At 34.0% G+C, this 69,710-nt stretch overlaps 12 protein-coding genes across 15 annotated transcripts in view; 9 read left to right on the plus strand and 3 right to left on the minus strand.

The window, feature by feature from the left end:
- Positions 1-6,047, plus strand: part of LOC120279564 (phosphatidylinositol glycan anchor biosynthesis class U protein-like) — a 6,346-nt gene extending 299 nt beyond the window's left edge. Inside the window, exons 2-16 of one of the 3 annotated variants that reach the window (XM_039286487.1) lie at positions 220-281; positions 369-537; positions 650-697; positions 1,141-1,201; positions 1,341-1,373; positions 2,274-2,398; positions 2,902-3,036; positions 3,280-3,356; positions 3,445-3,707; positions 4,029-4,085; positions 4,169-4,337; positions 5,186-5,243; positions 5,325-5,410; positions 5,492-5,548; positions 5,851-6,047. In XM_039286487.1, the coding sequence (XP_039142421.1) occupies positions 399-537; positions 650-697; positions 1,141-1,201; positions 1,341-1,373; positions 2,274-2,398; positions 2,902-3,036; positions 3,280-3,356; positions 3,445-3,707; positions 4,029-4,085; positions 4,169-4,337; positions 5,186-5,243; positions 5,325-5,410; positions 5,492-5,548; positions 5,851-5,925 (1,383 nt within the window). In that variant the 5' untranslated portion in view covers positions 220-281; positions 369-398 and the 3' untranslated portion in view covers positions 5,926-6,047. Of the gene's footprint in view, positions 1-219; positions 282-368; positions 538-649; positions 698-1,140; positions 1,202-1,340; positions 1,374-2,273; positions 2,399-2,901; positions 3,037-3,279; positions 3,357-3,444; positions 3,708-4,028; positions 4,086-4,168; positions 4,338-5,185; positions 5,244-5,324; positions 5,411-5,491; positions 5,549-5,850 lie in introns of those variants that run through there. The other 2 variants (XM_039286489.1, XM_039286490.1) reach the window with 2 other exon arrangements.
- Positions 6,048-8,362: 2,315 nt separating this feature from the next.
- Positions 8,363-9,692, minus strand: LOC120278943 (E3 ubiquitin-protein ligase ATL4-like). Its single transcript, XM_039285683.1, is given in 2 exon segments — positions 8,363-9,233; positions 9,235-9,692. Coding segments are annotated over 2 exon segments (1,104 nt in total). The 5' UTR covers positions 9,691-9,692; the 3' UTR covers positions 8,363-8,585.
- Positions 9,693-11,630: 1,938 nt separating this feature from the next.
- Positions 11,631-16,825, minus strand: LOC120278942 (probable dolichyl pyrophosphate Glc1Man9GlcNAc2 alpha-1,3-glucosyltransferase). The gene is given in 5 exon segments (XM_039285682.1): positions 11,631-12,655; positions 12,658-12,821; positions 13,751-13,988; positions 14,082-14,288; positions 15,980-16,825. Coding segments are annotated over 5 exon segments (1,515 nt in total). The 5' UTR covers positions 16,679-16,825; the 3' UTR covers positions 11,631-12,448.
- Positions 16,826-16,901: 76 nt separating this feature from the next.
- On the plus strand, positions 16,902-19,393 carry LOC120278944 (ATP synthase subunit delta', mitochondrial). The gene is made up of 2 exons (XM_039285684.1): positions 16,902-17,258; positions 18,743-19,393. The coding sequence occupies exons 1-2, from the start codon at positions 16,968-16,970 to the stop codon at positions 19,085-19,087; spliced, it is 636 nt and encodes a 211-aa protein (XP_039141618.1). The 5' UTR covers positions 16,902-16,967; the 3' UTR covers positions 19,088-19,393.
- Positions 19,394-20,056: 663 nt separating this feature from the next.
- Positions 20,057-23,888, plus strand: LOC120278426. 2 transcript variants are annotated; one of them, XM_039285218.1, is made up of 7 exons: positions 20,057-20,168; positions 20,259-20,338; positions 21,300-21,519; positions 22,479-22,540; positions 22,741-22,831; positions 22,912-22,996; positions 23,083-23,888. In XM_039285218.1, the coding sequence occupies exons 3-7, from the start codon at positions 21,341-21,343 to the stop codon at positions 23,731-23,733; spliced, it is 1,068 nt and encodes a 355-aa protein (XP_039141152.1). In that variant the 5' UTR covers positions 20,057-20,168; positions 20,259-20,338; positions 21,300-21,340; the 3' UTR covers positions 23,734-23,888. The 2 variants fall into 2 exon arrangements, with proteins under 2 accessions (XP_039141152.1, XP_039141153.1); XM_039285219.1 differs by lacking the exons at positions 20,057-20,168; positions 20,259-20,338; positions 22,479-22,540 and having other exon boundaries at positions 21,356-21,519.
- A 9,211-nt stretch (positions 23,889-33,099) lies between these two features.
- LOC120278744 (BOI-related E3 ubiquitin-protein ligase 1-like) lies at positions 33,100-35,170 on the plus strand. The gene is made up of 4 exons (XM_039285475.1): positions 33,100-33,319; positions 33,424-33,531; positions 33,629-33,943; positions 34,039-35,170. The coding sequence occupies exons 3-4, from the start codon at positions 33,749-33,751 to the stop codon at positions 34,618-34,620; spliced, it is 777 nt and encodes a 258-aa protein (XP_039141409.1). The 5' UTR covers positions 33,100-33,319; positions 33,424-33,531; positions 33,629-33,748; the 3' UTR covers positions 34,621-35,170.
- Positions 35,171-39,407: 4,237 nt separating this feature from the next.
- LOC120279661 (probable pterin-4-alpha-carbinolamine dehydratase, chloroplastic) lies at positions 39,408-42,411 on the minus strand. Its single transcript, XM_039286588.1, has 3 exons — positions 42,025-42,411; positions 41,278-41,470; positions 39,408-39,754 (listed from the first exon to the last, which is right to left on the minus strand). The coding sequence occupies exons 1-3, from the start codon at positions 42,373-42,375 to the stop codon at positions 39,663-39,665; spliced, it is 636 nt and encodes a 211-aa protein (XP_039142522.1). The 5' UTR covers positions 42,376-42,411; the 3' UTR covers positions 39,408-39,662.
- A 4,266-nt stretch (positions 42,412-46,677) lies between these two features.
- Positions 46,678-47,491, plus strand: LOC120279496 (FCS-Like Zinc finger 2-like). The gene has a single exon (XM_039286427.1). The coding sequence runs from the start codon at positions 46,761-46,763 to the stop codon at positions 47,289-47,291; it is 531 nt and encodes a 176-aa protein (XP_039142361.1). The 5' UTR covers positions 46,678-46,760; the 3' UTR covers positions 47,292-47,491.
- Positions 47,492-49,978: 2,487 nt separating this feature from the next.
- LOC120278639 (poly(U)-specific endoribonuclease-B-like) lies at positions 49,979-52,807 on the plus strand. The gene is given in 6 exon segments (XM_039285373.1): positions 49,979-50,071; positions 50,159-50,263; positions 51,214-51,798; positions 51,909-51,926; positions 51,928-51,981; positions 52,458-52,807. Coding segments are annotated over 6 exon segments (1,092 nt in total). The 3' UTR covers positions 52,695-52,807.
- Positions 52,808-55,700: 2,893 nt separating this feature from the next.
- Positions 55,701-60,036, plus strand: LOC120278934 (SNF2 domain-containing protein CLASSY 3-like). Its single transcript, XM_039285679.1, has 3 exons — positions 55,701-56,904; positions 57,732-57,890; positions 57,984-60,036. Exons 1-3 carry the CDS (start codon positions 56,542-56,544, stop codon positions 59,862-59,864), a joined length of 2,403 nt encoding a protein of 800 aa, XP_039141613.1. The 5' UTR covers positions 55,701-56,541; the 3' UTR covers positions 59,865-60,036.
- On the plus strand, positions 55,814-56,541 carry LOC120278640 (AP-3 complex subunit beta-1-like). The gene is made up of 3 exons (XM_039285374.1): positions 55,814-55,981; positions 56,099-56,474; positions 56,519-56,541. The coding sequence occupies exons 1-3, from the start codon at positions 55,814-55,816 to the stop codon at positions 56,539-56,541; spliced, it is 567 nt and encodes a 188-aa protein (XP_039141308.1).
- A 3,936-nt stretch (positions 60,037-63,972) lies between the features above and the next one.
- LOC120279134 (eukaryotic translation initiation factor 4G-like) overlaps positions 63,973-69,710 on the plus strand; it is a 9,017-nt gene continuing 3,279 nt past the window's right edge. The window contains 9 exon segments of the mRNA XM_039286001.1: positions 63,973-64,236; positions 64,387-64,588; positions 64,720-64,856; positions 64,994-65,128; positions 65,327-65,394; positions 65,486-65,542; positions 65,827-67,227; positions 67,342-67,783; positions 67,785-69,710. The exon segment at positions 67,785-69,710 is cut by the window's right edge and continues 877 nt beyond it. Of these exon segments, the coding sequence (XP_039141935.1) occupies positions 64,413-64,588; positions 64,720-64,856; positions 64,994-65,128; positions 65,327-65,394; positions 65,486-65,542; positions 65,827-67,227; positions 67,342-67,783; positions 67,785-69,710 (4,342 nt within the window). The 5' untranslated portion in view covers positions 63,973-64,236; positions 64,387-64,412.

Below are 69,710 nucleotides of genomic sequence, written 5' to 3' on the forward strand. Positions count from 1 at the left end.
AGGATTGGTTCTGGTGATTCACATTTTATTTATTTATTTTTTTTTTATGAAAAAGTTTGGATTTTGGGTTTAGGGATCACACTGTATTGCTAGAATTAGGTGTGGTGATTGAAATTTTGATAGAAATAGCGAAAATTATGTGCTTTTTTTTCTTTGTTCTTATGAAAGGAGACTAAAATTTTTGTTATTATTTTGGAAATCTATTGAACATGTGAGCAGACTCTGGACACGACGCCGACAGTGATCGGAGAAGGGAAACAAGGAGGGAGTCAATTTCGGTGGTGATTAGCTTACTAGGAGAGTGTGTGCTGTCATTGTATAACATTACTCTTGCTGAATAGTTTGCTTTCTCATTTTTGATCAAGAAGCCATTGAAATCGTGGGTGGTCGCCAGCGCAATGGCATTGACTCGGCGGCGCTACTGGGCCATGGCAGTCGGCTCGGTGATCCTTAGGCTCCTCTTCATTTGTTTCTCCGAGGATCTCAACCTTGGATTTCGCCCTGAGGTCGCCACTCCTGTTACTAGCCTTCGACGCTGTAATTGCTTGATTTCTAATTTCTTCCTAATTTCTTGAATTCCATATTTGTTATTTGATTAGTGATTTCTGAATTATTTTGCATGAATTATTTGCTGTGATTACTTGTGCAGTGGCGGAGGGTTACTGGCTCAAAAACTCGTCCATGTCCCCGTACTCTGGTTCGTTTCTCTTGCCTGGCTATGTATGATGATGATAATTTTAAGGCTTGGAGGAATTAAAATTTTAACTCCAAAATATGATAAATGAAAGATTGAAGTGAAGTGAATGGTAAATCCCAAGTTTCCACTCCAATTTATAGATGCTAGATTTCAATCATCATTAGAAGACGAGGCATTATGCTGTATATTCTCTTTCTTAGATGAATTTAACAATCTATGTGACCATTAAAACTTTTCTTTTTAATATGCTACCTTACTTCTAGAAGAAATGGTCCAAAAAATCGTTCTAGTATAAAAAAAAATTGTTTTATCTATTCATGCCACTTAATTGCATTGTTAACTGTTGCTACTTGCTAAAAGTTACTCCTTTTTCGCACAAAGTAGCCCAGAAAGAATTTTGATATATTTATAGCAATTATTTAATTGTGAGTTTATTGTTTCAGGATCTATGTACCATGGTTCTCCTTTGCTATTACCAGTTCTTGGGCCATTAACTGTTAACAGGTATGGAATTTGTATAATTGGCAGCAGTTTTATATGATAGAATCTATCATTTTACTCCTAATATGCACAGCAGAGTTCATTTTGATTTTTGACAACTCAAAAAGGCATTTCTTCATTTGGTTGTCTTGATTGGAAACAGAGTCAAAGGGCTGCCTGCACACCTTTTTTGCAGGTAAAAGTGTTGATCTTTACATTGTGGTTGTTGCCTGGTTTTGTTAATACAAAGTGATGCTTGCTGTTTGGCCATGAGGACCATTAGACTCTCATGTTGTCCACTTGTAGACTAACTTGCATGCTTCGCAATTGATTTCAGTCTTTTGTCTATGCTATTAAGTATTAAATCACAATCTATATGTGTTTCTGCTAGATGTGTTTTTTTGTTATTTGTTGTGATGTAAATAACATGAGCCATTTAAGACAAACTCTGTTGTTGTCGTTTAAGTTAAGGATATACCTAGTTTTCCATATTAAGGTTATAACCCTTTGTAGAGCATGTTTTATTTGTTGTTTCAACAATTGATGCTTTTAATAATGATTCAAGTAAACTCTTTGCCAATAAAACTACATAATAACTTCTGAATTACTGTACTGGGGTTCAAGCTATAGCATTCAAAGTGTTCTCAAACATCATGCCTTGGCAAATGATGGCCAGGGTATGAGACCTTCACCATTATGTTTTGCCGACGCAACTGGTATTTGTTACTGGAGAAGGAATTAGATGCCTGGATGGCATCCACGTATGCGATGCATATTATATCATGCCTAAACAACAAAAAGTTTTGCCCAATTTATTATATCTATGATTATCAGACTTAGAGCACTCTTGATTTATAAGTTAAATATCTTAGATCTACTAATTTAGTGGTTGAAGAGATGCTATGTGGTACTTGTCACCTGTTCTTTAGTTCATGGTGTTGCTGTATATGTTAGGCTTTTGATGAAATTTCTCCAAGTATATATTTTGGAAATTATTTAAGTTGGACCTTGTCCATTGTTTAATTTACTTTCGTATGTAGTAGTTTGTGAATATTTCTACTGATATGTTGTTAATATGGATATCTTTTGTATACAGTTTGATTTTTGTCATTGTAGATTTTGTAACTGCAATGCTTATCCGTGCAACTGGTCAGAAACTCATGTCAACGTACCATCGAAGTCTGCAACTGCTGAATCTTTCTTGTGTACAAGAAACAGCGGGTAGGTTTTAGAGTCTTCAGCTTGAGTATCTTTATAAAAGGGGTCTTTATGCTAGAAAATTTTTTGGTTCTCTTTGAACTTCATATTTGTTGTGGATGCCCATCATTGTCAAATTGTTTTTACGCTGATTAATTACTTGTTTTCAGCTACTTATTATTTCTCTCCCCTGGTCTTGTGTTTTATAAGTCATGATTGATGCCAGAGATGAAAAGTCAGAGATCACAGCTAAGAAATTTGGATCAGTTGATGCTAGAATGATGATTTGTAATATAGTAAAATAAACGAAGACAGATGAGTTTGAACGGTGCCTTTTTTCCAAGTTCAGGAGTGGATTGCTTGTCATATTTGCTTTTTTGATCCTTACAGCTGACCTTAAGAATGTATTGATATTTTTCTTCTATGAGTCTGGTTTTTAAGTTTCTTCTTAATATTTGATAATGAAGTCATATTCTCTACAGTTATTTTATTTTATTTTTACTTTTTTTATTTTTTTTATCTTCCAGGACACACACATGTTGGAGATTTAGCCTCTCTCATTTTTCTCTGGAATCCCTTTACAATAATCACTTGTGCTGGGTCATCCACTTCTCCAATTGACAATTTGATGATTGTGTTGTCTATATATGGTGCCTGTTCAGGTTAGGAAAGTTATGCTTGACACTTTCAATGTTCTTTTACTGGCCTTGATACGTTAGTCTAGTTTGTGTTTCATATTTTGTGTTAAGAAAACTAGTCAAATGAATTATGCACATTATTTCCTAATTGGGTTTCCTACACAATATTAATGTTCCATGCATAATGAGTATTGTGAAGTCATGTTATTCTTGGAGGTTGATGCCATTACTTGTTTTTTGGGGCCTCATGCTTATAATGCTTTGCAGGTCTATCCTCCTTGGCTTCTTTTGGGTGGGTTGTTTCCACACATCTATCTCTGTACCCAGCAATCCTTGTTATACCTGTACTTCCTTATCCTTATTACTTTTCTTTCACTTGTCTCATTGTTCTCTAGAAAACTCCAAACAACTATAACAACTATATTATTTCAGGTCATCCTTCTCCTAGGATATGGTCCAGATGCTCCTCCTTCGAAGTTGTTTTTCCTTAAAAAATCTAATGAAAGTGGTGGCAGTTGTCCAAAGGATAAGACATGCAGTGAACAAAAAAGTAAAGAGGAAAGCCATATTCGCAATTTCTGTTGGAGGCCTGTTTTGTTCTTCATACTGTGGTCTTTGATCTGGTCATCTTACATACTGTTCTTGAGCTTCATTTCCCTCAAGGAATTTGGTGGCTTATCAGAAATGGTTAAAAAGTAAGACTTTCATTCACTGCAAGTTTATTGGTTTCTTCATGGCTGGCCATTGCAATTCGCATAGTGAATCATTATTAAAACAAGAATGCTTCCCTGTGTTTCTCATCTTTTTTGTAAGAGTTCCCCTTGCATGCTTTTTCTCCCAAAACTAGGGCTGCTTTTGCGTTATATAATGGCTACTATTACTTTAAAGATAGTAACAGTGATTTGATGCTGTTCATCCTTAGGATCTCTTCATACGATTCAAATCTTTGCATGCATACCATTATGTAATTATAAGGTGGTCCCTTATCATCATCCTCACTTTTCATTTTTTGGCAGGACCCATGGATTTATTCTCAATGTGGAAGATCTCTCACCAAACATTGGTGTGTTTTGGTGAGCTTTACATATAATCATTTTCTGTATATAACTTTACGTGTTTATGCTACTTTCTTCTCATGTTTGGCGAACAAATGCAGGTACTTCTTTGCAGAAGTCTTTGAATTTTTCAGATCCTTCTTTCTTATTGTGTTCCACATAAACATCCTATTTATGCTGGTACCACTGGTCATTCGCCTGAGACACCGGCCATGTTTTCTTGCCTTTGTGTATATAGCCATTATGTCAATGCTAAAATCATATCCTTCGGTGAGTGTTTTTTTATTCTTTATTTCTAGCACTTGGTTATCTTTCTTTATTGAGGTCTAGATGAGACATCATTTTTCTTGATACTTTATCATAATGATTTTACATCAATGTCAGCCTCAAAATCTTTCTGCACATGTCTGTGTTTGCAGTTTGGCGTGTGATATTGATAAGTAGTGTTGTATTGGCATGATCTCATAATAATTTTCATATTTGATATATCAATTTGAGCTTGAAATTATGAATTCCGATTTGGAGGTTTGTTTGGATATGTTGCTGCCTAGGACTTGAGTAGGTGATCACAAGAGAAATGAGGAAAATCATGTAAGATAATTCTAGTTCTGGTTTTACAACAATTTTCAGTCTTGGCAACAGGGTCTTCTATATGTATTGATCCTGTCTAGGAAACACTCCTTTTGTACTTTTTCATGGGAACTATTAAAACCCATGGACTTGTGCACATATACAAACAGAAATGAACTCTTACTCTTTTCTGTCTAGTTGGATTTACTTGGTATTCTTTAGAAATTTTGCGAGTCCATGGCATGCAAAGGAAAAGGCAAAGTTTCAAAAACTAAATATAGGCTATTTCAGGAAGAGTAAGATATATATGGAAACCTGCACCACTTTATTATTTGGGATGCTTGTGTCAAGTTCTTTGAAGTTTTCACAGATCAATAGGTTATAGTTTTTCTTTTGACTTGAGACTCAAGAAAATCAAGGCTTTTATTTTATTTTATTTCTTTTTATCTTCTGAAGTGAACTGCACATTTTTGTATTTCTAGATTATTATGTTTTAATAGCAACTCCGGACCTTAATATCTCACTGTGGTTGGGTTTGAACTTTGAAGGTTGGAGATTCAGCTCTTTACTTAGGTCTTCTTGGCCTTTTTGCCAATGAACTAGCAGGTGAAACTTTAGCCCAACCATGTACTATTTAGTGTTTAAGTTTTTTTTGGATATAATGGTATTTGTTTTTTTAACATGCAGAAATGCGCTTTTCTTTCTTCCTATTGTGTGGTTATGTTGGAATATCCCTCCTAAGCCCTGTTATGCACAACCTTTGGATTTGGAGGGTAGGTCTCGTCTCTCTCTCTCTCTCTCTCTCTCTCTCTCTCTGTGTGTGTCTGACTGATCTTATTAATTGAACTTTTCAGGGGACAGGCAATGCCAATTTCTATTTTGCCACCGGCATAGCCTATGCTTCCTTACAGGTACTTGCTGTTGGCCCATTTCTTCATTATGTTTACTGTAGTTATATCTTAACTTTTGATCTTTTTTTTTTTTTGAACTGGATTACATGCTTTTTAGAAATAACTGCAAGCCCTGATATGTTGTTGGGGGAAACATGTTTTCAAAGATCTCCATGCTTATGCTTTTGTTGCTGGATAACTTGTTATCATCATTCCGCACATGGTTTCTGCTACAAGATCTAACTACTTCTTGGCCCTTGTCATGATATAAATGCGTCTGCCTTCTGCATGACCTTCACCATGATTAATGTGTCTGTTTGCAGACTGTCTTGATCGTAGAATGTGTAAGCACCATATTGAAGCATGATAGGATGTTGAGGAACAAGTTGACAACCTGATGTATTTCCATTTCCGAAGATGCTACCTATGAACCATAATCAACTCTTGCATTTTTAGAAGTTGGTATTCTCCGGCAACTCTGTTGTGTCACATGAATATCAAACCATTCACTGCTGATGCACGCTGTAACACTAATCTCGATCTCGATCTTTGTGTACATTCGAGGCAAGGTCTTAATTCCTTGATTAACATTTTTAAGTCATCTGTTGTTGCATGATTAAATTAACAGGACGCAAACAGTGCATCCAAATGAGTCAAGATTAAGATATTCAGCAGGTTACCAACTGGTCATTGAATGTATTTGTTTCATTGTATAAACTTCGGTAATCATCGAGATTCACTAGTGACTAGTTCTGTTTTGCCATTTGTGTTAAATTAATTAGTGTAAGGAATTTTGTCTCAGTATCCGATAATAGAGTGTTATTTTTCTGAAAATTTTCTTTTCAGAAAAATCTTTATTTTCATTTTACTGCTATTTAGGTCTTGAAATTCTTAATGTGGAAACAATTATGTGTTAACATTTTGTTTAGTAGTAAATCCAAACCCCTCAAAAGGGCTAATCATGGTTATTAGAATGTGGTTTCAAAAAGGACCACTAGGGCCAACGACCTTCGGCCCATTTGATGACACGGGTCGTCGATGAGCTTCACCGAACTGGTGAGCTCGATTCTCTGAGGTAGATATTTCTGAGTCATGAATAGTGGTTACAGACGCGTGCTCAGATCTATCACGAAAAGTCATGTCCCTATCTCCACTGTTCCACTCGAGCGCCATAAAGACGTCTCCTGATTTTTTAGTGGCTCGTCCCGCTCTTTCCCCCACAAAAAAAGAAAAAGGACCACCAGGACATCGCCAATATGTCTTGCAGCTGAACCACCACTAACCACTTATTCCAATCCAGGTCATGGTGAAATCTGGGGCCCTTGGAATTTAGCTAATCAATTGACGCTAATCTGGGCCCTTTTTGCTTAAATGTCTTACGTACATGACTACAAGTCCAATATATATATATATATATATATATATTGTTGTATACGTTGACGGACGACTTGTTACTACTTTGTAGCAGTGGTAGACTTGGAGTAAACTACTTACAAAGTCAATATTAGTTAATGTCAAATAAACAAACAGCATTGTCTTGAATTCCACTTGTTGGGAAAAACCAGAGCAATTGAGTCATTGACAAAAACATCCCAATGCCTTGCAAAATGCTTTGACAGAGACTAACTAGACTACTGTTTCCAAGTCTATCCCAAATCCCAATTCAAGAACCAATAATTATTTTAACATAAGATTTTGGTGATACCAAATTCCATAGTCGGTCAATTGCAAACTAAACAAAACATAATTGAATCTGTAGGACACTTTTTGGCATGTCAAGCACTAATCCACAACCGTTCATAATTATATATGAATTACATTATTTTTTCTCTGGTCATATTATGTCTATTTTAACTAATTCATATGTTAATTATTCTTTCTATGGTATTGTTATGTCTATTTTAACCGGTTCATATGTTGATTCATAAGTTGATTAAAAAATCATTTAAATTAATTGATAATATTAAATTTATATAAATTTATATCAATTTATCAACAAAATATTGAGTCTTGTTTTAGAGAAAATTTGAGATCAAACTTAGTAGTACTTACTCAAATCAAAGTGATTACTCATGTACTTATTTCATACATTCCTGATTTTTTTTTAAATAAAAAACATTTATCACTGATTTATCTAAAATTAAAAAAAATTATATTAACTTTTCAAATAAACCATTATTTCAAACCAAACAAAAGATCCTCAAACCTATGAATCCATTTTTGAATGTCAAGCTCAAATCCAAACTAGTTCATAATTATATATATATATATATATATGACCCAATAAAGGTTATAAAGTTGATCACCCTATTCTCGTGAAAGTGCACACCTGATAACCTTGGTTGGTGGTGGTACATTCATCTAATTCGGTGCAGGTGTCCATCCTAAGCCATACCATCCATTAATACCTTCCGTTCATCATGCTTCTCCTTCTGATTACATACATATATTATATTTTCTTCAATTTTTTTTTTTTTATATGTTATAAACCCATATTTTTTTTATTTATTATTTTTAAATATCAAAAAATATTTATTATTTTTTTAAAATTATTCTAACACTCTATTTAATTTTTTTTCTTAAAATTTAATATGATGAAAAAAAAATATAAAAATATAAATTAGAAATAATTTTAAAAAAATAACTAATTTTTTATTAAATTATGTGAAATATGAGATTTGATTTTTCACAACACGGATAAATAGACATGAAGAGAGTATATTTATGATATCATTAGTGGCATTCAATCTTTTCACCTCTCAAACATTCAATGCTACCCAACTTCACTTAAACCCTCAGTACAAACATATATGAAATCTAAAAAGATTAAAAATGAAAACTATAAAAACCATTATAATATCTTGGGTCCACTTTAAGACGCAGTAAAAATCTCTCGGGAAACCGCGAAACCGATCTCATTTACTCATTCACTTAATCATGCTTTAATATTCCCGCACCTTCCGGGATGCAAAATGAGCCGTCCGATCATACTTGATGGCATGTCGGGTAAAATTCATCGAGTTTCTTGTCCTTTTTTACAGTAATTTGGGGGGTGTATTTACGATGTTGCCCCTACAAGCCATTTGTAGAACGATGAGTAGTAGTAACTGCCATCGTCCCCAGCGTCCAAGTCCCAGCTCTCTCGCCGTGCTCCGGCGCCGGCGCCGGAGCCGTCGAAGCGGCGGCTGGAGAACCGGAGCGATGAGAACGATGACGACGCTGATGAGGTTAGCCTGTCGACGTAGTCTCGGAGCCAGCCTCTTCCAGTTCCCCCAGCCTCCCCAGCCACCTCCTCCCCTGGCGCCGCCGGACCTTCGCTGGCGCCGGACGACTCCTTGGTCCGACGAACTCGAGCCACCACTGCCTCCACTTCCTCGTCGACGAGGTACTCGAAGGAGGAGCCGATGGAGTAGGATCTCGCGTGAGGAGGAGCGGAAGGGTCGGAGGAGTCGAGAGAGGATCCTCCTCGCCGGCGACTCACGCTGCCGATCTCGATCCGGAAGCTCGGGGGTCGTTGGGGATCGGAAGGAGGGGGAGGTGGGACGACGACGACGGCGGCTCGGCAAAGAGGGCAAGATGGGGTGGATGGAAGCCAGGCATCGATGCAGGCGGCGTGGAAGGCGTGGTGACACGCCGGAAGGAGGCGGAGCTCGTCGTCGGGGCGGAATGGAGAGAGGCATACGGCGCAGTCCGGCGATGATTTGGGGAATGGAGGCCATGGATGATGCGAGGGTGAAGAGAGGGAGAGATTGGATTAGGGTTTTGGGATCTCGATTCGTTGATGGGGTTGGGTCTGGTGCGGAGGAGGAGGTGGAAGAGGAGGAGGAGGAGGTGGAGGTGGTGCGAAGTGGGATGAGAGGAGGGGATGGAGAGGCGGTGGAAGCGCCGGCGGTAGCCGGACGGGAGAGAAGACGGAGGAGAAGGTGGATAGAGGCGGAGGCGGCGATGACGAAGGCGAGGATCGCGGCGATGATGAGCAAGCTTGGGCTGTAGGCGAAGGAGGAGGATGATGAAGAGGATGGCGGTGGTGGAGCGCTGGCTACGAGCTCGTCGGACGGGATCGTCGGCGGCGGGGGAGAAGGAATGGAGTCACGGGCAGTGCGCATTTTGGGTTCTTTGCTTCGTCGTCGTCGTCGTCGTCGTCTCTTTCGAGAGCATGCCATGGTTTTGGAGGTCTTTTTATATATTTTTCTCATCTTTTTTTTCTATTTTTTTTTATTTAAAAAAATTATTTATTTATTTATTTATTTATTATGATATATATATATATATGTATATTAAAAAAATGAAATTATATTTATTTTGGGTATTTATTTGGTCTGGGATTGGAGTTATTTTCTGCAACTAATTCGGTGAAATTTCATTAATGCACATTTATTGAATTTATTTAATAATTTATTTATTATGAATGTTTTGAAATTATCGAAAAATAATTTATTAGGTGTCAAAGTAGGCATGATGCCTTTACACAAATGGGATGACGTGGCACTGCTTTTTGCGTGGCCAATGACACTCTAGGAATGAAGCAGAGATATAAAAGTAAAAAGCAAGTAAAACTCAAATTGGATTTAATTAAAACTGAAAATAACATAAAATTTTAATTATTGCGACAAATTTATAACGTGATTGATCTCACTTGAAAAGTAAAAACTATTTGTATATATATATATATATATAGAATGGATTGCTTGAAGAAATGATTCTTTGAAAAATTCATAAATTGTTTTTGTTAGTGGGATCCACATTATCACTTATGAAGGAGTAGAGAGAAAAACAAAGAAGAAACTTAATGAATGGATAGAATGAGGCTTCTCTAAGGTAGAAGAAATAAAGAGTATTAAGACTTTGGCTTTAATTATCTTGTTTCCCTTTTGCTTTTGTTTCTAAAGTTTCTTCTACGCCTCTTTCCTTTATTTATTTATTTATTTTTCTTTTAACCAAACAAATCCTTCATCATTCATTGAAATCAAGTAACATATTCATCAACTTATTAACATGATAAATAACATTTAGAGGAAGATCAAGTAATGAGATCTACATCTTTGTTTACTCAATGAAGCTGTACTCCTATATGCATTTTTATAAATAAAAAATTTATTCCTAGAATAGACAAGTATATTATTTATTATTATCAAGAGTGAGAGGTTGTTGAAACTGAGAGATGAGAGTGATACTCTAATACTATATTAGTACATTAATCTATGATTAGAAATAATTTTAAACTTGGTGTCAGAGTTGACAAACACATGATGGAATTAGAGAAACCATTATGCTAAGTTAGTGATCATTAACAAAAGCTTAATATCTTGAGGTGTGGATTAAACATGCTATCCACATCCTTTGACTAATATTTTGTGGATAAACCAAACCTTGGATTTATCACACTGCTATTCATTGACAACTTTAGCTAAACAACCACAAGAAAATAGATAAGTTATTTTGTCAACTTATAAGTTACTTATAAGTTATTCTAATAATAACTAATATCCGCATCTCACCCCCTAAACAAATCTTTTTTTAAAAAAACTAAAATAACATATAATAAAAATTTTAAATTATCTCACCACTTCATCTATGCATTTTACCAACCGCAGCATCATGCAATGGAGTAAACTTAGCCACAAAACCCATGCAAAACCAAATGATTAGACAGAGTGGTCAGCCTTTAGGAAAGTAAGGAAAAGGAATTGGGATCTGGTTGCTGTTCTAATCCATGAAGGGGGGGTAATAGGAAGGACAATATTGGGGCCATAACTTTCATGTGCATTGCTGGCATTGCCTTGTTTTTTCTTGTTTGGAAAAGCCATACTCCATAATTGATCCCTCCTCACACCATTCCCATTCCAATGTAATTTCCTAGAAAAATCATGCTCTATTAACACTAATTAAAGTTTGAAACTAAGAAGAACTAGAGTGAAGTCAAAGAGATAGCAGATTCCTAAAACAAAGAGCTCATTCATGGCAGACAGATTGCATACTCATCTGAAAGAGGTGTCTAGTTTTAGTCCGTTTAGGGGACAGTCAATCAGAATCAACTGCCCTTCTTTCTGGGTTGATGAGTCCATTTCACAATAAAAGGACTTATCCAGGATCCAAGGCAAATTCTTTTCCCCATCTTGTTATAGTACATGCTCTACATGCTCTACATGCTCTTCTTCTATATATATATATCTCAACTGATTGGTGTAGAAATAGAGATGAAGGTGTTTTAAAATTTAAAAGCATATACAACTTCTCATTGACAGGCAAAGAGAATAAAATAACAGAAGAAAAAGCATTGGGAATGGAGAGTATGCGCATGCAATGCTTCATGCTTGCTTGAGTTTTCACCCCTTGAGTTTGGTTTTAATATTACCGAAACATCTTCATAACAATCATTAGCCTACAATGTTGTATAAACCTAGCCCTGGATCGAGCCCGAGCACGAGCATGAGCCCGAGTCCGAGCCCGGTTTATTTTGATCTAAACCTGAATCAAACTAAAACCGAACCCGGACTACGATGACCGGGCCCAAGGATAAGTGTAGAGCAGTAGTTTAACAAAAGTGGATGTCAGAGAAGAGTGCATACCTATTTGGTTTGAATTGTTAACAAATGATCATATTCTCTTTTGGTGCTCTCTGCATCTGTGTCCCCAGCACGCCTGCATGAACCTCAAAACAGGTTCATCATTGCAAACACAGTCCTTTCCCTGCTTTCATTTCAGGTTTCACAGTCCATAGTAAACAATGACTCAAAATATGCACAGCTTTGGTTCAATATCATGGGACGTGACCGAATTGCCAGTTTCTCCTTGAAAAATCTGCATATCAAGACACTCAAAATCAATTGTTTTAATATGACAGTACTTGGGAGAAAATTATTGGATATTGATCATGGTAGTCTACAATGAAGAAATGTCTTGGCAAAAATAAAAATAATTTCAAGTGTATCTCAGGATCTGTCTAAGTTGCCATGCCCAAGAATACATCATTCCAACAGCGCAATGTATTGAGACCAGCATCAGAGGTAGGAAGGGAAGTCTGTTTCCGAGAATGTATGGATGTAAAAACTGACCCCAGATTTCGATCAGTACCAAACTCGAGAGATAACAAATTCCGACATATCCTATTAGTTCACTTCCCTTGCAATGGTCCTTTGGGTCATTGCCTTTTTCGTTCCTTTGGTATTTGTTCTTTGACTGAAATAGGTTGAGAAACCCATCCACATGAACATTGCATGTATGACTAATAGCAGAACTTTTATCGGATACTCCTGCGGCTCAAACAGAAGGGGGAACATTGAATAGCATGATACTGCATTTTCAGAGGAAAGTTCAGACAAGTATTAGTTTTTCGAAAAACAAAAAGTTACAAATACTGAGGTTAAGTTTATGCATAAAGACATTGCCTTTGAGAGATTGACTAGTCAGATTAATTCAAATTTGTAGATGAAACAGTGTGCTAGCAAAAAATTTCATAGACAGTCCATAATAACATGTATAACAGTGAGACATTTTACATCTATTAATAAGACATAAGATGATGAGGCGTTGATCTAGAGAAGGCACAGATGAGGCTGGTGGGGAGCCCTGGTCAATATAGTTGCTGTTTTGGCCATGACTAATCTAGGATTCCAAGAGGCCAACTTCAGAAATTAGGCAGTGAGTTGTACTTCACAAATAGGGATGCACCGCTTCTTACAGCTTCCTCTATCTACTTATCCTACCATTAGGATGAATAATAAGACTAAATGTCGAAAAAAAAGGTCATTGTCTCGTGGAAAGTGGCAAATGAAAAGGGAGAAGGGGTCAAGTTTTAAAACTTTAGTCTCTTCAAAAGCACACAAATGAAATCGGTATACAGTATGGGGCACAGCTTTTCACATAATCAGGGGGACTTGATCTTGAAGGCTTACTATGATCAAAATGTCATCAAGTTGGTTAGATACTCGGGAAACTGGAACAATCATTTTACTTTTGTTAACATACGGAGCAGAAGTTTGTTAAAGAGAATAACATAGAACCTAAGTTTAAGACTTTTACAAGGCTACATAGGTAAAGTGGAAACCACTTTTAGAAGGGTCCAATTGGTAAAGAAATAAAGAATTTAACCTTCAAAGAGGAGATCACTGATTAGATGAAACAATTATACAAGAACCATATAGCAAGTGCCATAAGAGAAGGCTACAAAAGCATCTAAATCAGAAAAAAACAATGAAAAAAAAATGAGCTCATGAAACATACCTATTGACAGCAAAAAGTAATGCCTTGCATCATCCAAGCTGTTTGTTGCGATTATACCAAGGGGTATGACAAAATGAAGTGATGCTTTCTCATGGACATGCCACCCGAACATAAAACCACAAGCGCATGCATATGAAACCCATCTAACAATGTGCTTTGGCTGGGGATTGAAGAATGCTTTAACAAGGCATGGTGACATAGCAAGCAAAACCAGCAAGAAAGTTACAACTGGCGTGACCTGTTATTTTAACACTTCAAAGGACTCATATTAATGCAGACAATCAAACATTTAACTCATTGATGCCACTAAATGAACCAGCAAGAAGAATACCTGTGGAAGCACCGCAAAGGGTGATGACTCACCAACAAGGCCACCAGTAAATGACGCCTTAGGAGTTGGAATAGAGAAACCAAACTTGGCCAGAATAAAAGCAAGCCCCTTGTCCAGGATTATGTAAAAAACCCAAAAGTTTGGAGCCCAATATGCATGAGTCAAACCCCTTCCAAAGGGAAATAAACGACGGAAAACCTGTTGAATCTGCAGAAGTATCAAGGCAGTCTATTTAGAGGCCATCTGTACTTCTCAAATATATATGTGTTACTTGTAACTTTATTAATTCATAACCAAGAATGTTGGACACCTTACAGGTATATGATCATCAACCATCAGAAAATCAACAGGGAGAAGCATATAATGTGAATAAAAAGGGAAAAGCAGAAAATTTCACAATGCATTAGCTTCCATTATGAAGTCTTTGAATAAGTTATTCTCAAAACCATATACAATATTTCCATGCCTGATCTTGATAACTGCATACAAGACACAGCATAACTATGAAGGCATGTGTAAACAAATTCGTAACATTCATTTATGTATTGACTAAAATCTATAACAAGAAATGCCATCAACTTTCCTTCCTGTTATATTACATGATAGTTTCTATACCAATTCTACAATATAAATTAGAATATTTTTATGCAAATTATAAAAAAGAACATTGAAGGAACTTAATGCCTGAACTAAAAGAAGTTAGCTTATAGATTCACCAACTTGCTAGTTTAATAATTAAATCAAGTGCCATAGTATGTTCCTACTTTTTTTAAAAAAATGCCTAGGCTAAGAGTAGTGAATTGTGAATTCGCTAAGGTAAGAAGTCACTAAAGACATTATCACTTGTGAGCTATATTTCCTGATTTGGACTAATGCTTCACAATTCACCCCTTGCATCATTGTATGGAAACCTTTCACTGCTTACATTTGTCCACAAGACAGTCACCCCCATGGTGTTCCGTGAGGAATAAACTTACAAATCCTTACACATACAAAGAGAGATGTTATTTCCTCATATGGGACCCATGACAGCCAAATTGCAGATGAACAACACAGTAAGTCTCCTACCTATTACTAATCAAACCCTTCTTACACTTAAAAATTCAGCAAACATATTCTGCTCTGTTTTTCACACAAAAAAATAGGTACAAAGCTAGCATTCCCTACTTGCCAGAATACATCCACACATGCCAGCTGTAGAAAATGGTGTCTTTTCATTAAAGTTCTACTCTACTATAAGCATGGATCTTTGAACATTAACTTTTTCTAATAATATGCATACAGACAGAAAACCAACAATAGAAAATGTCTGCTCTTTCATTGGAGTTCTATACTTCTACATTACCATAAGCATGCTAACTATTCCCTACAAGCAACATTCAGAATTAATCCACAAAGCACATGGCTTCAACTAGGTCAAATTCCAAATTAAAGAACTTGTAGCAACACTATGTTGTCTTTTCATCGAAGTTCTACTCTAGAGCAACAGCTAACTCCTCTCAACATTCAAATCCAAAAGATCCTAGATAAACTCAAAAGCAAAGCACTCTTCCTCAACATGAAGAGTAAAATCAGGAAAGAATGCACATTTAACGGCTAACTGTAACAATCAATATCCAGAATGAATCCAAATTTCCAAAAGCAAAGCATTTTGCAGCAACATGAAGTGAGAGATCACGAAACAATGCACATTACCTAATCATAATACAAGCAGAAGCTGCAGAACCCGAAGGTGACTGCAGCCACAAACAAACATATGAGATGTTTTCTTTTCATTGAAGTTCTACTCTGGTACGACGGCTAAATACTCTCACAATCAACATCCATAATCAATCCAAAAGCAAAACCACTTGGCATCAACATGAAGAACGAAACCTGGAAAAAAAAATGCACATTACCTGACCATAGTACACAAAGGGCCCGAAGGCGGCCGCAAATACAGCAGCAACCGCAACGCCCATGGTCAGCAACCTCCTAGTCCCTGTCCAGAGCCCTCCTCGGCAGTAATGCCTGAGTAAATACACGAAGTACACTGGCGCAGCAACGAGGAACAAATGCTTGGAGCAAAGCACAGCCGCAAAGACAATCCCGCCAAGCAAATCCCTCCCCTGAGCGAGCAAGGCAAGGGAAAGCAGGAAGATACCGAGAAGGTACCCGTTGTACTGGAAATGGACGTGGTCGACGATGAGGAGCGCGGGGGACCAGATGAGAAGGAGAAGGGTGATGCGGCGGCGGAGGGGAGGAAACGGAGCGGAGAGAAGATTGGCGGCGAGTAGAAGGATAAGATCTGAGAAGGAGACGGAGAGGCGGAGGAAAAGGACGGCGGAGGGGGAGGAGAGATTGTGGGAGTGGAGATTGGTGATGGATGGATCGAAGAAGGAGGCGGGAAGGGAGAGGAGGTACTCGAAGAAGGCGAAGAGAGGGGGGTAGTCGAGGGTCCAAGGGCTGGAGAGATCGGAGTACCATTGATGGAGTGGGAGCGACGAGGTGAGGGCAAGCCAATGGCGGTGGACCTCGAAGTCAGTGCTGTGGTAGCAGGGAATGAGGAGGAGCTTCAAGCAAGCCACCACGGCGAAGAACCATGGGAGGTCAGACATGGCGATGGCGCCGGCGAGCCGGAGATGGTGGCGGCGGCGGTGGAGATCGATGAGTTCGCGGGAACGAGAGGAATTCGAGGAACAAAGAAGCGAATGTGTTTTTTATGTTTAGACTCTTTAAATATTTGAAATTTATGTTTAATTTCTTTCGAGGGGTAAAAAGTAAGAGAATTTTTTATATAAGTTTGCATTTCAATCTTTTCAGGGGGCTAAAAGTAAAAAACTCTTCAAACAAACCCCAAATCACTCGTCTCTTCATCTCTCTCGCTTCTCTCATTCGATCGCCGCCATGTTCCGCCACGCATCTCGCTTGCTGATCCGAGCCGCTGCCGGAGAAGGTGGCGCCCATGGCCGGACGGCTGCCGTGGCATCCTCCAGGGCCTTCTCGAGTGAGGTCCCGGCAGCGCCGGTGCAGGACCCGGCGTTTATTGAGGCTTGGAAGAAGGTGGCTCCCAACATTGAACCTCCTAAGACTCCGCTCGAATTCTTGAAGCCTCGTCCTCCGACGCCTTCAACGATCCCCTCTAAGCTCACCGTCAACTTCGTTCTTCCCTACCAGTCCGAGATCTCCAGCAAGGAGGTTTGCCAACTCCCTTTCTCCCAACAACTAGGGTTTTTTTTTCCGTTTGATGTTCATAACGATATGGAAAATTGTTTTCTCTAGATCACAAATCTTATTTAGTTTTGTTGTTGAAAAATTAGGGTTCGTTTGATCTGGGGATTGGTTTTGATAAAAAAAAATAGTAATGGTTATTGATTTCATCAGTAAATAACCATCTGATTTCATAGTTCGTTCGGTGCTATTAGGGGGTTTAGGACTGATTGAATTATAGTCATTCAGGCGTTTTGCTTAGCAGATAATCCACATTTGAAGGGATAAATAAATCACTTTGAACTATTTTCATTTCTAGGATGAATTGCATGTTGAAATGGATAACTAATTCCTGAAATGTTGGATAGTTTGTGAAATTATTCATTGACTAATTCATTTAGCTTTTTGTTTTCCAATTCTAAATACGCTTCAAATGCGTCAAGAACATTTCTTTCGTTGTTGCTTTTTCTTATGTAAGCTTGTTGACATGCATAGTGTAATTTTTGGTTTGGAAGTCAATGCTTTTGTGGAATCTGAGGTTAGAGTCTGAGCATGTCATCTAAGTCTTGTGTTTTGATGGAACTAAACCTTGATGTTTCTTTAACAATCAGTAATTTGGTCATTGTTTTGGAAATGAAGTCCGTGGATGTTTTGTTCTGTTAAGTCTTGGGAGTTGGAGAGAGTTTCAGAGAAAACATTAGGTTAAAACCATTTTTTTCATTAATACCTTAGTGTGTGTTGTTATATGTTCCTGTTGTTTAGTGTGTGAAAATCAATTATTGTGGGTAGAAGTGAGGTTACAATGCCCTCATATGGCCTCTGCCTTGACCCTTGAGATGTGCACAATGGGATTAAACTTTATCTTCATCTTTTATAATTTGGCATTTACATAATTCAATGTCTGATATGAAGGAATGTTCAAAGTGGTAAGTCCTAGTTTGGATTTAAGGGAGAATAACAACAGGCAGAAAGTTAGAAGGGTCAAGGCTTACTAAAGTGGTAGAATGAGGTCATCCTCCTTGAGCTCTAAGTACTCTTTTTTTACTGTGACATTTGTGATGGATATAAGAGTTTGGATCAATTCTCATATTCATAGGATTTCATTGCATCGAGGACATTCAAAATGAGGATATATATATAATTATATATATAGTAGAATGAGATAATTTTCCTTGAGCTCCAAGCCCTCTATTTTGCTGTAATACTTGTGATAGATATAAGAGTTTGGATCAATTCTCAGATCCATAGGGGTTCATTGCATCTGAAACGTACAAAATGAGGAACTCTACACGTGGCAGTTGCAGGAAAACTTATACGTAGGTAATGCATGCAAAAGTTTAAAATGAGATCATCCTCCTTAATTGCTCTTGGAACTACCTTAAATGAAAGTTTCCATGTGATTCAGCTAGATGTGATGCAAATTTTATCTATCTATGAAACATTGCAAACCGATGTTTTGTTTTTATTTTCAGGTTGATATGGTCATCATACCAGCTACAACTGGGCAAATGGGTGTTCTTCCAGGACATGTTGCCACAATAGCAGAGCTCAAGCCCGGGCTTCTCTCCGTCCACGAGGGGACTGAAGTGACCAAGTACTTTGTGAGCAGTGGCTTTGCTTTCATCCATGCAAACTCTTTTACAGATATTGTGGCCATTGAGGCCGTCCCCATTGACCGCATTGATCCCGACCTGGTCCAGAAGGGGCTCACAGAGTTCACCCAGAAGCTCAGCTCAGCCACAACCGATTTGGAGAAAGCCGAGGCTCAGATCGGTGTTGATGTTCACAGTGCAATGAATGCCGCCTTGTCTGGATGATTTTGTTCGAGTAACTTCTCACATTAAACCATGCGAGCTCATGGATTTGAGGTGAAATAAATTTGTGTATTGCACTTCATAGATTATGTGACTTTGATGCTCTCTTATTTTGTTGGTGAATCAATGGAACTTTCTTGTGTTGGTTGGCCAAAGGTGGACTTATTCTGCATTTTGTAGCTGATGCAGTGCCCATGAAAACTTTATTCTTGTTTTTTTAGTTTTTCATTTCCAATATGATGGGAATGGATTTGTGAACATTGCATTTGTGCATCCCTTAATAATGGAAAAACAATTTCAGTTTATTCAGATTCAAGATGAAGAATGAATGTGCTGGAATTGATTGAAAAATACTGGAAGAAACAAAGAAGATTAGATGGAAATTTACCCTCCTTTTTTATCTTCATTTTCCGTTTTTCCTTTTATTTTTTTGTTGATGTAATTCATTGCAGTTATGTTGTAACTTGTGTTTTAAATTGAGAAATTTATCCCTTTTTTTTTATTATTTCAATGGAAACAATCCATAAAAAATTAGAAAGGGTTTTTAGCTTGCATACCCCCCATAAAATTTAAAATTCGTATGTCCTTATACACCACCCCAAATCATTCCTATTTATTTATAAATTTGTTTGATTTAAATAACTAATAAAAACTTAAAAATTTTTATAAAAGGATTACACCGCTCACTTTTCTCTCAGGGTGTATAAGTATATATATGATTTATTTCAGCGAATACCTTATTATTTTATAAGAGTATATAAACAATTTTTTAATGAAATTAATGGGCAAATTAAAAACATAATTATTATAGAGTGAAGTGAATTTCCAATGGAGGCCCGCATCGCCAAATAATAGCCTTGGGCCGGGCCTACTAACAAAATCACGTGCAAGACACGTGCGGTAAGATTTATAGAAGGATTACTATATTAAAAAAAAAAATCAAGGGCTGACGTCATTGTACAAGAACCACTTCTTTCGACGGTTTAAGCCCTAAAATTGAGAAATTTTTACGTTTTCGTTTCAATTTGCCGCCCAATTTTCAGAACCCCGCTTCGCTGTTCGCTCTCTCCTTCCCAATGCCCAGGTGATCTTCATCTCTCTTCCTCTCTTTCTCCTCGAATTACTGGTTTTTCGCATCTAGCGTTGATATCTGGTGATCTTTCTTGTTTGGCAGCTGCTTCTCCATCTCTTCACCTTCGCAATGACCCTCAATTTGCTCTCTCTGATGGAGAAATCGTGATTTCACGGTCCTAGGCACGGATTCTTCAACCCTAGCTGTTTCTTCTCATAATTCTCCTTTTCCTTTTCCTTTAATTTTTGATCTTGGGCTATTATTGTGAAATCTTTGATCAAAACCCTTTTTTTTTTACTGGGATGCTTGACGAGTTGAACGATGATTTTAAGATTGAATGATGTTAGGGTTTTCAAGAAAAGAAATAAATACCATGAAAGTCCTTAATTTCTTGTATTTTTCATTCTTTTGATTGTACATGTCACCTTTGATTCGCTTGTTTATTTTGTGTTTAGTATTGCGCTTCACTGTAGTTAGGTATGGCTTAACCTGCTAGAGTTCTATTTGTTGTTGGAGAGTGTTGTTAACTTGGTGCCTTCTTTTTTTGTTCTTTCTCTTCTTATACTTCATATGTTCCTCTTTAGTTGATCAAGTGATATGTTTGTTCATAGTATGTTGGAGCAACATGATTATGTATCTATAGAAGCGGGTCATGGCCGCTTTTTTTACGGTTAGTTTCGTGGAGTTATGTCCTTTCTGTTTTTCAGTATTGGTAAGTTTCAATACCATCAGAGTCACCTTGGATCTATGTATGTTTAAGCAACTTAGTAGCATGAGTAGTGTGTGTCCATAGGATTGATTACTTTGTTATGGAGCTTTGTATATTACATGTGATTTTGTAGATCACACCTTTTATTTGAGGCTGGAATATGCTGGAAATGGACCATCCTCTGCTGGAAGAATTTATAATATTGCTTAGCATTAGCGTCCTGCACATAATTGTAAATAGTTGCTTTACCCCAACCATTCGAGGTTAGTTTTGAGAAGTCTTTAGCTTTAATCCCATTTAACTTCAATATCAACCAGTATCGCTAGCTTCATGAACTCCTCCAAATATATTTTAGAGAATATGACTGTGTTGAACTTGAGTTTCTAGCTAGTGAAGTTATTAACAGTAGAGAAATAATGATGTTTTGATTGCAGGCTGATTGCACGAGTTGTTATCTTGGAAAAAGATCAGTGATATGGCTACTTCATCTCCTGTCCCGAGTAATAAGAGTGCTGACTCTGTGGTTGCTACTAGTACAACCTCCAATGGCAACACAACTCCTCAAAGGTCACTTATGTTTGAAATGCCAAAGCAAAACCTCCGTGGAATGAACAAGCCTAAGTGTATCAAATGTGGCAATGTCGCTCGTTCAAGGTATGTATACCCGCTTCACTATAAGTGAACTTTTATCCAAACACTATTATGACCGCAGCTATAAGCTATGTGGCTATACACTTAGGGTGTGTTGAGTGTTACATATTGTGAAACATTTTAAAGTAGAGCTTTTAAAAAAGTAGATCTTTCAATAAATACAGCTTCTAAATAGATAACTTTGTCGTTTGCTTAGGCCGAGTGAAATGGCTTTTATATCATGTTATTTGTTGTTTGGGTATTTAATTCAAAAAACATTTTGGGTGTAAATTATTAAATAGCACACATATGTGTTCCCCCTTTTTTAACGCCAAACACAACATTAGTTAATGCAACTTGGTTAAATGGTATTTTGTCGTTATTGGAAAGCATAGATTGATATCAGAAGCTATTTGTCTTTTATCCGCATCTTCTTTCGAAAGATTTCATAACTGTCTTGCTTTCTTGTCGTTATCTAAGAAAGATCATTACTGAAAACTGAAACAATCAACTAATGCTTTGCACTATTAGTGAAGATGAAGATCCTACATATTAGTTATGGCATATCGTTGGGCCATGTAAATAAGTAAATTTAATAAATTAACTTTGTTTCTAATCAACCATTAAACAATTTTCCATGATTGTCTCATGGAAACACATTGAACATGGGGCATTTTGGATAAGTGGGGCTCTAGATTGAGAGTCGGTTTATGAGATCTTAGAGGAAAAAGATGTGAAATATGGTTCTTAGAAGGGAGGAAAGGAGAGATACACTTGGCCTATGGGCATATATTGCAACGATGCATAACTTTTGGGTATTCAACATTGCTTTTCATAGTCCATGCCATATTTCTAGGTTTTGCATTATAGTATACTATTGAATTCATGCTGAGTTTTCATGTTTTAGAAACAATGTTAGAATTGATGATTTGTTTTACTTGTTTTTTAGTCAGATTTTTTATTTTTTACGTTTTATTTTGTAGGTGTCCTTTTCAATCCTGCAAGAATTGCTGTGCAAAAGCACAAAATCCATGCCATATTCATGGTATGCAGACCTATAAACACACAAAACTAGCTGCACTTGGCTATACTTGCTTTCATTTCTAACATGAAATCCTGGACTTCATATATTATGCTGATGAGAATTAAAATCCTTTTGCCAATCTGGAGATGGTAGTATGCATTGTATTCTAATTTGCTGATCCAGTAAAAAATTATTTCCCTTCTTTTTTTCTACCGTTTCAGTCTTGAAAACCAATGGTACTTTACCGGACAAGGCACCCAACTCTACCTCGCCTGCATCGGAAGCTCCATCTGCTGATTTGCCTTCTACAGGGTGGGTATTGTAATTCTGATTGCACAAGGAGCATATACAAACATGAAACTTACTTCATTCATTTATTCTCTAATAAGCAGGGCTTCTTGGAGGCTTAATTCCCTTAGGCAGCTTTCGACCACCTTTGTCAATACCCTTCGAGTTCGGAAACCTCTTTCACGAAAGGTGTAGTTGTTACCCCTACCTTCTCTGAGATTCCAGAACCTTGTATGCCAAAGATTTACTCATCACTGAAGTGTTTGCAATTTCAGGATGCTATAAATATAAACAAGTGGAGATTTTCAAGGTTGAAGCAATACAATGATGGAGAAATCGAGGCTGAAAATGAAGCTTTTGAAAGATACATGGAGAATGTGAGGTTGTTGGAGGAAACATTCCATACGGGAGAACTGGTGAAATCAGAAGAACTAATCACGTCAGAAACTGATTCTTCTGCTGAGAAAGTTCAGAAGTTGATTTCTGAGATAAAAGTGAAACTAAAATCAAATGCTGAACGAGCAGAAAGCATCCGGAAGAGAGTTCGGAATCTTGTGGATCAGAAATTGGGGAACTTGCAGTCTGCAGGGCTTGTGGACGATGAGAACTTTTCAGGCACTGATGATCTTGATGGCGACAATGTCGCAAAACGAGCAAAGATAGAAAAATGGCGAGTTGAAAGGACTGTGGCAGTGGATGCATTAATCGATAAATTGAACAAAGCCCGAAGTGAGGATGACTTGAAATCATGTTTGGAAACAAAGCAGCTGTTGTTTAATCAAACAAAAAACATGGATGATCTTCTTTCTCATTTATGTTCTCATTCACTGTGCAACAAGACATACACCGCTGTCGATGTAAACCAAGACTCTCTAGCTAATGTCAATGCCGAATTCTCCGCACTCGATCAAGTTGCAGAACTATGACTCAAGCTGTCTAACAATTGGGATCTTCGACTTTAGATTAGTTGACAAATAGATGGCCAAAAGTTTTTGATGTATGTTATTTTTTTTCCCTTTTTCTTTGTATTAGATTTCCATTTGTGAATAGACAAAAATGAAATCATTCTTATCGTTTGGAATTATAAATTATTTGAATGTTAGGTACTCATGCATCCAGCTTGGTTATTCAATGATTGGTAAACTTTGTCCCAAGTTTTCCCTTCTTTGAAATTCATTCAAAGTTGGATGACAAGAAACTCAATTGAATACCATTTTAACTTCAAAGTCAATTATAGATCTCTTGCTTTAATTGCTTTTATAGAGTGGTGGTTTGATACACATGAAAGGCTTCTATAGATGTATATATATATATATATATATATATATATAAATGTAAAATGAAAGGGAATGGAGTGGAAATGGTTGAAAGAAGAAGGTGGTGCACTCAATGAGGAATCCCTTGAGAGTAATGGAGGAAATTATTATGCAAACAAAAGAGAAGTCCATCAATCCCAACTTTGTGAATACTCAAAGTTGTTGTTGTTGTTGTTGCTGCTGTTGCCTTTAAACAACCATTTGAGCTCATTTGCTTTCTTTGCTTTGCTTTATTCTTCCACCTCTCTCTCTCTCTCTCTCTCTCTCTCTCTCTCTCTCTCTCTTCTTCTTCTTCTTTTCCTTCTTTCTTTTCTATAGTGGATCTCCATGCCCTCCTCCTTTCAATCATAATCAATTCCAATCCATCCACATTAAACTCCTGATAATAATAATAATAATAATAATAATTAGTATTAATGTAGCTATAAAAAATATATCTGTATTCATGTAATGATTCAATCCATTGATGATTTAGTGTGTGTATATATATATATATATATATTTTGCTTCAATAATAATTGACCTTTGTCAAAGAAAATTGCATGTGGCTTTTTCTCAATTTCTTTTTCTTCATCTTTTTATTTCAAAATGAGAAATTGTTTGTTTTATAATTAAGAGTATAAATTTATCAATTTCAGTAATAATTCAATAATTGGTTTGTATATATCCGTTTAAATGATATTCACAGTAAATATAAAATATTTCATATTTGAAAATTTTGCGCATAATCCAAATTTATATATTTTAAGATACATAATCAAAATTTAAAGTAAAATAAAATATTAACATATATATTAACTGTCGTCACACAGACGCAACGATGAGACAATTTTACTCTTATCCGGAGATTGAGTGTTCAGTTCTTCATTTCCTCTCAATGCGTGGTTGAATAAAATAAGAATAAAACACTGTGATTTACCAAAATCCATAAAATACGTGAGCTAATAATAATAATAATAATAATAACATCGTGGTATGTTTCTTTGTTGTCTTTACATTTAATGCTTGATCCAATGTATGCAAAGAATCTCACAATCTCATGAGGAGTCCATTTCCACCACTCTCTTCTTTACATCCTTTATTTAATTACCTTATTTTTATTCTTATTATTGCTATTATTTGAAATTATAAAAAAATTAATCTAAACCATTTAGAGATTATAGATAGGTTCATGAATTGGAATGAAAATATCACCTGCTTGTCGGCAAATAAAAATGAGAAAAAAAAGTATTGATAATAAATAATAATGAATAAATGAAATTAATAAATAAGAGGCCAATTTGGAAAGCAACTCAATAAGAAGCGCATCACAAAACAAAACCATGACGTTTTCAAATCCCAATAATGGATTCCCTCTTATTTTTATGCATCATTTCACTTATTAATAAAAATGCAACCCTTATCACAATTGGAAATTATTTAATCATTCTTCCTTTTTTTTCATTTTCATTTATCATGTTATTTCAAAAAATTTTAATTATTTTCTATGTTTGTATATTTATCTAACACTAAGGTTTTATATAATTGGAAAACATATAATGGTCTTTCTTTATTAGTCTTAATTTATTTCAATAATTATAACCATAATTATATGTATACCTTTTAAAACTAGTTTTTTTCCCTATTCAAGAATATTATTTTATTGAAGTACAAAAGTATTAAGTATTTTTCAAATTTAAATATGAAGTGTATATATATTAAAAAAATATATAAACCTTTCAAGAATTGTATTTTTATATGAAAATTTGAAAAGTCAAGCATAACTCACAAATAATAACAAAAAGGTACACATAAGAGATGACATCAAATGATATATATATCGGTAGCCAACCATATATGACTAATGTTTTTAGTGATTGATTTTATTAGACATAGTGAATATCTCCATTGATTAAGTGAGCTAATGCCATCTTAATCCACAATTAATTTGAGTACAAGTGTAGATCACCATATAGACTTTATAATTTTTTTTGATAATCCCTTCATTTTCACACAAAGTTGTTGAACCAATAAGATCCAAGTTCTAAATTTCAACTTCTGTTGTGCATAAATAATCTAGAAAATAAAAAGACGGTTTTTATTTTACTCAATTACAAGATGAAATATTTTTCCCCTACTTATAATTATTTTTAATAAAAATAATAAAATCTAGGGTTGAGAGGCTCATGCACATGTAAAGTGTTTGGTTAATATAAATATGATGATAATTATCATCTTTGTACAGATTAAATGCATAAGAAATATAATATCTTGATTTATACAAGTTAAAATATAAAAACTATTGATTTCTAATCACTTTATATTAAACCTCTCAGTGTTAATTATATTCTAAAGTTGAATTGAGATACAATATCTTGATTTTCATCATCAAGTTAAAATAAAACAATTAAAATTACAATAAGTTTTTACGTATTCTTTCAGCGAAATTATATAATAGAACTAAGATTGAGAAATATATACATGAGATAATTTGATTAAAAATTAATAATACATAATAATGATGAATATTTGATTGGTTAGAAATCTCTAATAAAAAATATATTATAGTGTCATTTTTATTTTAACATATAAATATAAAATATAAAATATGAATACCTCATGTTGATTTATAAAGAAATTATTAAGGAAATATAAATAATCTAAATAAATAAACAAATAAATAAGTAAATAAAAAGGATAGGATGATATTTTTGTGCTAACTACCATCAAACCTAATTTGAGAAGAATGAAAGGTGAGATGAGAGATGCACCACCTAGCCTAGGGACTCATAACAAGATGCCATGGCAAAGCACAAGTTATTCACCACAGATATAAAGAAATATATTTTTTAAAAAAATTAAAAAAATTTATTAATTTTTCTAAAGGTGTGCTTTGAATTTGAATGTCCTCTTTGAAAGGGAATGAAGAGATAAGAATAGAATAGAGAATGAAAAAAAATGGAGGAAGAGTGGGTGCCTCATGGAAAGCCTCTCCACACATGTTAGCTTCACCAATTCAAAGGAGGGCAACAAAGGAATATTTTATTTATATATATATATATATATCTATAATTATATATAATACAAACTACTTCAAATGATGTGGATATTGGAACCTCACAAAAGCATCCATCCATTGAGTAAAACAAACATAACAACACATCAAGATCATTATGTGCACTTTGGTTCATCAATTATATCTTTATGTTCCATTTGGTATATGAAAACAAATTGCTAATCTATTACTAAAATCAAGATTGTTATATTCAAACTCCTGCAATAATCAAGATTGTTGTATTCAAACTTATACAATAAGGAGTTAGTATTTCATTCCATTCTCTAATAAAAAATCTAGAGTTTAAATCATATTTGTGAATCAATATATATTCTAAAATAAATGTGAAGTCTTTTTAAGTATCATTTATATACATATACTTTACATAATGGTTATTTTTTTAATATAAAAGTAGCTCTTTGGTATTTTTAATATTTGGAGAATAACTCTTTGAGAAAAATTTTGGAGTAAAAGAATATTTTCTTTTGACTAATATGGATTATGGTTGAGCAATAATTTTTTTTTATTTATAATAAAAATGTTTAACTTCAACTTTATAAGCGTATTAAGTGAAATTTTCTTATATATTTTTTTCTCCTCCTTCAGTATTTAACAATTTTCAATCCCTCTAGTTAAAACTAAATTAGGATTAAACATTAATTAGAGATCAACTATGCATTGTGAAAATAGATGGAGATTGGTATTTACAATAACAATAAAATTATTTATATAAATTAAAGCCAAACATAAAAAAAAAACCCAAAATAATTAAGAAATTTCAATTAATTAAATATTGTACATCTTTCTTAACTCCCACACACAAAGGCAAAGATTAGGTGTAGGTTAAGGAGTTCATGATAGAGGACTTTTTTTCTTTTAAATGCTTTGGTGCATGTACAACTAAAACAATAGAAAGAGAAAGATTGAAAATTTGCTAATAATGTATTACACAATAAGGTGGTTCAAAATGACACCTTGGTTATGGAGACCACTTTGAAAAATTAAAATGATTTATTTCCCATCATCTAGGGGACGTCCTGATTTCTAATCTATGGATGTTACATGAGTAATCATCGGATGAAAAACTGACTGGCTTTATCATTATGAAACATGTAGAAACCGCTTCTACAGGTGTTGCACAGTGATCATGAGCAGAAAAAGTAGTACATTGTTTATATAATCAATCAACCACTCGGATGATGATCCAACGGCTTAGATTTAAAACGTCCCTAGATTTCAAATCTAGGGACTTACTTAGATGATGTTTTCCCATATATATATATATATATATATATATATTATAAAATATGGATAAACCACATCAGGGACGCACATAAATATAAAGTTCATCCCTAAACAGATATGTATTTCAATGGAACACAAACAACTTATGCAGAGAATTCAGTATTTCAGTGTCTATAGATCAAAAAATCGTTAGTTTATGTATATAAATATATATATGTATATGAGGATCATTCCTCTATGGTGTCCATAGATAAAAAATCTATAGATATCTATTATCAATCGTTAGATCTCAATCCAACGCATGACATTGATAAATATTATTTACTACAATAACAAATACAGTAATTACTGTTTGGAACAGTATAATAAATAATAGTACTGTTCATCAATGTTGTATCCAATGCCTGATAATTGGACGTCTATAAATATATATATATATATGTTGGTGTGTGTCATTATGCTTTAATTAATTAAAAGGTTTATAAGTTAGGTCTTAGGTGGTGAGGTGAGATTAGCATTAGTAGTGTGTGAGTTGTGGCTGTGGTTGTGGGAAAGCTTTCTTGTTGTCCCTCTTTGCTTTCATCAATCTCCATGCCATTTTCAAAACCAAAGAAAAGAGTTAGTCTTTTGTTGGTACTTGAAGATTTCTTTCAATCTTTTGGTGGTGTGGTTGAGATTATTATTAATACACACTTTTTTGCTCTTGGTCACATTCCACTCTTTTAGCCTCATTTTTCATTTCCTTTTCAATGTTCCTCTCAATTATTACAATTATATAAATTCTTATTAGTTTCATGTAATAACCGGTCTAATATAATACAAATACATAAAATAACATCATGATATATCATGATATTTAACTATTGTGTAGTAGAGATAAAAATCTCTAAAAATAATAATAATTTATTATGCAAAATTTGATTAAATATAATACATATACATAAAATTAGATTATGTAAAATTTAACTATAATATAAAAAAATTCCTTAATTTCAATAATTTTGAAATAAAAAAAAGCAAAAAATGTACAAGAACCATCGCACCAGATTAAAAATAATCATAATATTGATATATCATTTTTTTTCATCATTCACTTAATCTAGATCTGTATTTTCTTCGATCAATCACATAATAAATATACATATTCAATAAAAAAAATTTCAAAATTATTATGAAGCTTAATAAATGAAAGCATTGGAAGAACATGAACCATGGGCTCCCCCTTTTATTTTTGATGCTATATCTTGTGAATGGGTTCATGTTATTTTATGGGACCAAAGACCATATCTCTTTACACCCAATTAAATCTTCTCATCCACATTCAATGCTCTCCATACATTGTCTTTAATTGATTGATCAATTCTTTCACAAGTTTTCAAAGGTAGACATTGAGATATTTCTCTTTTTATTATTTCCTTGCATGGTTTGTCATGTCATACTTACATTATTCATTTCCTTTATTTTTATTTTGCCATTGATATCATCAACTTTATTTTTATATAATTTTTCCTTTTGAATTATTTTTTTTTTACAATTATGCTATATTTTATTTTTGTATTTGTCTAAGTTTGTTTTGAGTGTGACTTGTTAACAACTCTGTAATTATGGCCCTTACCACTTACCAGTACTTTTATTTTCATAAAACTAGTATAATATTTAAATTCAATGAAACTATTTTTCTTCTTTTTTGCAATTTTTTTTTTTTTTGCAATTTTTTTTGTGTTTTTCTATGTTTGTTCAATTTTGACTTGTTAACAACTCAGTATCATTGCCTTACTTGTATTTTTATTTTCATAAAACTTGTTTAATGTTTAAATTCAATTAAAATTAATATTTTCAACATCTTCATAAATTTAAAAATATGTACACTAATAGTCATTTTTAAAATTTTAATCGTCTCATGATGTCACTTACATAGAATTTAAAATGACTATTTTACCTTTCGACGATTCATATTAAATGTTCAAGTGACAAAAAAAATCTAATCAAATATTTCAATTATATGAAATAATAAAATTCAGAGTTCATTTAGAACAAATATCAAGCTTTATTTTTATTTTTTCTTAAAAATGATTTTCTCATTAATTTATTGATTTGGATGACAAAATGAAGAAGAACCATATGTGAGCATAAAATGTACTACAAAAGAGGCAACTTATTGAAAGAATCACATGCCATTGGCTTCATTCTTAAATGTTATTATTATTATTACTATTATTTTATTTTTGAAAAAAAAATGTTTATTTATTGGTCATTTAATTTAATTGGAATAAGGTCTCACTGTCCTTCATTGGAATTTATGTTGGTCCCTTGTATCTTTTTTATCATCTTGAGTCAATGTTGGCATGTGCTTTGTTTTAATATTTTTATTATTTATATATATCAATTTATTTGAATCAAATTATAAATATTTGATTGATGAAGTATTAAACCCCAATTTTGGTCACAAACCATTAATGACTATAATTTAGAAATAAAAATAATTAGTTAGCAATATGGCTTTTTTTAAAAAAAAAATGGAAATCCAGCTAAGTATATTGGTGTTTAAAATTTTTATTTCTAATTAAAAAATATTTAGATTAAGAGAAAATGATGAAAATGCCCTTTTATACAAAATTTGGGTTTTGAAAAAAAAAATGCATATTTAGTATCAATCCCTTAAAAAAAGGATAATTACATATATCATCAATTTTTGTATATTTTTTTCTCCTATTAGTAGGTAGATTTTTATTTTAATTAATAAACAAATATAAAATATATGGATTGGTTTATATATATAGTTCATAATTTTTAGGTGTGAAATTACCAACATAACCCACTTAGCTACTCCATCTCTCTATAAAATTTATTTTCTAAAAAGTTAAGGAAATATAAATAATTGCCACCTTTTTTTGGTTGGGGTACATACAAAAAATAATAAAAAAAAGCCTTTTATTGATAAAAACTAAAAGTAACGCATGATGAACTCGATTTAAATGGAATCAGAGTGAAAGTAAATAATAAATAATAAATAATAATGATTTTTTTATGGAAGTTAAAAGTAAAAGAAAACTAGGGAAAAAAACATGTTATATGTTACACAATAAATAATAATAGTAATAGTAAACGTTTTTTTTTTAAGTCCAAGGTATTACACAGATTTTTTTTTTTAAAAAAAAAACGAAGATAGTTTAAAAAAACAAAAGTAAAACTAAAAATTGTAAAAAAAAATCGATAGGACAAATTTTTTAATGACCAATTGACCATATTATAAGTTAATTATTACTAATGAAAATTTGATTATTAAACAATAAAATTCAAAAAGCATTCCACATATAATGCCACTCATCTCCATATTCAAAACCAACCACTTTCACAAAACAATAATAAATTTCTTATATTTTTTGAAATGCCATAAATACATGTATATGTAGCAACTTTAGTAAACACTTATATTTATTTTTTACTTTAAATAGGTTTTAGGTTCATTCTTAAATTACTTTTCAAAACAAACACTCTACACACGAGATCCAATATCAATAAGTCAAAAAATCATTGATAAAAATAATAATAGAAATACTCTAAAAGTTCCTATGAATTTCACTTATCCACATATCATCCCGTCAAATTTAAATATTCCCACAAAATCTCTTTTTTTTTTACAACTTACTTTTTAGTCATTCTGTTATAAAAATAGCTAACATTAATCGAAATATCTCTCGGTTTTTTTAATAAGAAACATATAATATTAAACGAAAAGGTCAAATATTATAATAAAAAATAAATATTAAACAAAAAAAATACTATATATTAAATGAAAACTTATATGGTTACATGTAAACACACAATGTTAAATGAAAAATATTTTTATTAAGACATAATTACTTATTATAAGATAGAATAAACCGACAAAAAGTTACATTAATAAAAACAAAAAAGTAAACTAAAAAATAAGAAATTATCTTGGGAAATTCAAATGTCAAAAAAATCTAACTTTTAAAGTTTTGAAATTTTCAGTGAACTATAATTCATTTTCCACAATAATAATCTATAAATTATATTAAAAAAAAGTATTTTTAAGTTTTCCAAGACTTAAAAAAAAAGTAAAAAATAAAATAAAACAAAATTTGTAAAAAAAAAGTAAAATAATAAAATTAAGGTGTAAATATCAAAATAGTCTTCTATTTTTCTTTTTCCTCCTTTTTAGTCCCTCTAATATAAAATCCACTTTTTTGGTCCTTGTATTTACACATTTTCATCTTTTAGTTGTAAACTCCGCCCTGTAAAAAAAAGTAAAATAATAAAATTAAGGTATAAATATCAAAATGGTCCCTCTATTTTTCTTTTGCCCCTTTTTTAGTCCCTCTAATATAAAATCCACCATTTTGGTCCTTGTATTTGCACATTTTCATCTTTTAGTTGTAAACTCCGTCCTTTTTAGTCCTCATATTCTGCATTTTCATCGTCCTCTAATTCATCAGTTTAAAAAAATCGAAAAAGCGGATCCAGTCGATTAGAAATCGAAAAGGACGAAAAATGTGAAAATATGATGACTAAAAGAAGTGAATTTTATATTAGCGAGACTAAAGAGGCAGAAAACGCAGGATAAAGATAATTTTGATATTTTGACTTAAAATAAAATTAACCAAGTGAGTATTAAAATAAAAAATTAAAAGAAAAAGGGGCGGAGGAGGGAACAGGAATAGGAATAGGATGGCGTGAGAAGTGTGAGCAATAGAGAATAAGAAGGCCCCGTCTTTGGACTCTTTCCCTCGTTTCCATTCCATCTCTCTCTCTCTCTCTCTCTCACATCCTTCGAGATCGAGATACCACTCCCCTTCTCTCCTTTCTCTCTCTCTCTCTTCAGAGCTCTATATCTCTATCTTCAATGGCGGTGCAGGCGCAGTATCCATCAAGCATCATCTTCCTCAGTAGTAGGTCAGTCTCTCTAAATCTCTTTCTTTTTTGGAAACTATTTTTCCATGGTTTTCTTGGTGCATGGGATGATTGGATCTTGATTAGGTTTTTTATGGTGTTTGTAGAGCAGCAGAGCCGGAGATGAAGGCTGGGGATTATACCCAAGCACCACCCAACTGCTGCTGCTGCTGGGTATCTGGATCATCCGAGCACTGGGTTCTTCTCCACCGGAGGTTTGATGATCTTGATCTCCTCCTTCTCCGTCGTCTTTATCCGGTTTCTATCCCTGATTCTTGATGGATTGTTGGATTGATGGATGATGGGTTTTAGGAAGTGGGAGTTCGAGGAAACGAGGCAGAGAAACGGCGTCATCGGTGGTGGTGCCGGTGACGCAGTCGAACCAGCAGCAACAGCAAGGGGATTGGAGTGTTTTCTTTGCAAGCGCCGGCGATGATGACCCCTCCTCTTGTTTCCACTGGTCTCCGATTAGCGTTTGAGGATCAGAGCCAGAGTCAGAGTCAGAGTCCATCCAATCCCTATCCTTCTTCGTCTTCTTCTTCTCTAATCTCATCTCTTCTCGCCGATGATCTCACCGCCTTGATTAACCAACAAGGAGATGAGATCGATCGCTTGATCCGAGCTCAGGTCCTTGTTTTTTCCACCATTTTGCTCTGATTTTTCTTTCATTTTTTTTTTTTTTCCGAATCCGTGATCATTCGAGGATTTATCCATGGATTCAGGCCGATCAATTGAGAAGATCGTTAGCGGAGCGACGACACCGGCACTACCGATCATTGCTCGGCGCGGCGGAGGAATCAGCATCTCGTCGTCTCCGGGAAAAAGAAGCCGAGCTAGACCGCGCTGCTCGTCGCGCCGCCGAACTCGAAGACCGAGTCACTCGTCTCCGCGCCGAGTCCATGGCATGGCAAGCCAAAGCCCTCGCCGACCAAGCCACCGCCGCTAACCTCCATTCTCAACTCCATCAAGCCGCTACCGCTGCCGCAGCCGCCGCGGATGCGAACGAGCTCCCCATCGACGACGCCGAGTCAGCTCACATCGACCCACGGCGAGTTGAGCCATCAAAAGCTTGCCGGTCGTGCTGGTCCCGGCCGATCTCGGTGGTAGTGATGCCGTGCCGGCATCTCTCCCTCTGCGCCGACTGCGACGCCGGCGCCTTGCCTTGTCCCTCTCTGCGGCTCCGCCCGCTCCGGCAGCGTCCATGTCCTCCTCTCTTGATCTCCATCTCATTTTCAAAATTTAAAAAAAAAATTTATATATATATATTTATTAAAAATTTCAAAAAAAGGTTAAATTTTGGATAATTGAAAAAATTATATATAAAAAAATCACCAGTAGTAACTCACTGGTCACTGGTTACCTTTTTTATTATTATTATTATTTTGGAAAATTCAATTAATATATTTATTCTTTTATTTGGGAAATATATTTAATTAAGACGTGACCAACAAACGGTAACCCACTTGGGTTGTCTGAATCTTTTGTATCTATTGTTGTATAAATTGGGTTTTTTTCCTTATTTATTTATTTATTTATTTGGTGTTGTTTCCCCGCGGTGAAGTTATGGTAATGAGCATTGGACACCGTCGATGCGGTCTGTTGTACCGCGAGATCAGTGAGAGTGCCTCGAGGTGCGGGTTTGGGAACGTATCTGAACCGTTCGATTATGTTTGGTAGTGGTGATCGAGGTTATGGTATCTTGACTGGCAATGCACTGTACCGCTTTAGTGGTGGTCCCGCGTGGGCTTGGTTCTCGTATAACCTGCTACATGGGCCTGGCCCATTAAAAGATAGGAGGAATCTACGGCCCATTGTGTTTAAACTCTCAAGAGCATTTTGGTAAATTCGTAATTATTGAAATTTATCAAATAAGTGAATTATATAAAAATATATATATAGATTAACAAAAGTCACACCACATACACCATGTGCAATGTACGAAATTATTGGATTTAACCAGGAATAGTAAAAATAAAATTAAAAATATATATATATATATATATGGTGGTTATCTTATCTACCATAAATGTTCACCTAAAGGTTAATATTTAATATTGAGAATCCCTTGGAAAAATGAATGGGAGGATTTTATGGCATTGGTTCAGTGTACTATGATGGACTGTTTCTCATGTTTTTAATTTCACAAGATATGCCCATTGAATACTGTGCACGTTAAAGACTAAATAGCATAATTTCAAAATCCTATATATTTTTATTCGATTAATGTCAAATAAAATCAATATTACTTTTGAAAATTGAGAATCGCCGGAGGTTCACGTGAGAGGCATGTGTTAGGAACATTTTCCCTCTCTTATATAATTACAAGGATTTATTTTCATGAGGTCTGCAAGCTACATAATTAGTGTATTTTTATATATGTTCGGTTTTTTGATAAAATTGATAAGTGATAAAACAAAAGATAAATGAATACGGAAGTATACCAGTTATGGTGGCTTGACTAATCTTTCTAGGGATAATTTTTCTAAGCAGTGGACTAGCCCATGGTTTCTATCTATCTGTCCCCTCTTGATTAACAGTGTTTACTATTTTCATAAAAAAAAATATATATTTTTTTAAATTATGAAAATTTTATTTATTCTTTGTTATATATGTCTATGTTTTTTTTATTATTATTAAATGAAAACTCTTCTCAAAGGTATTATTTATTATTAGGTAGCAACCACTCCATCCAAAAACTTTTAAGAGTCAATAGAAGCCATAATAGTTTAAGTATTTGATCCTTTTCTTTCTTTTTTTTTTTTCAAATAAAACTAATGATTTATCAATTCAGGCCCACACACATTATTTCTTTTCATCAACTTCTGTCCGTGATTCAATTCCCAAATACATTTTATAATAATTTACATATCTTCAAAAATTGAATGGTTGCTTACAAAATAATATAAAGTTTGTTTTGAGTAATATTAATTTTGTTTTTAAATTATATTCATGTATTTTTGAAATTTTTATGCTACAAAAAAAAATCTGTTTTAGAAATCAAATAATACATGTTGCCAAATTAGTTTAAGTGATAATTATTTATAATTATTCATGAAATAATTAGAATAATTTCTTTAATGAATCCAAGACTAACCCCACAATTCATTGTCTATTATCAAACATTGATTATAAAAGTCTAAAAAAAAAAGTTAGAGAACTATTTTTTGTCAATTGCTCTTAATTGTTTCAAGATTTGAAGGACATGTTTGATATGCAAACCGGTAAGAAATGGCAACTCTAGAGCATTCTCATTCACACATGTGAGCAAGTCTTTAAAGACTAATTGAAATTTGAAAGTGTAGCCTAATCTCTCTTTGACTAATCTTAATCTTCTATTTTTTTCCCAATTAAGAGAAAACATCTTTCTTGTTTATTCGAGATATATATATTGCATTATTTTCTCAATAATATTTTCTAAATCATTTTTAAGTAATTATTTTTTTTAAGTTTTTAATCAACTAATTTCCAACGTTCTCTAATTTAGGATGTGATACTGAGAACTTTATAAAAAAAATGTATAATTGTCTTAATGTTAATTGAGTAATTATTTTTTAAAAATAAAAATTAATTATAGGAATGGATGAGAAGAATAAATATGTGTATATATATTCCTTGAGAATATTTTGAAAATGAAAAAATAGTTTCCGTGTGTATTTCAATACTTCAAATTTTTTTCAAAATTCAAATAAAAACACTCTTAGGATTTATTTAGACCTTTGTTTCTCTCATATATATTTTAATTAGGGGTAGTTTATCATAATATATTCTCCAAATATCAATTTATTTTATACACGATTAAATTTTTTTTAAAAAGAAAAATACATATAAAAGTATACATAAATTTTAAAAGGTTTATTATAGATGTCGATATATATAACACATGCATAATTTACAAGAGAAACCGAAACTCCCGAAAACATATATATAAATATATATACACACACACATAAATATATATACACACACACATATAAACCGAAAATTTGCGAGGGTAAATATGTAAATATCAAGTTTGGCACCACACAAAATGGTCCATTAAATTTTCAATCAACCAGAGAGTTCTTGTTCATTTTAGCCATTTTTTATGCCTCTGATTGCTCAGGGTCTTTGTCCTTCTTTATTCAAAGAATCAGAACATCAACAACAAAACTGAGAAAAAGAAAGCAAGCTCTTAATTAAAGTCTATCTTTAGCAAGAGTTTAAATGAAGAAAATTGTGTATAAAGAAAGCAATTAAACAACCAACTCAAAGTTATTGCAGAAAAACAAACCACACAAATCAATGAAATGAATTTTTTCAAACCTTTTCTTGGTTTCATCCACATTTCACTTTCAATCAATGGCCTACCATTGATTGAAGAAGAAAATAATGTTTCCATGCCGAGAGGTAATCGATCCGTGGCGGGATAAACACGTATTTTTTTTTTTTTTCTGAAAAGCTGATTTCTGCATTTCAGCTAATAAATGCAATCAATTTAGTGTTTGGCTTTCAGTAATTCAATTGCATTTGTCATGGAAATATTGATAAATGATTGAAAACAAGAAAAGAAAGAAATATATATATCGCTAGACAGACATAATCGAAGCTTAATGATGTGGATTTTGATGCAAAATGCCAAATTCAAATAAGCAAGAATGACATTTGATGGCCATTTATCAACCTACTTAGATGCAAACCCTCTAGAGCTTATTCTTCAGTGTAGAATTTAATTAATACACAAATCTTAGTTGGGTATATATATGTAATTATAATCACTTCGCATGTCATTTTCTAAATCAAAAGTATCCCTTGCCTTCATGCAAATGGTATATTGAAAAAGAGAGAAGAACAAATGCATTTAAAAAAAAGAAAAGAAAAGAAAAAATGCATTTTGAACCCCCCTAAAAAAAAGAGAAGGATAAAAAAAACCGAAAGAATAAATTATAGATGACCCACCAACTCTATTGATTGGATGAAGCAATGGACTATGGCACATTTGACACAAACTCTTGATGGTTTTGTAAGATATTTTAATTATTTGTCTAATAAGACTTCAACATTAAGTTTAATATAATCGATTTATCGTAAGACCAAGATGAGTTCTAGACACATGTGATTTGTAGTTTCATTGATTCAATATTGTTTGCATGTAATAGATAAAAATGTCAAAGATCAGCCATATGTGACATGAACTATATACGTAACATACCTCTGCATACGCTTTCGGCCTTTCCATTTATTATATCATAAATAATGAAAAGATAAAAGAAAAGTAAAAAAGAAGTTTATAACAAAACAACCGACGATAATTGAAAATAACGGGACATCTAGCTTGGTGAAACTTCTGGGATATGAACTAGTTTGAAAGCTCAGAAATAAAGACAGATTGCAACAAATAGCATATTTCACATGTCAGCAAGCAGAAATGAACCTTGCAAAAATATCTATGCATTAAATTGACAACCACACCTGCCGATAAGTTCCCGAAGAAGATGAACAAGGGCAGCCACATGATGTACCTTCTTGAGAGCATCAAGAAACTGCTTTCAGGAAAAGTTCATATTTGATGATTAGAATAAGACTGATTATCTCAGCCACATAAATAAGGAATTATAATAAAATCAGCTTAAAAGATAAGTGGCACATATAATTAAATTGTCGACGCCACCGCTTGAAAGATCCACATGCCATACTGCTAAAATAATTAGTTCAGAACAAGTCAGCAAGTGAAAAAAATAAAACCGCTTTAAGATGAACTTTTGAATGTAAAAAAAAAAAATCTAACCATGACGGAGAACTTACCTCGTGATGTGGTGGGAAAAGGGAAGCTGCTTTAGCGGGAGATTAATCCTGAGTCTGATATAAAGCATGAACTGCAGTTTAACGACAATGGAAGTGATTTTTAGCAGGATGAAATGGCATAATCAAGAATTGACGTAACATCAATTTCAGTATGATTTTGCGTCATATTTAAGTTTCTATAGTTTTGAGATTGGAAATTGATACAGAAGAAAGAATACAATGTAACAGTCATTTAAAATGCCAAGTATCAATCTAGACAGAGTAATATATTCTGGCCATTGTTTGCAGAAATAATGGTAACAGGAAGTGCTAAAAATAACATTCATGATGATCATGACAAGTTAAATTGAGCACATAATGGTAGTATGGTGTACAATAAAAGTCAGTTTCTTGTGCCTCAATTGAAGAGACTACAGAATAACAAGCGTTAATGCTAAAGGGCAACAAAGCCTTCAGTCAATGATTGCTATAGCAAGCCATAGTTCTGGCAAAAATATACAAAAGAAATGAAAGGAAAAGAAAAGAAGATGAAACTTCTCGACAAAGAAGAATACTGCTTCCACTGCTATGCCCAAATCCGTTTCTTTGGGAGGAGATCTAGTGTTTTGATTTCATCTATTTTAGCAGCCACAATGAAATCATTCAAACTCAGACCACCTGCAAACAGAATTATCGGAGGGATAAGTGATCTCGTAGAATTTAAAATATGAGCATGGATATATTTCAATTACTTAATGTGATGGTAGAGAAACTAATTGGATCAAATACGCAGAACTTTACATCTAATTGGCAGAACGGCGGTACACCATATAGCCATAAGAATGTCGAGGCAAAAAAATCAAAATAAAGATAAGGACATGCATCTAAGAAAACTCTATTGAGTTAATATATACATTTGTCTCTGTTCCAGTTCAAGCCAAGGAATTTGATTACATATGGCTTCACATTGAACAAAGCTATGACTACCCCACCTCTACCGATGATTTAAGTTGGCTATCCAAATTCATCGACAACAATCTTTCTCACAAAAGCTACACTCTACAAACTAATTCTTTTCCAACTGCTACATTGCAACTTCCATAAGATTCCCAATAATTAAAATAAAATAAAATAAAACATTCATAAGAACCATCCAGTATAATGATCCATCAATTTATTCTCAAATGGTTCATACTTGAGCTCCTCACTCTGTCCCTATATGGCAAGCATCTTATATGTGGGAAGATTATGTGACAATGGACGTTAATGAATACGACAATGTAGTGGAAAACAACCGAACTAAAAGTTTGCTTTTGTTACTCTTTAAATTTTTTGCGTTTAAAGTCTCTTCATATATTTAGGAAACAATGATATGCAGCAGTTTAACACTGAAGGCATAACTTTTGCAAATGTTCTTCAGGAATGTCTATAAATCTATGTTCTTAACATGCTGTACGTTATGAATTTGCACATGCTCTGCTCATGCACATGGTCAAGGTCCAAGACCTTTCTATAGTTCAGTTTAAAGTTTAAATTAGAATTGCATCAAATATAACATCTAACCAGCCATTTAATTCCATTTTGTTCCAACAAAGTAAAATCACATCATCAAAGGATAGCACCAACAAGAAATCGCTTAATATAGAACAGTTACCAGAAGACAAGCAGACCTCCAATAACCCACAATAAAACCTAAACTTTGGCTGGTTTCATTTACTCGGGAATCTCCCAGCTCAAAAAACAAAATCAAGTTAAACATTAAGTTAGGTCGTCAATGATTCCCTCCATAAGCGAAAAACCATACTCTTGACATTTGAAGTGCTCTTGTCATTGGCAGTGCCAACATTAAATATGGCATCTCCAGTATAATAAGTGTTTGTACGGGCATAAAATAGCCAAAATATTATGCCTTTCTGATATGAAAGGCAAAATATATTCATTTGGAAGCAACCCCACAACCAACAAATCAAGTAAAAACCAGAAGAATAAAGGCAAACCAACACTATATGCACACATGCTGCTACAGTAAAATTTAAAAAAAAAAATCAAAAACAATGACATTGACATACTAAAATATGGCCACTTAGATAAAATTGAACAACAAACAAATTCTGATTAGAAATGCATAGATGATCGAGTAAGGAGGATAAAATTCATAGAGAGAAAAGGAGGCAAATAAGCGATTGTTTAGTTCTACTGACCTATTGAAGCAGTCCATAGCTCTGCTCTGACTTGATTGGGGTGTTCCAAATGAAGATCTGGATAATGTCCAGCTTCATCCACAACTCTATAAATTCTATTAATAAGCTCTATTCCACATCCATAGTCCCTTGCTTTCCATAGACACTGGAGTCTTGTTCCTCCATCACCATCTACTAGCCTCCAACCCACAACCTACTGTAGATACAATATAAATTAAAAATCTACAAACAAAACAATTAAGAAACAATGCAGTCAGACATAACAGAAACACAAGAATCACAGTTAAAATTTTCTCCTTGGAACTTCCAAGTATACATCAATGGTTTACTACCTCAAAATGCCAATGAATTACAGAATAAATACAAGCAGTGTTTATCGTAAACCCCAACAGCTACTACACTGTCTACCCATAACATTTTTGTAGCCATAACCGAAACACAAGAAGAAAAATGAAAACTTTCTCCTTGGGACTTCAATACACATCCATGATTTACCACATCAACCACTAATGAATTTCAGAATAAATACAAGCAACATTTCACATGCGAATAACAAACATATCGCCAGTGACTCTTCTACGTTCCAAGCAATATTTATGTCTCATTTTAAAAATTTTCAGCTTTTCATGCTGGCTACTTAAACATGAATTCACTCCACTATGAAAGAACAAATCATACAAAAAAATGCGAGCTTTCAAGACTCAGGAAATAGATAGAAGAACTTAAAAGGGGATTGAATTAAAAGACCTTCCTGAGCAGCTTCTCCGCTTCCTCAAAGGGCAAAGGGGGCTGGGAGGGAGAGATGGGCTGGCAGCTCTGCTGGGCAAGGGAGAGAGCAGCGAGATTGGGAATAAGGATCTTGTGCTCCGTGTCCCAATTTCCAACAATATTCTCGCAGAAGTTGGACTCGATCTCAGCCGGAAAAGGATCCCTAGCACCGAAATCGCCCAAGAAATCCCCGCCCATGGCCAGAACACCACGATTCCGGTCTCCTCCTCTCCGCAGAGTAGGAGAGCACGGCAATGAAGAAGATCTACGGCGCAATGGATTGGTTGGCAGTGCGAAAGAGATAGGGTTTGAGAGGAACGAGGACGCCATTGATGCGAGTGATGAGAGCTCGAAGAGAAGAAGAAGAAGATGAAGAAGCTTATCCGTTTCGAAAAGCACTGGTTCTCTGTTAACCGTTTCCCTTTTCGTTTCCCATTGAGTTATGCGTTTCCCTTTTTTTGTTTTTTTTTTCTTAATGAAAAAATTAATAAGAAAATTTTATAATTAGTTAAAAATATTTAGAAGGTAGGAAATTTTATGATTTTATTTATTATTGAATATTTTTCCTTTTTCGTATCCTATTGAGCTATGTGTTTCCCATTTATATGCTTTTTTTCTTAATGAAAAATTAATAAGAAAATTCTAAAATTAATTAAAAATAGGTATTTAGAAGGTTAAAAATTGTATGATTTTATTTATTATTGAATATTTGCTTGTTAACCATTTCCCTTTTCGTTTCCCATTGAGTTATGCGGATCCCTTTTTTTTCTTAATGAAAAAATTAATAAGAAAATTTTAAAATTAATTAAAAATATTTAAAAGGTTGGAAATTTTATGATTTTATTTATTATTGAGTATTTGTTTGTTAACCGGTTCCTTTTGTGCGTATCCCATTGAGTTATGCGTTTCCTTTTATGTTTTTTTTAATGAAAAAATTAATAAGAAAATTCTAAAATTAATTAAAAATATTTAGAAGGTTAGAAATTTTATGATTTTATTTATTATTGAGTATTTTTTTTCTTGTGTGATAAATGCGTATCATTTGAAATTTTAAAATAAATTAAAAATATTTAGGAGGTTATAAAGAAAATGTTTTCATTATATGAGAATTATGGTTTTGTTTAATATTTGTGTAATAAGTTTATATTTGAGAAAATAATTATGGTTTTTTAAAAGGGAGAAAATAAAAAAAAAAATTTAACTAATAAAATTATGATTTTATTTATAATTGAGTTATTATTAGTTGCATAATAAATGTGTAAGAAATATTTAGAACAATTTATTTATTTTATTTTATTGTTTATCTGCCTTTGCTTTTTCTATTGTGATCTTTTAGAGGAACAATTAATTAAATAAATATTTAAAAGAATTAAAAAAAATAACAACAATAACCATGAGTTCCAACTATTCAAGACCAACCTAAAGAATTCTTTCTTTCCTTAGTGCTTTATCAAGGGTTATAAGGCTGATAATTCAAGCTTAAACATGTCATTTTGTAAAATTATTACTAACCATTTTTTATGTATATGTTTTTATTTTCTCCAACATTTCACTTTGAAAAGCTTCCACTTTATTATGAGGGCATCTACTATTTGTCTAAAAATATATTCATATCATCTTAATTGATTTTATCTTTAACTTATCAATAATAGTTATTACTTCTAATTTATTTTGAATAAATTTATTTTTTAATTGGTCTTTTTCTAATATCTATATATGCTTTTTCATCTCAATTCACCCATTCTATAATTATCTTATTTTTTAACTACCCAATATTGTGATCTGCATAACATAATTAGACTAACAACTATTCAATAAAACTTGTTTTACAATATAAAAGGTATTGTATAATCAAATAAAACTCAACGATAATTCTTTATAATGAAATCTATTTAATACTATTTGTGATATTTTTTTTATAAATTTTAATATAATATTAGATTATAAATCTTAAGTATCAAAAATTGATGCCTCTATCCATCTCAGTATTAAAATAGACATTAAGAGAAATAATAATAATAATTTTCCAAAATAAAAAAAATAAAAGTGTTAGAAAGGTTAGAAGCACTTGCCACTTGCCATAAAAGAAATACATACAAATATATATATATATAGGTAGATAGATGTATATACATACACGGAGAAAAGTGAGTGAAATGAATGAGTCATAAACAAACATATTGAAATATTGAAATATTTGAAAGTGGTATAGGCTGCCAAGTTAAACATCTTTAAAGTCAAGTTGGAGGAATAATACAGAGCACTTTAGACCAAATAAGTCACCATCTTTATTAGACCCAAAAAAAGAATACAACATCTCAACTAAAATACATAGTGCCATGACCTTTCCTATGTGGTCCTCTTCCTTCATTTACATCATTGCATGGTCCCTGTCCCTTCCTAAGCTCTAATTGTCACTAGGCTACACATTAGTCTTGACCCAAAAAATATCCCCACTTTTACTATAATCAATGCTATATATATATATAATTATTAACAAAAAATAGAGTAAAGGAAGTCCGTCTAACCTTTTCAATTCCATAAAAAACACCTCAAATTTATTATATTTAAAAAATATTTACTTTTTTAAAAAATTATTTTTAAATAGAAATTATGATAAAATAATATAATTTACTTACTAACAAAAGATATGTGTAGAATAAAAAGTGAGTGTTTCGAGGAGATGTGCATTCGTGGTATGTGGCAGGTAGAGCTTGCCTCCTTAACGTACTTAAGTTAATAGGTTCTTATGTCTCGTGTAAAGAGTACGAACTTATTCTTTATCAACAAATTTGTACCTAGTTGTAATTGTGGTTGAGCTTGCTTGATGTGGCATTAGACTTCTTTAGGGTACACACACGATGTATTAGCATGCGATTGAGACTGTGATAGTTATGGTAACAATGAATATAAGGCCATTTTCGATATTTAAAATATTTTTCCATTTGACGAGAATTCAGTAGAGAAAATTTCAAAAAGCAGAATTTAAAAAATAAAAATATCAAAGGGATGATAGGTAAAGTTGAAAATTTTCAGGGACTGATAGGTGATTTTACCCCAAAAAAATACCATGTATTTAATTTTAAAAATAATAAAAACTTGATAAACTGACCTTACAACCTGTAAATTATACATCAACTTCAGAGAAAACTTTGATACTAATATCTCTTAACAATTAAACTTAGATTATATCAAAACGCATTATAAAAAATTAATTATTTTATTGATTAACTAAAAAACAATGATATTAGTATATGGTTTCAAGAGATGCAACGATATTTTAGTATAAAATTAGGGTGTAAAAGTTTTTTTTAAATAAAACTTATGTAGAAAAATAATAAATACTAAAAACATTTATAATCTCGGGTTTCTTATTTTCGCATATGTATTTTTCCTTTAAAAAATAATTAATTTTTTGGCCAATTATTTAAATAAAATTTGCTAAGTAATTTTTATTATGTTTACTATTTATTATATCTGTAAAATATACAACATTGATAATATGAGAATAATATATTTTTCATGGAAAACAAGTTGATATTAATTTTCATATAAGAAATTTTAAACCCATCTTATTATAATCTAGAGTATAGACCATCATACGAAGATAATATATTTATACATTAAAAATAAAAATTGAAATCACGTTTATATAAATTTTAAAATTTTTAACCAAATTTGTATTTGTCATTATAAAAAAACACTAAATTATTTATTAGTCCCTCCATACTCTCATCATGTAGGCTTATTAGTCCTTAAGCATTTCTAATAAATCAATACACTTTTTTTTATATAAACTTGTTTTTTTAATATTATAGATATTTTTTAATGATATTTTTCTAATATTCTGTTTTGACTTCTTTTTATGAATGTTCTCATCTGATCACATCAAACAGGGATACAATAGATGTTTCATAAATTATTTTGAATTGGAACTTTTTTTTAAAATCTTTTTAAAAAAAATTGTATACATAAAAATAAGTACAAAGAGCAATAATTATTTTTTTTTAAAAATATTGATAAAACATTCTATACTTGATTTTTAATGATAATAAAAATACCATTAGCTAGTACGTGATTGGCTTTTATTTGAACAATGTAGATAAATTATTTCACATGCATCTCATAAATTTTTAACATGTTTAAAAAAGCGAATTTTTATCCTCTCTGCATGGAGTAAATTCTACCTTTGCTTGTTTATCAGTGTGATAGTTTACATAATAGTATATTTGCTTTTTTTTTAAATAATAGACCGGATGTATAATGTATATATAGTATAAAAATAATATAAAAATTCCGGATGAATAATATATCAATAGTACATAAAACAGTACTATCGAAAGAGAGATTTAAATCCATAACCTCTCCTTTAGAATTTGGTATCATACCATTGTTTTTAACTGTTAATATTCTCCTCTCTCTCTTTCTATAAATATAAATATATATATATATATATATTAAAATAGAAAATTAGAGAGAAAAAAACCAAAGGTAGGGTCCCACCACACTTGGAAGTGAAGTGAAGTGAAGGGACAAATGGCAGCAGATGGCTTTGCATGGATCCATTGAACCCACCTCTTCTTTCTTTTTCTCTCTTTTATTTTATATATTATTATTATTATTATATAATAACTAGTTCTCCTTCTATATACACCAATGCACTTTCACCAATCATCAAACAAACAAAACCAAAAACCAAAAACCAAAAACCAACAATGAACTACTCCTCCTCCATCTCCACCCTTTCCTCCTCTACCTCTTCTTTCTCTGACCTTGAACCTTCTCTTTCTCAAACCCTAACTTCATCCCATTCATCATCAACATCATCAAAGAAGAAGAACATGGTACTTAAAGGTGGTGTAATTAGTGCAGGAGCTCCATCACCAAGATCAGTGTTTTGCTATGATTCTTTGTCTGATGATGAACCACGTCACTTCCTTGACTCTTGTTTTCTCTGCAACAAAGTTCTTTCCGGTCACAAAGATATCTTCATGTATGAAGGTGATAAACCTTTTTGCAGTGAGGATTGCAGGCAAAAGCAAATGGATTTTGATGAGAAGAAAGAGCAAGAAGAGAAGATGAAGTTGAAGATGAAGAGCTTTTATTCTTCTTCTTCTTCTTCTTCTTCTTCTTCTTCTTCTTCTTCATCTATTAAGAGTTTTCAGAGATCTTCTTTGATTGTTAATGATCAGGAGAGTACTGCTACTGCTACTACTGCTACTACAAATGAAAGCTTTTGGACATGATATAATTTATTTGCTGTTTTTGTTTTAAGTTTTTAATTGTGATCGGTGGTATATTCTTTATATATATATATATAAAAAGATGGTTTATCTAATATATCAGTTATATATTTCTGTATGTATTCTGCTTGAAATTTCAGTGATCTTAATTTGGTCTTGTGTTTTGATTGAAGGGAAAAAAAAATACATTGAAAGATGATAGATAATGGGTGGCCTTATCAATATATATATATATATATATATTCTTCTTCATTTGTAATTTGTAATCTTTTTTTGGTGTGTTTGGATTGAAAAAGAAGAGGAAGAGAAAAAAATGAGAGAGTTGAAAGGATCAAGCTTTTGATTGTTATATTTTGTTTCTTTTCTTTTTTAAATGCAAACAAACAATATATATACATATGCAAGCTTTCATGAGTATGTGTAAGTTGATTTATTTCTTGTTCTTGTTTTTTCATTCAACTAAAAGCTATTAAAGGATAGTTTAATTATATGCTTTTGTACTTTGTTTTTCCATATTTGCTTCTTTTTTAATAAATTTGTGGTTTATTTATTTATTTTTATTTAAAAAAATTAAGAATGAAAGTCTAAACATTATGTTTAACTTTGATTATATATATATATATATATGTAATTGAATTGAGAGAAAGTTGGAGGAATTAAAGAAAAGGATTGATATATACTTTATCATTATATTGTGTTTAAATTATTTGTTTAAATTAATATGAATTGAATTAAATAAAAGATGTTGTTGATCTTGTGAGTTGCTATTGCATTAAATTGGAGAGGAGTTCATAAGAGTTGATTATAATTATAAATGAAGACTTAATTCCATGTGATTCAAGGTGAGTCAGTTTCATTTACTAATATATATATATATGAAGAAAATCATGGGAATGGGATTTGCTTTTGATTAATTACTTCATAAAATATAAGGTTAATAACTTTAATAATTTATTTAAATTCAACCATCTTCATCTTTCAAATTAATTTCTTTGCATTTTAATAAAAAAAATTATTTATCATGTAAAATATAAGGTAATATAAGTTCAATATTATAATTAATTTTGGTAAAATAATCCTTATAACAAATAGGCATTAATGCAAGTGGCCCTTGCAAGAAAGAGATGGTGGTCCAAAAAACATCAAATATCATCAAATATAATTAGTAAAAAAGATGTTCTCTCTTTTTCAGATAAGTAATTGATGGAGAAGATGATAGAGAAAGCCAATATTTAATATATATATATATATATATAGAAAACAAGTTAATCAATTTGTTGAATTTATTATAAGAACAATCAATTTTGAGTATCTTTTATTTCTTTGTTTATTTGGATTCAAGTTATTTTTTTAATGAATGTTATGTCTTCTTAATGATTAAAAAAAATAAAAACACACAAAAACACACACTTTTGTTCTCTTGACTCCATATTGTTTGGTAAGGCAAACAAAATGAATTATATTTTCTTTAAAAATAAATAATATGTTTAAGTAATTTTTAATATTAGTTTGAAGGGAAAAAATTTTATATGAGCAGACCATACTTTTTATTTCAATTAATACTAATTAATAGATAAATTTTAAATATATTTAAAATAATGAAAAATTATATATTGGGAAAAAAAAAAAATATTAGAGAAAAAAAGCTGGAAAATAATGGCCATCATGATCGTAATTAAGATGATGATGAGGACATCTGAACCGCTGGATCAATGAGGTCCAAGTGGCACAACACGTGGGAAGCGCATGAGTTGCCCGGAGGTTGGGAACCATTGTGATAATAATATAAATTAAAATAATATTTAATAATTATTATGATTAATTATTATATTATTAAACCTAGTCAAATATATAAAATTTAATTATATATTTTATTATTATTGAATTTTGATGCATATAAAATTGCAAACAACACGAAGGAAAAGACAGCTTAATATATATATATATATATTTTTAATTCAATGTTCAAAGTCCACATTTAATTGACATATTATATACAAATTAGTAACTGAAATATATCATATATTATATTGGCCACATAATAAATCAAATAATAAACTTAAAAATTAAATCTTAAATGATTCCATGCACCAAACTTTTTTTATTTAATTTATTTTTCCAACATATCACATGTTTCCTCAATCTTCATACCAACCACCATCATGCAACAACAAAAAAAAAACAAATATTTAATAAAAAAAATAATTTTTATAATTAAAATTTTTAGTTATTTTAAAAATATGACATTCTTTCAGTTATTATCATTTTATAAATTCATAATTTGTTATTATTATTATTATTATTATTAATAATATTTTCTAAAGTTCCAAAACTTGTAAATTATTAAACATATACAAATAATAAATATTTATTTAAATAAATCCCTACTAAATATCAATGCCGACAAGGTTTCCCCCCAAATTTAATCTCAAAGGTTTTAATGTTTATCAGTAAACAGCATAACTGCTCCTAAGTTCATCTTAACCGTTCAATACTTCTCTAAGATCGTAATCAAAGGTGGGTTTTCACAACCAACGGCTGTGATGGAATATAAACTGTGTTTCCTGTTTGGTGCTGTATAGCTGAAAAAGACACGTCATCACCTGATTCCCAACTGTAAACCCCGCGTAGCCCAAATGTCCAAATAAAAATCCAATTTTTTTTTCAGAAGAGAAGAAGATATTGGAGAGATGGAGCGCATTATCAAGGGTTTGATCGATGTTGCGCTTGGGGGAGAGGATGAACCAAGGGAGGAGGAGCGATCTAGATCTACTTGGGCTGAGGTTTCTCCTTGAGTTGACTTTTTTTTTTTTTGGTGGAATTTTTGTGATTTTTGGGTTTTAATTTTGGTTTTGGTTTTGGATCGCTAGGTGGTCTCTTCTGGGAAGCAGGAGGAGGAGGAGGAGGAAGAGGAGGGAGAAAGAGGAAGTAGATTTGGATATAGTGGTGGTTCTCATGGTGGCCAGCGGAGAAAGGTGAGAGCTTTTGTATTGTTCGTGTCTGATTATGTGAGAGTTTGGTGATTAGGGTTTGATTTCTGAGCAGGAGAAGGAGGAGGAGGAGGAGGAAGACAGCCAATGGGGATTGAGACAGGTTTTAGAAATTTATTTTTTATTTAGTTTTGTTTATTATTGTGTTTTATTGCTTGATTTTGAATGGTTGGGTTGTTTGGATGAGAATAATGAAGGAGGGTCAGGGTCAAGGTCAAGGGAGGAGTGATGGAGATTGGGAGGTTGTTGGCCATAAAAAGAAGCCTCAATATCCACCCAAATACAAGGTTGCTCATGTTCCTCTAAATATCATCTTTTTTTTTCTTCTTCTTGTTGCATTCTTTAGAGTTGATTTATCACATTCGTTTCGGAAATAGGATGTCACTGTGTTTTAATTTTGAAAGAATGATCCAAAAGAAGGGATAGATTGGATTATTGTTGCATTCCTTATCATTGAACAGTTGAAAAGGAGCTTGATTTCATGTTCCTCTAATGAATGATTTTTCATTTCATCTTGTTTGTTTCTTAATATCATGGTATTTTATTTTTGAAAGAATGTTCAAAAGAGAAGGGAGAGATTGTGTTATCGTTCTGTTCTTTTTCACTGAGAATTGAAAAGGAGCTTGATTTCAGCTCTTTCATCGTGCGCCGCTTAGTATTATACTTGGTTCTGATTTTAGAAAGGGAGTGTTGTTTCTATTGTTTATAATACCTCTGTTTTAATGAGTTCACATCCTTCTTAGTAATGCATAAGTAGCTCTTTAATGCAAACTCATTCAATTACATGATAAGAGGAATTGACTTGTCAAAAGTAAACAGAGTTGTGGTCTTTGTTCAAATGTATAATGTACAACTTTGATCTTTTATGGTATCAATTTTTGGCTGATAACAAACATATTGCCTTGACAGGTTTCCAGCAGATACTAAAGTAAAAGTTTCAGAATCATCCTAGCGAACAAGAGTATTCGCAAAGTGATAGTTATAATGTAGATATAGAACCTTCAAGGGAGGAGCTTACAAACTTGTCAAAAGCCTGCGACCGGTTATGGGAACTTGATTCTAACCGTTTGGTGCCGGGAAAGGACTATGAGATTGATTGTGGTGAAGGAAAAAAGGTTTATGACAAGGGAGATCGGGCATCGGAAAGCTTGTTTAGCTGGCTGAGCGATGATGTGTTCAGGCGACCCACTTACTCTCGTTTCTGTTCTCTCCTGGATAATTACAACCCGAACGAAGGTAGCAAAGAAGTCGTTACCTCTGAAGAAAAGCATGAACAGGTTGCATTTATTGAGGAAATCAGCAGGACAGCACCAATTAAATATCTTCATAAGTATCTCATTCACAAGGGAATTGCATCAGAGAACTATGAAGAATTTAAGAGAATGATGTCTAGTCTATGGTTTGATCTCTATGGTAGAGGTGGTGGCTCGAGTTCCTCTTCTGCTTTCGAACATGTTTTTGTCGGAGAAATCAAGGGACGCGGGGAGAATGAAGTCTCCGGTTTCCACAATTGGATTCAGGTAAACTCTGTTACTTACTTTTTCCATCTGTTGTATTTTTCATCTGCCCTTTGTAGATTGTAATCTCAATCACAACCATGATATATGACCGAGTTTTTTGTCATTTTCAGTTCTACCTTGAAGAAGCGAAAAGGTAGAGTAGACTACCAAGGTTATATTTTTCCAAGACGACGCGGGAATAGTGTAAGTACTTTCAATTTCATCATGATGAATATCATCAAAACGCTTGTCGCAATATCCATTTGTTTTCTATAACTAATTTGCTTTTAATCTGTCATGTGCTTTTGCATTTATTTTTACTATCTCTATTGGTTTCAAAAGTTATACGGCTATATTTGGGGCTATATTTGGGGCTATATTTGGGGCTATATTTCATTTTTTTCTATTGGAGTACTTGTATAATAAAAATGTTATCTATCTTATGTTCATGCCATTTGAGCAAATGTAGTTATACTGTTTCGGTTTCAAAAAGACTTAGCATGAACTAAAGCAAACTTGTTCCTATTAGTTCCTTAACTAATCTAGTAAAAGTTTATGAGTCCAAGTTTTGCTCCAACATTTCTCTTAAACTTAGTTCAGACTGATACTATAATTATAGTTTCGTACTCTTTTTGTCACCTTGAAACATGTATAATTTTGCCTGTGTTTAAAACTTGCAGCCAGATTCCGAAACTCAACTCCTCACAATTCAGTTCGAGTGGAATGGCATTCTAAAATCGGTTTCGAGCACATTGGTTGGAGTTAGCCCGGAGTTTGAGATCGCGCTCTATACTCTCTGTTTCTTCGTCGGTGAGGAAGACAACCGTATTTCTCTAGGCCCGTATTCGGTCAACATCAAGTGTTATCATATCGGAAACAATAAAATAGGAACTGTGTTTCCTATATCTGAATGTTGACATTTCTCATTGTTTGTTGTACTTCTATCATGTTATGCATTTCTTCAACTTTTCTTTGATCTTTGCTTCTTCTATTTGGAAATCAAAGTCTCATGAATGGTTTTAAGTGTTTCTTTTCCTCTGTTTCAAGTCTTGTATTTATTGTTTTCAATTATAATTTAAATTGTTTTTTCATTATATATATATAGGCAAAATATCATCTATCGATGTTCATAGTTAACGAGTTGATATTGATAAACAGTAATATCTGTGTCTTATAATGTTCTAAACAGTTCTTATCATTGTATTAATTACTGTTTATTAATGTTGCCCGTTGGATCAAGATTTAATGACCGATAATGGAAGTTTATAGATTTTTTATTTATGGATCTCCATTTGTATATATATATATATATATATATATATATATATATCAGTAAAAAAGACAATTCTTTATCTTAGTAAAAGCATATTTATAAGAGAATAATTATATTATCTTATTAAAAGCATATTTATGAGGGAATACTTACTTTTCCAAGGATTAGCTCAATTTAAAGTTAAAAAAAAGGGAAATTATATATATTTATATTATATTAAATCTAGAAAATGACAGAGTGAATAAGTGCTTATATTGGAGTAAGAGATGCTTCTCCTTTTCAATGGATTAATTTATTATGAATTAAAACAATATAATGTTTTTTACTATATTTAGAAAATTAATAAAGGAGAAGGTCATTACTATATATGAGCCTGTGCTTCTTCATGTGTTTTGTAATATTATATAAATATAAATATATATAATACTAAATCTAGAAAATTTCACTAATTAGTTGCTTAAATTGGAATAAGTGATGCATCTCTTTTCAATGAATTAATTTATTATAGATTAAAACAATATAATTTTTTTTTAAAACTATTTTAGGAAATTAATAAAGGACAAGGTCATTCATATATGAAGTTAGAACCATTTCCTCCTGTGCTTACTTTTCTTATATATATATATATATATATATTTATAATACTAAATCTAGAAAGTTAAAATTGGAATAAGAGAAGCATCTTCTTTCAATGAATTAATTTATTATGAATTAAAACAACATATATTTTTTCTAGTATATTTTAGGAAATTAATAAAAGAGATGGTCATTAATATATAAGGTCTTAGAACCATTTCCTTTCCTGATTGTTCATGAATTTTGTTATAATTAGCATTAAGAATATGCCCTTCCTATATATATATATATATTCCTCCATTATTGTGGCCATATCTTTTGGTAATTTATAGTTTATTTAAATTAATAAATCAAGAAAAAATTATCATAAATAGCGTAAGATTCACAATTTTCCTTTATATTTACTAAATAAAATTTAAAATTTAAAATTACATGTATACTCCCATGTGTGTATATATATATATATCATTTTTGTTTTAGCTTTTTTTCCTAGTGAAATAAATTCATATTTTAAAAAATATATTACCCACATAATTTTCTAATTTTATAAACATATAAAATATAAATATATAGGCTATGATAAACATGTGATTATTAATCAAATAAAGAATAAAAACTAGAAATTTATTTTACTTTTAATTCTTCTCCAAAACATTTTGTCGTTGTTCCGATCGTATTTTTACGTGTTCGCTTTCTATTGTTTCGGTCGTATTTTTACGTGTTCGTTATCTATTGTTTCAAAACATCAAATATCATAAATAAATACGATAAAAGAATATTTTTTTCTATTTAAAATTCGAAACATCATAAACGAACACAACATTATCGATTCCTAATTAAATCATCCATGTTCCCCCATGCAAACATCACCTAAAGATTTATACACGTCAACTTATAATTTTCAATTATGCTAAATACACACTTAAAAAAAATTATTATTTTAAAAATTTAAAAATTTAAAAATTTTAATCCTAAGTATACACTCACCAAGCAATATTTTTTAGGGCATATATCAAAGGAAAAAAAACATTAATATAAAAAAATAAAAATAAAACACACAAAAACACACACTTGACTTAACCACACTGAAACAAATACAAATTTATATGCAAAAAAATTCCTTAAAATTTTTTGAAAATGATTTCAAAATTAATTTCCCCAAATAGATTCACTTTGGGGCTCAATTTCCAAAATTTTTCCTTAAAAAAAAAAAGAAAACCAAAAACATGAAAACCATACCATCCCTCCTACTACATACACCACCCTACATACACGCCACATGAAATGACTAAAATACCCTCCAACAAATCCACTAAATGACAATTCCACCAATCTGAAGCAACAGGGGCATGAAAGTCATTTCATTTCCACTTCATCGATTGAATTCCCGGGCTTTTCATTCGCTAGGTAACGTACATACCCCTGGAACAAGAGACTTATTTCTCACCAAATTTGAATAATTTGAATTTTAACCAGTAAAAAAGTGCCACGTAGTATGGTCGGTTTTCTTGGTCAGGTTAGGCGTGCGTGAAGAATCCATCCCCTTTCTTTGTCTTCTTTCTTCCCGGCCATCTTCGAACTCTATATAAACGGAAACCATGATCTCATAAAGAGAAAGAGAAAGAGAAAGAGAGAGAGAGAGATGAAGCCAAGAGGAAGGAGGACGAGGAGCCAGAGCCGAAGAACCCTAGGCGGCGGAGGAGAGGAAGGGAGAGGCGGTGAAGGGGTGTCTGTGATGTGCTCAAGTGCGGCTAGTGGTGGTGAGGAGATGAGGAAGAGCTCCGATGAAGGAGCTAGGGTTTCATCGGCGTCTGTTCAGATGGTGGTTAAAGAGGAGAGAGTAAGTAGTGATGGTGGTGATGTTGGTAACGTGGGAGGGAAGAAGAAGAAGGAGGTTTCTGAGGATGTTTCGGTGATGGTGATCCGTCGGCCGAAGTGGGATCGTCGGAAGGTGGAGATTATTGATTTGGAATCGACGAGTGAGGATCGGGGTGGGGAAAGAGGTGGAGGGTGGTGAGGAGGATGGAGAAGAGAGTGTAGATGGAGGTGGTGGATTTTTAGTTGGGAAAAAAAAGGGCAAGGGTTTGGAGAAGAGTGAGGAGGAAGTTGATGTGAGATCGGAGTCGGAGGAGACGTTTGCAGGAGATCTCTGTTCAGGAGAGAGCACGGAAGATTGGGGGAAAGATTATGGGTCGGGCGAGCTCTGGATCAGAGGAAAAGTTGGGTTTTTGGGCTGTTCCGAAGGGTGCCTCTGTTAAAGTTAAGAAGGAGAAAGGTGTTGAAAGCTCTGGAGAAAAGCAGCCACAGGGTCGTGGCGAAAAGTTGAGACCTTTTAGATTTGAGAATATGAGGGGGGTTTCTTGCATCGCGAGGAGGACTCGATTGAAGTTTGGGCAACTGGAAAGAGTGTCGTATACTCAGTATTACAAAGATAAGTTCTCAGATGATGATGATGATGAGGAGGAGGAGGAGGAGGATGAGGAGGAAGAGGAGAAAGAGATAAATGGAGATGATAAAAATATGAATGAAGATGAGGATGAGGACGATGAAAATTATAAGGAAACTAGCAATGCTGAGTTTGAGGACAGTGAGACAACGAGTGCTAGTGGAGGTGATAGCTTGGTGTTTTCACTGAAGAAAAGGAAGTTCTCTGGGACTGAAACCTTGGTGTCTATCAGTGAGGAGAAGAGTGGAAGTGAAGAGGCATTAAGCAGTGGGAGCCTTGAAAACCCTCAGCAGAAACACAAACGGTCACGGTTTTGCTCAGAGAAGTTCGGCCGGAAGAAGAAGGAGAAGCATGGGACTGTTAAAGATGCCAATGTTATTGATGTGAAGGACGCAGAGTTCAGTGTCAATTCTGAGTCATCCTCCTCTGATGAGGATGTTTGGAAGGAAAAAGAGGAAGAGGACAATGAATGAGGGGCGGTGATAGCATGGGTGTGAATGCAAGAGAAGAAGAAATAAGCTTGCTGAAGCAGTTAGGGAAGGCGATTAAAAGGAAAGGGAGACGTGCAAAAGCAAGTGCAATTTACCAACTGCTTCTGGATATTATTCAGGAGGAGAGAGAGGAGCTCTCAGGGGAGCTTCATTATAAACAAGAGGATAGGTCTGATGAAGGCCCATCTACTGGTAAGGAGTCTCTTCCATTGGACTTCTTTTTTGAAGATGAAGTTCCCAAATCAACAGAGAAGTCAGAGAATGAGAAAATGATGGAGGAATTATGGGCGGACTTCGATTTTGTGATGGGATTAAATGATATTGGGTCCTATAATGTTCAGGTGTGCTTTTTAAATCCTTTAGTTATTCATATCAACTACAATCTGTTAATAAAAATCAAGAGGGAACAACTACTACTCACGGAAACCATTGTCACTATAAGTTGGAGTGTCGATGAGATATCACACATAATTACTGTCGTCATGAAGTATCTTTTCCCGCTGCTATATGCCTGTTCTATTTCCCTAGATTATTTTGATAAGTTCTCTAAACAATTAAAATCTTAGCTTTATTCAATGGATTGGCTTCAAATGTAATAAGTATCTGCCTTTGAGAACTACTCTTGAAGACCTACTTTTGGACATTGATCAATTGCAGGCTAAAATGCATCCACTATGTTTGGTTGTTTGATTTTAAATACAATAATCTAGTTGAGATAATTAGCTATTGTAGCATTTCGTTCTGCAATATGGCATGCGCCATGCATGAATAACATCCAGGGGCTAGAATGCATCTCATATGTTCCTGATGTTTTAAATTCAATAATCCTGCCTAGCCTAAGCATTTAAATAAGTAGGCATTTCTTTTGGTACATGCCATTGCATGCATAACAGCTATTTAGATAGTTCTTATGCAGTTGTTATGTAGCCATATCGATCGTTGTGCTTTCCGTTAAATTTGTCCTGTTCTTTCATGAATAGCAAGGTCTTTATATGAACGTAATCTGCCCAAAGCAGCTACTTAATTACCGTAGGAACTAAATTTGTCGTTACTTGATAGTCATAGGAAACAATGTGCCTTAATTTGCTTTCTTAAAACAGTATGCTCTATTTTGGAAAACTTCTTTTCTAAATGAAGCTAAAACTTGGCGTTTGTGATGTTATTGTAGTGTGAATTGGAAGACAACGACACGGCAGAAGTTGAAGCTGATTTTGCAGCTCTTTGTGCGAAAGGGAAGCATGAAATTTATCTTGATGAACAAATTGGAATTTGCTGCAGATACTGCTCTTATGTTCTCTTGGAGATTAAGCATGTTCTGCCATCATGGGTACAGTGAATGATGATAACATACATGTTACATGGGTTTACTTTGTGCTTTGATATTTTTTAATAAGTTTTGATTTTTGGGATCTATTTGAAGGGTGAACATCCAGGAGGGAGGTCAGGCAGGAAAAGTGCGGCTACTAAGGATTGTGACTCGATATTGAATGGCTTTCCTTCAGCAGTTGGAGCTAATGGTGGTGAAGCTTCATGTGCTTTTCCAAGTGGTACAGTCTGGGACCATGTTCTGCAGGCGATCCGCAAATCGTTATACCCACATCAGCATGAAGCTTTTGAGTTCATGTGGAAAAATCTTGCTGGGGGAATTCACCTTGACAAGTTGAATTTAGAGGCTAAATCTGATGATACTGGCGGATGTGTGATTGCACATGCCCCGGGGACTGGAAAGACGCGTCTTGCAGTTGTTTTTATCGACAGTTATCTGAAGGTGTTTCCTAAATGCAGACCTGTCATTGTTGCTCCAACTGGCATGCTTCGTATGTGGGGTGTGGAATTCAGACTGTTATGTACTGGTCTTCCAGTTCATAATTTGAATGCTGCTGAATATTCCGGTAGTGAAGTTGATTATGCTCGAGCATTAGGAGTAAAGGATCCCAGAAGCATGAGATTGATGCGCATTGTGAAACTATTGTCATGGGTGAAAGCTGGTGGTGTTCTTCTAATAAGCTATTGCCTGTTCAATCAACTTACAGCTGAAGGTTCAACCAAATATCCAGAACTAAGCAATATCCTCCGTGAAAAGCCAGGTTTACTTGTCTTTGATGAGGGGCACACACCAAGAAATGAGCGCAGTCTTATTTGGAAAACTTTGGAGAAGGTCAAAACTGAGCAGAGGATCATCTTATCTGGAACACTTTTCCAAAACAATATGAGAGAGTTTTACAACTCTTTGCGTTTGGTTAGGCCGAAAATCGCTCAAAGAATCTCTCCTCAAACAGTAAGGATTTGCCAGAAAAAATTCTTGTCTTTGGACAATGTGAGAGATGTTCCGAAGTGGAATCAGAGTATGTTAATCGCAAGCATGTCTGGTGGTAGTCTGGATGCTTTGAATGAGCTTATATCAATGATTAAACCATTTATGCATGTTTACAAAGGAACGATACTTGAAAAGCTTCCTGGCTTGAGAAATTGTTTTGTTTATTTGGAGCTCCTACCCCTTCAGAAAAGCATTTTGGAAAAATTTATGGACACTAGAAATGGCACCTTTGAGGGTGAATACAAGATATCATTGGTTTCTGTTCATCCATCACTTGTCGCATCCTGTGTATCTGAAAAGGAGAATTCTGCCTTTGACATTGATTTTCTAGGAAGTTTGAGACTGAACCCTGATGAAGGAGTGAAAACAAAATTTGTGATGGAACTTGTTCGGCTGTGTCAAGCACGGAATGAGAAAGTTTTAGTGTTCAGTCAATATATTGATCCATTGGTCCTGATAAAGGAGCAGCTGATTAAGTTATTTAATTGGTCAGTAGGGAGAGAAGTATTACAGATGGATGGCAAGATCTCCTCAAAGCTTCGGCAATCTGCAATTGATGTTTTCAATGACTTCAAGAGTGAAGCTAAGGTCCTTCTTGCATCAATGAAAGCCTGTAGTGAGGGTATAAGCCTTGTAGGGGCTTCCCGAGTTGTTTTGCTTGATGTTGTATGGAACCCTTCAGTTGAAAGGCAGGCGATCAGTAGAGCCTTTCGACTTGGGCAAGAAAAGCATGTTTATACTTATCATTTGATCACACCCTCCAGTGGTGAAAGAGCCAAACATGATAGGCAAAACACAAAGGACCATATTTCAAAATTGGTGTTCTCAGATGTTGTTGCTAATATTGTGGAAGGAGATACACCACAGACTGAAGAGGAGCGCACATCTAATTTAATCTCTAAAGATGAAATTTTGAGTGAGATGGTTGACCATGATAAGTTAAAAGATATGTTCATAAAAGTATACTACCCTCAGATGGACTGAGATATTATTTCTGCTTCAGGAACTTGCCAATCAACCTTCATAGTATACTTTCTTTGACCAAATTCATTTTACTGGTATTTGAACTCAATTGAATGTTTTTTGCTTTTTCCATTTATAGAACATCATCTTTGGCCTGCCAATGATATGGCTTATTGCTCAGATTCGAAATGAATACCCTGAATCATCATTCATACTTTTCTGTAAAGTACTTCTGTATTTCTCATTATAATGTAAATAATTTATTGTAGTTTTTTTTAATGCTAATGAAGGCATCATTAGCTTAGATCTGTGCTTTTAATTCCTGCTTTCTCCAATCGCTTTTTGTTATTTTGCAGGAATATTGAGATTTCTAATTGTTGTTAAATGCCTACCTATGACACAATATGCTTTATTTTAATGTGGACATTTACTGATGCTTGTATGGAAAGAGATACTCAGTGAACTGAATTTGAAATATGTTTTCATTTTATTCCAGAAAGGAAGGGGAAAAAACCTTTGAAATCTCCAAATTTACTTGAAGTTTACTATTTTAAGATCTGTACTTGATAGATTGGTAAACCTGATTCAATTTACTAATTTCTATCAGGCTATCAAGTGACTTGGAGAATATGGTAAGGATTATGACCAATACGTGAATTGATTTTTTGCTAATATGGTAATGACTATGTTGATTTTCTTAGATTTATTCTCTTGCCAAAGAGAACAACTCTTTTTTGGACAAATCTATTGCCTGGTTCTTATGAAACCTATAAATGTTTGACCTACGTCATGAATTATAAATGCAAATATGCGGCTGTTGTTGCTTTGCCAACTTTGTAGGAGATTAGTTGAGGAATTCGCTTAGAATGATTTACATTTAGTTCTCTAGATCTGTGATAAATAATCATAACTAGTGGCTTAACCATTTTATTTTTCTTTGATTTTGTTGGGCACTAAGTGGTTTAGCAGCAATTGTTCTTTTATTTAACTTCTCAAATGATAGTTTGTTGCACTTGATACTTATCTCATTCCTTGTTATGGAGTGTCTGTTATATGCCCTTGTTGGTTTTTTATTATGTAAAATTTAACTGATAGTTAAACTGGTTACCTGCACATTTTTTCCTTGTATGCAACTGTAGATTGCCCATCAGAACACTTCTGGTTTGATAAAGCGCACCCAAGATGTATTCCAGAATTATTTGGCTGTAAGTTGATAAACTCTTCTCCATATGCCTGCCATAAGCAATCAGCCTTTTGTAGTTTGTAAATTAACATCATTACTTAGTGCCGCCATAAGTTCTTTGAATACCTTTATGTTACCTTGAAATCTTCGTTAGTGTAATTCTTAAATATAAACTTCTTTAGTGTGCTTAAAGAATGTAGGAGAGGTATTATTTCTTGGCAATGTAGTGTATTTGGGTTTGTTGGCTGGTGTACTAGAAATCAAGAAACATTATTGGCATCCATGCAACTTGAGATTTTTGTTTTGCTTTGAGTATTGAACTTGAAAATTGAGTTTGTAGAAGCTCATTCTGCATATATTTTATTATTTTTTTGTTTACATGGTAATTATTTAACTCTGGTGCTTCTATTGCTCGGTTTTCATGCATCTTTTGCTCATTCTAATTACCGCACTTGACAAATCATTATATTTGCATAAAATGATTAATCATCTTATCAGTTGTTTCATTTTCAAAACTGATAAATCATCGTGGTGTTCTTCTTCGGGACGAAGATCAGAAGTGCTTTGTAGGTTTTTTTTAATATTAAATTAATCACCTGCTAGGTATTCTCAAGTTAACATGCTACTTACTCCTGCCTATAACTAACAAAATCTCTTATTTTTATTAAATGTGCATGACTTGTTATCATATGTGACATTTGGTAACTATTTCACTCTTTCAGCAATCTTTTATTTTATTGCGTTTGGAAATGTTAAATGTGTTTGCTTCCATCTGTTCACTTTGCTGTTCATTTAAGAAACACCAGAAATTAATTGTATCTCATCTTTCTCTTCACTGTCTGACTCTATTCTTCTAGCAATTGGCAGGGTCAAAATGGCCATGCAAATGAACAACAATTGCATGTCTATAGCTTCACTGTTGAAGTGTATTTCTCAGCAGGAATCATAAGCTTCAAGTTGACTTTTGTTGATTCAATAAACTTATGAGGAACTTCAAAGAAATTTCAATATTTCATTGTTTCAACCAGGTTTTTCTTCAATTTATTTTGCTGTACAGGTTTGTGCCAGTTGATTATCCATACTTTGTTTTTATTGCCACATCACAGCAGTGACAAAAACATAGTCAATTTTAACCACCCACTTGGTCTTCTTTGTTCTTTATCTTGTTTCACTGGAGAGCTTCATCCATATTTTACACAACAAGCTTCTGACTTATTTTTTTACTTATCCTTGAGAATTCAGTTACTGTGTTAAATTGACTGGAAGTAGATTCAATCCTAAGTCTTTTTATATTTCTTTTCAGTCTTCATTACTTTCAGCTTTCTCTTACAATTTCCAACTCTATGACTTGTCCTTTGACAGCTCCTTCAAAGTTATGACTTGAATATCTGCAAAGCATACACACATCACTACCTGGATGTAAATTTAATTTGTTTCTTTTTATATAAATTTCAGGACCTGGAGATACTTTCTTCATGATCAAATTCATGTGAGAAAAGATTTTGCAAAGAAAGAAGCCTTTTTCACCAGCAGGTATGTTCTTATTTCTGTGATACATTTGAAGCTATTTAAAGAAAAGAAAAAAATATCAGAATCCATTGAAAGAGACACAACAACCCTGCACTCTTGTTTTGGTTTAATTGCCGTACAGGTCTCTGTAATTGTATAATTTATGCATTTTTAGTTCTTGCAGTATTTTTAGATACAATTAAATCCTCATATTAGACAAGTTGGGATGTTCTAGCCCACAACATAAATAGTAAAGTATTCTGTTTAAAAATATTACAATGACTTAATTGTACTTAAAAATATTATCGAGGACCAGAACGACTCAACTCTACTAAATATGAGGATTTTATTATACCTAAAAATATTGTAAAGACTAAAAAGACAAAAAATACTAAAATTACATAGACCTCTAAAACAATTAAATCTTTTATTTTTTTTGTTGGTCTATTCTTTTCCTTTGTCTCATGCTTCCACAAACCTCAGCACTAGCAAAATTATAAATGAGTTTGTGACCTGTGTTGCAATGTGTGGCTATAAAATGCTTGTTTATTGATGTCACATATCATTTGTTTTTTTATACCTCTTTTCCATATCTCAGTCTTCCTTGACATCTAAGCAAACTCAACTCAATCCTTCCATATATATATATATATATATATATATACTCATTTTTTTGAATTATAAATAGTAATGAGGTTATTATCGAATTATTATCAATTTATCTTTATTCCCATTTGATTATTTAACAATTTATTTTAATATAAATCATTTTATTTTCAAAGGTTATGTATATATAGCCAACGACCTTTGGGTCTATTGATACACGGGTCACTGATAGAGCTCTCACGAGTGATCGTGATGCGTGGTCAGTACCCTAGTGAGCGACATCATCCCCATTTATTCCACCTGCTGACGTCATGCCCACTCCTCTTTCCCCAGGTTATGTATATATATTGTTTTTATAAAATGGACAAGCTTGTCCATGTAGGTGAATTATATATGTATATATAAATTTCACATTAAAAATAATTAATCATAATACTAAAATATTAAAATTTTAAAAATATTTTCAAAATACCTTGTATTTTTTTTAAATTTAAAAAAAAATTGAGAAAAGAACTATACTAAAAAGATGAGGGTAAATTTGAAAAAAAAATTATGTTTGATTATCACTATTTTGTAGTATGAATGGACACTAAACATCACAAACAGCTTTTTAAATTCATTTTTATTATATATGGAAAATTTTACTATATATATATATAATGTTTTGAATATATTATTAATATAAATTCTTTATATATGTATATATATATATATAGGTTTTATTTGGGCTGGAATTTAAAACCCAAATAAAATGAAAGTTGGTAGCAAAATCAGAGTGGTATTTCAATTCCTAATCACTCTCTCTCTCTCTCTCTCTCTCTCTCTACTGTTACTTCATTGCTCTTCCCAAAACGCCCCCGCATAAGGTTCTCTCTCTTAAACTCTTCTCTCTCATCTCTCTCTCTCTCTTCTTTTTTATTTTTCCTTTTTCGATCCATTTGTTCTTCTATTCTCTCTTTTCCTTCTTCCTTTAAACCCTTGTTTTCCTCTTTATCTCTCTTTCTCTGGTGTGATGATTCCCGCCAATCGATTCGAGCCTTGGTTCTGAGAAGAAGGGAGCATACTTCAAGCGGGATTGGCTCGAGGAGTTACTAGGTTTTTTATTTGTTTATGATTTGGTTTTTGGTTGATTTATGAATGTAGGGAATCTAGGGTTTTGATTGTGGGATTGAAGAGGTTGGGGATTGATTTTGATCTGGTTTTTTTGGATTTTTTTTTTATTTTGTTGTTTGTGTGGATTTATAGGAGGGAGCGAATCGAGGGTGGAATTTATGTCCTTCAATCAATCTAGGGCGGAGAAGAGTGAGGGTCAGCCGAGGAAATCCGGGAGATCCGGCAGCTCCGGCTACCACAGGCCGTTTTCCAGCGGCGGGAAGGGCGGCGGCGGCGGCGGCGCCCCTCCTCCTCACTCCTCTTCTAATACCGCCTCTGTTTCTTTCAACCGCAGGTGCTTAGTAATTTTTGTTCTTGGAAATACTGAAAAAAATCTCTTACTGGTGTTCTTTGCTGATTTGGGAACGGGGTCATCAAAAAGTTGTGGTCTTGATTCATCTTTTGGTACTTGTTTACACTTTGCAGTTCCAAGAAATCTGGTAATGCTCCACAATATAGGGTAAGTCCTGTGAGTGTGGGATCAGATGGGGGAGCTGCTGTTGCCAACAATGTTGCCAATCGAACTGCTCAGAATGGCGCCCATGCGCAGATCCCTTCTCATGGTATGAATTTCATAATGTCTCTCTTTTGGGATTCTTTATTGACTTCTGCTGGATTGAGTTATTTTTAGATACTCAATTTTGTTCCTTTTGGCTTGGATAACTATAATATCGCACTGCTTAATTTGGGACATCTGTAGGGTCATCAGATGCACCAAGCACTAGTGCGAAACCGGTTGATTCATCAAGGAATTCAAGAGCGCTTCCTAAGGCTCCGTCATCTCAGCTTACTGCTGGAGCTTCGGACTCTGCAGCACCCGTGACACCTGCCAAAGGTTCCATTCTTTGATCACTTTCTTCATTTATGCTGTTGAAGTGGTACATTGTTGTGCATGTGTTTTGACGATTGGTGGTGTTTTTCTACTGCATAACTGTCTTAAATAGAGCTTTATTTTCATATTTTATGCCAGGGTATGTAATCTAGTGTTTGATGTAACATGTATTTCATTGTTTTACCGCAATATTGTTTTCAGGGGATGCATCCAAGCAGTACACACTTCAGTTTGGGACGATAAGTCCTGGTATCATGAATGGAATGCAGGTGGATGTTATTCAGGATTATGCTAGTAAAATTTTGGTTTTTGATCTTGATTTATTTATATTGATTGAGTATATACCACTGTGAATTGTAGATTCCAGCTCGGACAAGCTCAGCTCCGCCAAATTTGGATGAGCAGAAAAGTGACCAGGTATATTAGTTGTGTGCGCTTTTGCGACGTCTATATCTAGGCTATTTTTGTGTACTTGAATTGATGTTTCTCGTTATTGTTTGTACCGCAAATACCATTTCATCTGAGATAGGTGTAATTAGCATTTAGAATATGGTACGGGTTTGTGATACATTACAACAATGCATTTTCATCATGCCTTCTTGTTGGATGTTTTGTCTATGCCCCTTTTGGAAGAACCATCTACTTGCAATGTTGCATTTTTTGTCTCTCAGTTAAAATGATATTATGGTGGTTTAATTCAGGCTCGGCATGATCCGTTTTGGGCTATGCCCACATTGCCTTTGCCCGCTGCCCCTAAACAACAACAACAAACAAGGAAAGATGTGGGTGCTATGAGACAATCCAACCTTGGGGAGGCTTATTCACAAACACAAACTAAGAAGGAAGCGCATGTACAAAATTCTCCTCCCGTAAACATGCCTCTTCCAAAACCTTCTGTTCTTCCTGTGTCTGGTCCACCTATGCCCGTGTCGATGCCCTTCCAGCAACCACATGTATCATTGCAATTTGGTGGCCCTGGTATTCAGTTGCAATCACAGGGTGTTACAACGGCTTCACTCCAAATGCCTTTAACGTTTCCTGTTGGAGGTGCACCCCAAGTTCCGCAGCAAATGTTTGTTTCTGCTCTCCAGTCTCATCCGATGCAAGCACAGGCAATAATGCACCAGGGACAAGGCTTCGGTTTTGCACCTCAAGTTGGTCACCAACTTCCTTCTCAGTTGGGCAATCTGGGGATTGCAATTGGCCCACAATTTGGTCAACAGCAGCCAGGAAAATTTGGAGGTCAGCGCAAAGCGACAGTTAAAATAACTCACCCAGATACCCATGAGGAATTAAGGCTGGACCAAAGAACTGATTCCGTTATAGATGGTGGTTCCTCCAGGCATAGGCCAATTTCAAACCTAACCTCTCAATCTCAGCCTCTCCCTGCATATGCTCATCCTCATCAGATGAATTATTACGCCCCATTACAGTCTAATACTTACGGTCCTCCTATTGGATATCCCACTGCACCATCTGTTCCTATGCCAAGTGGCCCAATGAGCACACATGGTCCAAGACATAGTTACACAGTTGGCCCGAGTGGGCAGCCTGTGTCCTATATGAGTCCACCCATTCTCAATCCTGTTACTGGTATCAAAACTGGGCCTCCTCTTCATGGTGTTCATGAATCAGTCAAGTCGGAAGTCTCATCATTCTCTGCTTCATCATCTTCAGTGCCAGTGTCAATAAAGCCATTGATTGGTTCACTTGCAGATAAGATTGGAACATCTTCAGTGATGATAACTGCACCTGTAAGTGACTCAGAGGCACATAATGTAGCAAAACCATCCTTGTTAGTAACTAATTCTCATCAGCGGAAGGGCAGTGAGATTCGTTTGGAGAGTAATTTGCCGCAGTCTGTGTCTGTTTCTGAACCATCCATCTCCAAATCATTGTCTGCTGCTCCATCTGATGCTATTTCACCACAAAGGACAGAGCATGAAAGTGTCTCAGCTGCTCCAGTTTCACTTGCAGGGGATGCAGTAGGAGCTGAAGGCAGAAAAAAGGAGCCTATCACAAGATCTAACTCTTTGAAGGAGCATCAAAAGAAACCTAGCAAAAAGGATCCAAAGCACATGCAACCTCAGCAGCAACAACAGGTAGTTTTATACTGTGTTTCTTTAGAGTGTTAGAAGTCAGAACCCGCATGATTTCTCTTCTGTGCATATCTGACTGTAGTTTGTCTGCCTTGCCAAATTGCTGGAATGTTGCAGGACAGTTTGAAGTCTGCAGAGGTGACAAAGTCCTCATCAAACAAAAATAGCAGCACGTCAGATATACCATCTCAGCCGGAATCTGGCTCTTGTGATAATGAATTTAAGTCCACTGGAGCTGTTGATCATGAAACAGTGCCTGCATCGTCAATACCCGCTGAAGCTGTATTGGAGAAAGACACATCTATCATGATTGGAATTCCTTCCATGAAGAGGGATTCTGTTGAGACATCCATATCTGTTGCTCTTCATGATGATAGAATTCCAAGGCAGAACTCTGATTCCACTCATTCTCAGCCTCAACCTCAACCTAATTTAGTTGATGTTGGGCCAAAATCAGAACCGAAGGTGTATGAGAAGAATGAATCATCTAATGATTTGTTGCAAGATGACATTTCTAACGCCAAAGTAAATTTCAGTCACCACTGCTGCTCAAAGTGGAGAGCCATTTACGTTAGTTAAACAGGATGTAGCAGGACCACAGGATTGTGACAAAAGTGCAACCTGTCAGTTAGATGATGCTGAAAAGGAGCAGCTCGAGGCCTGCTCAGAAGATGTGAGTTCTTGTGTTGAAGTTGACCAAAAACCCAAGAAAGCAGATAGTTGTGTTGATGATACCAGTGTCAAATCAGACTCTTTAAGCCATCTTTCACACACACATGCTAGTGTAGACAAAATCTCACTCACAGATTGTGTTACAAATACCAGCGAAAGCACAAGCCATGGGGATTTTGTCACGAGTGATTCTGCTTTACCACTGGAGGAGACTACCGTCAGGCAAACTACGGTTTCATCTGGAACTGGACCGAATCAGGAAGGTAACGCTGCAGATCTGCCTAGCGGACATCCAGTCTCTGTTACACATTCTGGGCCAAAGGACAAGCTCATTGTGGAGCCAACTAGGGCTAAAACTCCTAGTGGAAAAAAGAAGCTAAGGGAAATTCTATCGAAAGCAGACTCTGCAGGGTCTTCTGATCTTTACAATGCATACAAGAGCCCACAAGAGAAGCATGAACCTTCTGATTTATCTGAAAGCAAGGACATTTCTACAACAGTTGATACAAAAAATATGTCTGTGAATGATCTTAATAAGGAAGCTGTTGTCATTGCGGAAGATAAGGTGGGTAAAGGTGAAGTGGATGACTGGGAAGATGCCGCAGATATATCCACACTGAAACTGGGAATGGCGGAGAGTAATTATCTTGCTCATGAAGCTAAGAAGCAGCCTGATGAATATGGAAATGAAGCTACTGGTAGAAAGAAATACTCCAGAGATTTTCTAATGACATTTTTGGAACATTGTACGGAACTTCCTGCAGGTTTTGAAATTGGATATGGTATAGCAAATGCTTTGATGAGTGGCCCTGTATCTGCATCTTATGCTGTCGATCGTGAACCTCATCCAAGCCCTGGAAGGAGTACAGATAGGTCTCCTAGAGCTCCTTGGGTTGACCGTCGGATAGTTGTGGGGGATGATGACAAATGGACCAAATTTCCTGGTTCCTCAGCTCCTGGGCTTGACCCCCGGCTTGATCTTGCCCATGGGATTTCAGCTGTGTCTTTTCGCCCTGGACAGGGAGTTAACCATGGTGTTTTAAGAAATCCACGTGGTCAGTTGTCCAGTCAGTATGTTGGTGGGATTCTCTCTGGACCTCTTCAAGCTATGGCTTCCCCTGGAGGGGTGCCACAGAATGGTATTGATGCTGACCGGTGGCATCGTGCTCCAAGCGCCCAACGGGGTTTGGTACCATCACCTCAGACTCCTTTGCAGGTGATGCACAAGGCCACAAAAAAATATGAAGTTGGGAAAGTTTCTGATGTGGAAGTGGCAAAGCAAAGACAATTGAAATCCATACTTAATAAACTAACACCTCAGAATTTTGAGAAACTATTTGAACAAGTCAAAACGGTGAATATTGATAATCCGGTCACTCTCACCGGCGTCATTTCACAGATCTTTGACAAAGCTTTGACAGAACCAACATTCTGTGAAATGTATGCAGATTTCTGCTTTCATTTGTCTTCGGAGTTACCTGATTTCAGTGAGAATAATGAGAAGATCACCTTTAAGAGGTTGTTACTGAACAAATGCCAGGAAGAATTTGAAAGAGGGGAAAGAGAGCAGGCTGAAGCTGACAAGGCTGAAGAGGAAGGTGAAATCGAACAATCTGAAGGGGAGAGGGAAGAAAAAAGAATTAAGGCACGCAGACGTATGCTGGGAAATATTAGGTTAATTGGTGAATTGTACAAAAAGAAAATGTTGACAGAGAGAATCATGCACGAATGCATTAAGAAATTGTTAGGGCAATATCCGAATCCGGATGAGGAAGATATAGAGGCCTTGTGCAAATTGATGAGCACAATTGGGC

The sequence above is a fragment of the Dioscorea cayenensis genome, chromosome 16, assembly GCF_009730915.1.
Source record: "Dioscorea cayenensis subsp. rotundata cultivar TDr96_F1 chromosome 16, TDr96_F1_v2_PseudoChromosome.rev07_lg8_w22 25.fasta, whole genome shotgun sequence".
Classification (NCBI taxonomy): Eukaryota; Viridiplantae; Streptophyta; class Magnoliopsida; order Dioscoreales; family Dioscoreaceae; genus Dioscorea; species Dioscorea cayenensis.

Coding starts and splice junctions, on each gene's coding strand:
- LOC120278944 (XM_039285684.1), top strand. CDS start 16,968: ATGTTCCGCCACGCATCTCGCTTGCTGATCCGAGCCGCTGCCGGAGAA. Junction 17,259..18,742: donor CCGAGATCTCCAGCAAGGAG/GTTTGCCAACTC, acceptor TTTTATTTTCAG/GTTGATATGGTCATCATACC.
- LOC120278426 (XM_039285218.1), top strand. CDS start 21,341: ATGGCTACTTCATCTCCTGTCCCGAGTAATAAGAGTGCTGACTCTGTG. Junction 22,541..22,740: donor AAATCCATGCCATATTCATG/GTATGCAGACCT, acceptor CTACCGTTTCAG/TCTTGAAAACCAATGGTACT. Junction 22,997..23,082: donor GGAAACCTCTTTCACGAAAG/GTGTAGTTGTTA, acceptor TTGCAATTTCAG/GATGCTATAAATATAAACAA.
- LOC120278744 (XM_039285475.1), top strand. CDS start 33,749: ATGATGACCCCTCCTCTTGTTTCCACTGGTCTCCGATTAGCGTTTGAG. Junction 33,944..34,038: donor ATCGCTTGATCCGAGCTCAG/GTCCTTGTTTTT, acceptor CCATGGATTCAG/GCCGATCAATTGAGAAGATC.
- LOC120279661 (XM_039286588.1), bottom strand. CDS start 42,375: ATGGCGTCCTCGTTCCTCTCAAACCCTATCTCTTTCGCACTGCCAACC. Junction 41,471..42,024: donor CGGAGAAGCTGCTCAGGAAG/GTCTTTTAATTC, acceptor TATCTACAGTAG/GTTGTGGGTTGGAGGCTAGT. Junction 39,755..41,277: donor GCTATGGACTGCTTCAATAG/GTCAGTAGAACT, acceptor TTCTGTTTGCAG/GTGGTCTGAGTTTGAATGAT.
- LOC120279496 (XM_039286427.1), top strand. CDS start 46,761: ATGAACTACTCCTCCTCCATCTCCACCCTTTCCTCCTCTACCTCTTCT.
- LOC120278640 (XM_039285374.1), top strand. CDS start 55,814: ATGGGTCGGGCGAGCTCTGGATCAGAGGAAAAGTTGGGTTTTTGGGCT. Junction 55,982..56,098: donor GATTTGAGAATATGAGGGGG/GTTTCTTGCATC, acceptor GAGGAGGAGGAG/GAGGATGAGGAGGAAGAGGA. Junction 56,475..56,518: donor TGTGAAGGACGCAGAGTTCA/GTGTCAATTCTG, acceptor GATGTTTGGAAG/GAAAAAGAGGAAGAGGACAA.
- LOC120278934 (XM_039285679.1), top strand. CDS start 56,542: ATGAGGGGCGGTGATAGCATGGGTGTGAATGCAAGAGAAGAAGAAATA. Junction 56,905..57,731: donor TTGGGTCCTATAATGTTCAG/GTGTGCTTTTTA, acceptor ATGTTATTGTAG/TGTGAATTGGAAGACAACGA. Junction 57,891..57,983: donor AGCATGTTCTGCCATCATGG/GTACAGTGAATG, acceptor ATCTATTTGAAG/GGTGAACATCCAGGAGGGAG.